Source organism: Camellia sinensis, chromosome 3 (genome assembly GCF_055761805.1).
Source record: "Camellia sinensis isolate YWXY chromosome 3, ASM5576180v1, whole genome shotgun sequence".
Lineage (NCBI taxonomy): Eukaryota > Viridiplantae > Streptophyta > Magnoliopsida > Ericales > Theaceae > Camellia > Camellia sinensis.
Genome location: NC_138963.1, coordinates 23,817,429 through 23,889,517, shown reverse-complemented (window position 1 = coordinate 23,889,517; position 72,089 = coordinate 23,817,429). Strand labels below are relative to the sequence as shown.

Here is a 72,089-nt window from a genome sequence, read left to right as displayed (position 1 = left end):
ATGGCCAACCCCCCTCCTCTCTCTAGCAATCACTGGCGAACCCTCTTTCTCTATTTAGCCATTTCATGCACCGCAGTCAGTGCAGCTCTTATTAGGGAAGACGACTTTGTTCAACGACCAGTCTACTACATCAGTCGGGCCCTCAGGGGTGCCGAGCAGAATTACCCACTGTTAGAAAAATTGTCCTTGGCCTTGGTCACTGCCTCTAGACGACTCCGTCCTTACTTCCAAGCCCATTCCATAGTGGTCCTCACCGACCAACCTTTGAAGAAGGTAATGCAGCAACCAGAGCTCTCTGGAAAACTCATGCAATGATCGGTGGAACTCAGCCAGTTTGACATCTCCTACCGACCTCGAACAGCAATTAAAGGGCAGGCTGTCGCCGATTTCATCCTGGAGTTCACTAATCCTACCCCAACCACGGCCACTCCACTCTCACCAACCCCTACCGAGCCAGAGGACCCTCATTCTTGGACTCTCAATGTCGACGGATCATCCCGCAGAGAAGGCAGTGGGGCTGGCCTCATCCTTACCGCCCCTGAGGGTGGTTATTTCAAATGTGCTCTCTATTTCTTGTTCGATGCCAATAACAATGAGGCCGAATATGAGGCATTGATAGCAGGGCTCCGCCTAGCCAAGGACATTGGTGTCAGCCACATCCGAGTGTTCAGCGACTCCCAACTCATTATCGGACAAATTACGGGGGAATTCGATGCAAAGGAGGACACAATGCGGGCTTACAGGGATATTGCCCTTCCCCTTGTTCGCCTCTTCAATACTTTCCACATCCAGCATATTCCTCGGGCGGAAAACTCAAAGGCAGACGAGATGGCTCAGTTGGCTTCTGCAGACCAGTCCGACCTCAGTCATGGTGTCGGTCTCGAGTACCTTGCCCACCTTGCCATTTCTCCCGATCAGCAAAAAGTACAGTTCCTCCAGAATGAGCCCATTCCTTGGGCATCGGACATCTTTCTATTTTTGACAACGGGGGAACTTCCAGATGACCAATAGCAAGCCGCCAAAGTTAAGGCCCGGTCGTCCAATTACATCCTCGTCAGTGGTGTCTTGAACAAACGTGGTTTTTCACGCCCGTATCTGCGATGCCTCAGTCCAGCTCAAGCAACCTACGTGATGCGAGAAATCCATGAGAGTATCTGCGGTAATCATTCGGGCGGCCGGTCCCTAGCCCACAAAATACTTCGCACTGGTTATTTCTGGCCTACCCTCAACCAAGATGCGACCGATTTCATACTCAAATGTGATAAATGTCAACGCTTTGCCAACATCTCCCATGCTCCCCCTACTGAGCTGATCACACTCTGCAGTCCCTATCCGTTTGCCAAATGGGGGATCAACTTAGTTGGACCACTTCCCACCGGCTGAGGCCAAACCAAGTTCGCGATTGTCGCCATTGATTACTTCACCAAGTGGGTAGAGGCAGAACCCCTTGCCACCATAACCGAACGGAACACAACCAAATTCATCTGGCAGTCGATCGTATGCAGGTTTGGCATCCCTCAAGCCATCATCTCCGACAACGGCAGACAATTTGACAACGCCAAGTACAGGAAGTTCTGTGCAGACCTCCAGATCCAACCCTGTTTCTCCTCCCCAGGTCATCCCCAATCCAATGGCCAAGTCAAGGTTACCAACCGTTCTCTTTTGAAGATCATCAAAACTAAGCTAAAAACTGCTAAAGGACTTTAGGCTGAGGAATTACCGAATGTACTCTGGGCTTACCGTACTACCGCTCGGACTCCCACTGGGGAGACCCCCTTTCGCTTAACATACGGCATTGAGGTGGTCATCCCAGTGGAAGTCGGTCTGCCTACCCCAAGGGTTTACATCCGAACCCAGAACCAGCCGAGGAGCTCGGTCGGGCTGACCTTGACCTAATCGCAGAACTCAAAGAAACCACTGCTGTCAGACTGGCCTCCTACCAACAAAAAATGAGAACACATTACAACCGCAGAGTTCGACCAAGGGAGTTCGCCGTAGGGGACCTTGTTTTGCGAGAAGTAACTCTTGCCACTAAAAATCCGACTGAAGGCAAACTGGCAGCTAAATGGGAGGGACCTTACGTTGTGAAAGCCAGACCATGACCGGGCACTTACCGACTTCAGGACATGGAAGGTCGAGACCTCCCCCACCCTTGGAACGCTGAACATTTGAAGCGCTATTTTCAATAAAAGTTGTATTTTTGTATCGTCCAAAATGTTGTATTTTCTTCTAGACAATCTATGTTCTCATTTTCTCCTCATATAGTATATATTTGTGACCCCACGGGCTACACTTTGTATCTCAACTATCTGTGGTATTCCAGTAACGCTTTGATTATAGCCTCAGCCAGACTGAGCATGAAAAGCTCGGCCAGACCGAGTCACAAAAAGCCTCAGCCAGACTGAGCATGAAGAGCTCGGCCAGACTGAGCCACAAAAAGCCTCAGCCAGGCTGAATATGAAGAGCTCGGCCAGACCGAGTCACAAAAAGCCTCAGCCAGACTGAGCATGAAGAGCTCGGCCAAACCGAGTCACAAAAAGCCTCAGCCAGACTGAACATAAAAAGCCTCAGCCAGACTGAGTATAAAGAGCTCGGCCAGACCGAGTCACAAAAAGCCTCAGCCAGACTGAGCATGAAGAGTTCGGCCAGACTGAGTCACTTAAAGCCCCAGCCAGGCCGAAGTCGCCATTGCGACTTCATGATCATAAGCACAGTGGCCATGTTTTCTCACTTTCACTCTGCATTGAATTTTTCTTACAAGTTAAAATTCACTCTGCATTGAGTTTTCTCACTCTCACTCTCACTCTGCGTTGAATTTTCCTTATAAGTTAAAATTCACTCTGCATTGAGTTTTCTCACTTACACTCTACATTGAATTTTTTCTTACAAGTTAAAATTCACTCTGCATTGAGTTTTCTCACTTTCACTCTGCATTGAATTTTTTCTTACAAGTTAAAATTCACTCTGTATTGAGTTTTCTCACTCTCACTCTGCGTTGAATTTTTCTTACAAGTTAAAATTCACTTTACATTGAGTTTTCCTTACATTTTGCACTTCACAATAATTTATACATTTCAGATGCACAAGCAAAAATAATGGACTGAAAACACAATTCAAATTTTATTTATTCACCAACTAGTACATAAGTTCATTACAGCATTTCAAAAACAAAAACAAACACACAAACACAACTCTGTACAAATTTTGTTCACTCCAAATCATTACTCCTCACTAGAAATGAGGTCTTCTTCTTCAATACCCTCATCCAGGGGAGTCTGGGCCACATCGTTTTCATCAATTTTTACACTACTGAGGTCTAAGCTTGGGAACAGCTCTTCAGCTTTACGCTTGAACATTTTCCAGCCACTGTCCCAGAACTCAGCCATTTCGTGCTTATAGAAGTCTGACCGCTGGAAGCTCTCAATAACTTCCGCCTCAGTCCTGCCTCCAACGATCATTCCCGACAAGCCCGCCCCCCCAAACACCTCCCTCGCCACGCTATCGATCGCCATCTGAAATTCAACTGACCCCTTGAATTGTTTTGTTGCTGCGACATACAGATCGGGATATGCTGCCCTTTCAGAGGCTACCTTGGTCCTCTCTTCCTCCAACTCCTTCTGTAGGCTCGCCTTTTCAGAGGCCGCCTTGACCCCCTCTTCTTCCAACTCCTTCTGCAGGCTCGCCCTCTCCTCCATTGCCTTAGCACGCTCATCTTCCAGCTCCTTCTGCAGCCCAGCAATCTTCACGTCTGCTTCATCCTTTTCTTTGATTTGCTGGGCGCGCAGTTCTTCATTGCTGGTCATAGCCTTTTCATGCTGCGCAGGCCCTTTGAGCCTCCTCCAGCTTCTTCTGCTCGCTAGCCAGCTGGAACTCGAGCGACACAACTTGGCAGCGTTCGTCTTCTAGCTCAAACTTGACCGCGATTAGCTCAGCTTCGGCTCGGTTGGCAACATTGCGGCGAACAATGGCCAACACTTACATCTTTTTAGCTTTTTCAGCTTCCTGCCAACCTCTAGAGCATGCGCTTCGCGCAACCTTCTTCCACCCTGCACTCTCCCTTGTGAAGTTTGCAGGTTGAGCCTTGGCCTCATTCGACTTGACCTTTGCAGCTGCCACCTTTCTCAGCAGAGCCCCAGCCAAGGTGGTTACCTCCATTTGGGCAGAGCATAACCCCCTTAGCAGCTCAGCCTCATTGAACCTGACCGCCGAGCGAACGGTTGCATCATCCACTATCCCCACAAGGCGATCTGCAGCTACCCTAGCTGGGCCTTCTTCTCCCTCCAGCCGCCCAGACACCGCGCAGGCGTAGTAGATAGTAGTCTTCAGCCTGACCCCCCCTCCTTAGGGCGCAGGACCCCTCTGGGGCTGTTTCTCTACCCTTGGCTCAGGGCCAGTTGCACCACCTTCTACTTGAACTTCTTGGGCGATCTCCACCACTACTGGGACGACCTCCACAACCTCTGAGGCGACCTCCACCATTCCTGAGGCAATCACCCCTCTTGGGGCCTCCCCCACTCCCTCTTCCTCTGCCTCCTGGGCCATGGGGGTCTCCTCTGCCGTCATCTTCTTCCTCCTCTTCAAGGCAGGCTCCCCCTCACTCCTCCTCACCTTTCTTTTCTTCTTCCCCACACTGCCCATCTCCTTGGCCCTCTGTTTCAAAGGATCAATCGGGGGCGGTCGTGGCTCAGATTCACCCAAGTCTTTTTCCTCCAGCAATTTTGGGCGCGATCAGATCCTCTCCCACGCAATCGGCTTATGCGGTCGGTCTTCCTACGCCTCCTTGAACTTACTGGCTTGGGCGAAGATGGTCCTATCCTCCGCCTCTTGTGCCTTCCTTCTCACCTCTAATTCTGCCCGGTCGAGGCCTCCACTGTTCGGTTGAGGACCCAATCCTGCCGCAAACAAGGTTGACAGCTGAACAAGCTCGTCCCACTTGGCCCCCTCCTTCTCACGCCATTCCTTCACTCTCTTTACCCTCTCCCCCACTGCTGCCCCCAGTCTTGGCTCCATCGATTTGGTGGGCACTTTCCAAACTGTACGCACCACAACCTCTTCATTGGCAGACACATAGAACCCCCGCGGCCTCCATCCCTTGATCGACGACGGCAGCCCCACCACCAATCCCTTCCCTGCTGCTGCCTGCAGGGTAATCCAAGTCTCCTGCTGCCCTGACGCCTTGTAGCACGCAAAAAACTCGTCCACTGTCATTTCAGCCCCCTCATTCGCCTTCGACCACACACTCGCACAAGCCAACAAGATCTTCCACACGTTGGGCATTAGCTGGCCTGGGGCTACCTCCAACCGGTTCAGTACATCCACCACTATCCAGGGGAGGGGCAGCCTTAACCCTCCCTTCAGCGCCTCCTTGTATAGGGCGAACTCCCCCGGTCGAGCATCAGACGCCTTCTCCTTTGATTCCGGTAGTTTCAACTCTATCTCTGCGAGGATCTAGTACTTCTCCCGCATCCCCTTCAGCTCTTTCGCAGTAATGATTGACTTATCAGCCTTTGTATGCCAATGACCTGGCTCCACCTAGCTTATCGGCGTTGGGGCCGCCATCATGATGGAAGAATGAGATCGTACCGGCGGCTCTCCTACCCTCTCCATTTGCCTCTCTGTCCTGTACTGCTCCGCCAACTCCACCGCATCATCATCCCTAAGTGGATCAACCTTGGCGATTCCAACTTCTTCTTGGGCCATCTCTGTGGTGTGTCTACAAATAGCTTCGGATGCGGGCGCAAAGAAATTCAAAAAATGTCGCAGAGGTGTATCGTCAGCAACAAAGGAGTAAATACTTGGAATGTTTTGATTTTTTGCAAAGAAGTAGGTAAATCGAATAATACCAAAAGCCCAAGGCTTGCCCGTATTCCAAGAGTCACAATTAATTTTCGCCAGTTTGAAAACTTTTCAAAACATCTGCCAAAATTGTCTTTTCAACACCCATCATGACCTATCGTTTCATTTCTGGCCCAACGCCTAATCTCCCTCCCCACGAGATGCTGCCACGTGTATGATTACGATTCACTGCCACCCCCCCTTACCTTGTCTTTTCCACTTCAAGTCATCACGTGACACGCCGCCTCTTGAGCCACGTCCCCCCACCTCAACCTTCATGGTCGGTCCTCCTCATGGTCAGCCCTCCCACTCGGCCACCCTTCGCGGTCAGTCCTCCTCATTGTCGGCCCATCCACTCGACCACCCTTCGCGGTTGGTCCTCCTCATGGTCGGCCCTCCCACTCGACCACCCTTCGCGGTCGGTCCTCCTCATGGTCGGCCCTCCCACTCGGCCACCCTTCGCAGTCGGCCCTCCTCATGGTCAGCCCTTCCACTCGGCCACCCTTCGCGGTCGGTCCTCCTCATCTTCTCCATTAATATTTCCTTCGTTGGGCTAAAACTGTACTTGGGAATGGGAGACTACTAACATGGTTAGGCCCACAAAGGTCATAGCCCACTATAAACAACCCAAGTCCATCACTTAGAGCCCAACACATAACCCAACTGATGAGATCCTGAACAGCTGGAAGCCAACATGGCACAAAGAACCAATGATATTCAGACATGCGGCAGGTAAAGGACAAGCCACATCAGTAGACAAAGATCTGCAAAGTTATTGCCACTACACATCGCCATTAATGCAGTCCGTCACAACATTTATTACGACAACACCTCTCCGTCGGAACAGCACCCCCTCACCCTGAACAAGGTAAGCTACAGCATAGACTTTCGGCCAAGATGGCAAGTCGGAAAGGACGGCGAAATGATTACCAAAGGATATAAGCAGACGTTGAAGACAATGAGAAGGTTAAGTTTTCTATCTCCAATTCATATCTCCACATTCCACTTCTCTCTCTAACTTACTCGTCGGAGGGTTCGCTGGGGGACTCCCCGTTCCCCTGTTGAACTTGTGTGCAGGTTCTCTGATGGGCTTAAACACTCAGTTATCGGTTGAAGAAGCGTAGATTAGTCTAACCCATTTCACCTGAGACCCGTTGTGTAGTAACTGTATTATCAGAACACAACATAAAAGCTATGTTACATGGACTTGTGTGCGGGTGTCGGGTGTAGATGTGTATCTAAGGGTTGGACACTTCAAAATTAAAAATTGAAAATACGTGGATATGGATTCAAATTTGGATACGGATACGAGGATACGTTAAATAATTATTTTTTAAAATATATTTATTATATGAAGATGAGTTAAAAAAAGTTAAAGAATAACAAATTTTGTTAAAAAAATAACAAATAAAGTATAAATAAATAAAAATTATAAAATAAATTATATTATATATGATAAAATGAATTATTTTTATTTTAGACATAAAAATTATAAAATTTATAATATATTATATTATACAATATTTTTTTGAATGAATATTATATAATATGAATACTATTATATATTATTATATTAATATCATTTATAAATAGAATGCAGAGAAATAGAACAGACAGGAAGAGAAGTCAGATTCAAAGAAGAAGAAGAAGAGAGAGAGAGAAGAGAAGATATAAGAGACAGAGAGAGAGAGACCAAAGGGGAATCGAAGCCCTAGGGTGGAATCGACTTTGAGACGTTAGTTTTTAGATCTCCTTCAATTCGGTCTAGTTCACGACTGGGGTTTGCACTTCAATCTTGTTTTGCGACTCGACTTACTTCGCAAAGGTGAGTTTCAGCCCCCCCCCCCTCTCTCTCTCTCTCTCTCTCTCTCTCTCTCTCTCTCAACAACCCTTCTTCTTTCTCCTCTCATGTCAGCTGTGTCCGAGAAAATCATGCCGAATCTGACACATATCTCACACCCGCACCCGTGTCGTGTCGTGTTGACACGGGTACTCTCCCTTAAAACAACAAGTCCATGTAACACAACATAAAAGTCACCAAAACGACCTTTTTTTCCTTACCTCTATAAAATAGCATATATACCTCATTTTCAACCCACACAACCAAAAAACTGCCATATGTTTCTCTTCAATCTGTGACTACCAACAAAACCAAAAAACATAATCAACATCATACAAGCAAATCAGCGGTTACTACTCCATTGAAAATAATGTAATTAAATGAAAAGGAAGAAGTCTTAATTCTTACTAAAACCAGAATATGAAGAGAGAGAGAGAGAGAGAGAGAGAGAGAGAGAGAGGGAGGGAAAAAAAAAGAAAAAAAAAAAGGATATTAATATTAAATGCAGAATGTGAACAATAATATTGTGAGAGTTCCAGTCAAGTGGATTCACAAAGGTGATTCGATTGTGTATCAATGTGAATTGAATATAAGGTGGCAACTTCAATTTTTATATAAATTTAATAAGAACAAGGCTTTTTCCAACATGCATAGTTGTGTGCATTTATATAAAAACTTACAAAATTTCAATACAAAAAAATTCAAGTCAACTCCTGTCCCCATCTGCTATTCTTCACAAATTTCCTGGCACACAATGTTATAGACAAATTTATTATTAGAATCAAACTTGCTTGCACCCTTGCTGAGCAATAACAATTTTTTCTTCGCAGACATGCTTTTACAAACAATGCTAAACTTTGAGACTTGAAGAGGTTTATGACTTTAAAAGTAGAAAACCAAATGGAGTAAAAATTAATTTAAGCAAGCTTGGATAAATTGGTCAACTTGTAGCTGACAATATCATCATAGCCTTATAAAGCCAGCGGAACAAATCGCTCAATAGTCATCCAGCACCATTAACAGATCTCCCAATAAGATACAACAATCAGATGGACTTTCCATGAAAATTGCCACCAAATAGAAAGAACATCCAACAGTAGTAACAATCACTCTACATCGTATCACTTCTACCAATTTTATTTCCCAAATAAACCCAAACCAATTTCATTTCATCTCAAGTCTTCCATCCATTTTTTAAAAACTTTTCTTTTATTGACTCCATTAAAGACAACAATATTTTATGATGAAAGTGTTATGTCAGCCACAATAGTGGTTGGAAACATTCAGTTTCCATAATGTCTCCAAGCATATCATTTTCCAAATTTCCCCTTGTCCCTTCTAATTACATTTTTTATCCTTATTTTTCAAATTTAAATAACATGGAAATAAATGAAGGACACTGTTTTAATTGTTGTACGAAAGGTCATCATCTTCCACCACAATTTTAGTTCTACTTCTAGCAAAGAGAGACCTTAACATTTTGATCACAGTTAATTCTTTATTACAATAATTCCAATAATCTCAATGATTTGTACGATGCTGTGTTTGGTTGGAGATTTGAGGAGGAATTTGGAAAGGAAAATGAAAACGTTAGGTGAAATGTGAATAAAATATACCTATATTTCACCCAGTTTCACACACCTTTTTCCTTTCCCTTTCCAAATCCCCTAACCAAACACAGCATCAAGGAATTTATTACTCAAATTGACTTTAATGATGAGAAAGATCAATGTTAAAATTACGTTTTTTTACATAAAAAAAATTAAATTAGTAAAAAAACAATGAATTCCAGCCATAGAAAGTAAAAAAACAACGAAAATATTATACCTATACTATATGTATATATATATATATATCTCCAAAGACAGGGTACATGTTAAATTTACAAACTAAACCTTTGAGTGTAAAAAAAAATTACCTTAATGCAAAGAAATCTGTCTCTGGCAGTGACGAATTCTAGGACTTTCTTGTCCTCTTCCTCTACCTCTTCTCTTGTAAACACTGTTTCCTTTGTTTTTCCCATTCTAATACACAGCAGATAACAAAATTTAAGGGTTTCAAATTGAAACAATCGCCGTACAAATAGTAAACCAAATATCGGAAAACACAATCTAGACAAATATACTCTTCATATATACAGCCAATTAAAAACAGCAGTAATAAACTTCAATACCTAAACTAAATTGTTCAAAAAAAATAAAGAAAAACTAATGAAGAACAATTCTTACCAAGAACGTAAGTAAAATAAATGGAATATACAGAGGATACTGGCAGTCTAAACCAACAAGACTAATAAATCCACTAAAAAAAAGTGAATGAATAGAAATTGTTATGCAAGACCTTGAGCAAACATATGGTGGCCATTTAGTGCAATCGAATGGTGATATACGATTTAAGTGTATGCAAAGGATTAACTTATGCAGTTGATTACGCCAATTGAAATTTAAAAGTGAGCAAAAAACATTAAATACTTCTGAAAAATGTGAGATCCATTGAGAATGATGTTAGGACCAAGGCACACTAGAAATCAATCGTACACAAAAACACAAGAGATTTACATGGTTCGGCAATAGCCTACGTCCACGGGAGAGATATTCACTATAGAATTTTTTCCCGAGGAGTTGTACAACACTCACACCTCTCTCTCTATAGCACTCTCACCTCACAGATACATACACTCTGTGTTTTCTTTCTCTTTTCTGATGTGTTGTTCTTTCTCTTCCTCTCAGCCTCTATTTATACATAAAAGAGAGGGAACAAAGTCAAGTGAAAGAGTAATTGGGCTGCCTAGCTGCCAACTACCAACTTCTCTTTTCCTTCTTGACTTGGAGACCCAACCTCCAACCTCCAACCTCCATCTACTCCATGTGGGCTGGAGTTTAACAATTCTCCCCCTCCACGCCCATATGGATAACTGACTTTTTACTTGAAGTCCATCCTGGTCAGATTCTTGCAAACTTCCAGTTTTTCTCTGCTGACAACCTTGGTTATCAAATCAGAAGGATTCTTGTCCATGTGAATCTTCACTAGCTTCATCAGCTGCTTTTCCATCACTTCTCGTACCCAATGATACTGAACATCAATGTGTTTTGTGCGGGAATGGTACATGGAATTCTTACTTAGATCAATTGCACTCTGACTATCACAATGTACCTTGTACTCTTCCTGCTGTAGACCCAATTCTTGGAGAAACCGCTTTAACCACAACATTTCCTTTCTAGCATCTGCGGCAGCAATGTACTATGCCTCTATTGTAAATAAAGCAACACACTTTTGTAGTTTGGACTACCATGAAATAGCTCCCCCTGCAAAGGTGAATAAAAATCCTAATGTAGACTTTCTACCATCAAGATCACCCACCATATCGGCATCGGTAAAACCCTCCAAAATTGGTTCAGCTCCTCCAAAACATAGACACATCTTTGAAGTTCCCTTCAAGTACCGAAGAATCCATTTGACTACCTCCCAATGCTCCTTTCCCGGATTGGTGAGGAATCTGCTCACAACGCCAACTACGTGAGCTATATCTGGCCGGGTACACACCATTGCATACATCAATCTCCCCACTGCAGAGGAATAGGGTATTGCCTTCATTTATTTCCTTTCAGAGCTGGTCGTGGGACACGAATGCTTTGTCATCTTGAAATGGTTGGCCGGTGGTGTGTTGACTGGCTTGGCATCTTTCATGTTGAACCTTTCAATCACCCATTCAGCATATTTCTCCTGTGACAGCCATATCTTCTTGGCTTTCCTGTCACGAACAATCTTCATACCTAAAACCTGTTGTGTTGGGCCCAAATTTTTCATGTCAAAATACTACAACAAGTCCTTTTTCAACTTGTTGATCATAGTAGTATCATGTCTGATGATTAGCATATCATCGACATACAACAGTATGATGATGAAGTTTCTATCCAAAAACCTTCGAAAATATACACACTGGTCTGCTACCGTTCGTGTACTCGTGATCTACCATGAATGAATCAAACTTCTTATACGATTGTCTTGGCGCTTGCTTCAAGCCATAGAGATTCTTCTTCAGTTTGCAGACTAGATTCTGTTTCCCTTTAACTTCAAATCCTTCTGGTTGCTTCATATAGATCTCTTCCTCCAAATCACCATGGAGAAAGGCAATCTTGACATCCATTTGTTCTACCTCCAGATTCAAGCGAGCTGCTAATCCCAGAGCTACTCGAATGGAAGTCATCTTTACAGCTGGAAAGATGATCTTATCAAAATCAATTCCCTTCTTCTGCCCAAAACCTTTGACCACCAAGCAAGCTTTATGCTGCAATATTTTACCGTTGCCATCTTTCTTCAATTTATACACCTATTTGTTTTTCAATGCCTTCCTACCCTTTGGAAGTGAAACAAGCTCATAAATGTGGTTCTTCTGCAAAGAACTTATCTCCTTCTTCATGGCTTACATCCAACAATCTTTCTCTGTATGACTTTTTGCTTCCGAAAAACTCTCAGGTTGTCCCTCATCAGTAATTAGAATATACTGAGAAGTAGGATATTTGGTTGATGGCATGGAAGCTCTTCCAGATCTCTACAACTGAGGCCCAGTTGCCTCTGGTTGAAGGGGTTGCTCCCCTTGCTCAACACCCTCTCGATCCGGGTCTTCATCTCTTTCCTTCTGATCCTCAATTTCTGGAATAAGATCCTGCAACTCTGGCACTTCTTGTTGCACATCATCATATCTAGCATTTTGTGATGGCTCGGGAGATAGGAACAAGTCTAGAGTGATGGCATCTGTAGACTTTGTAGACTTCTCAAAATCTGCTATTGTCTGGTCTTCTTGGAACACAACATCTCTGCTCCTGAACATTTTCTTGTTCACTGGGTCCCACAACTTGTACCCAAATGTTGCATCTGAATAGCCCACAAATATACATGGAGTGGACTTGTCATCAAACTTCTGTCTGTTTTCCTTGGAGATGTGTGCGAATGCCTTACACCCAAAAACTCTAAAGTGAGAATATGATACCTTTCTTTTGGACCAGACTTCCTCAGGTATCGCAAAATTCAATGGGACTGAAGGCGACCTATTGATGAGATAACAAGCTGTACAGGTGGCTTCCGCCCATAATGACTTTGGCAACTTTTCCATTCTGCGTCTGACTCTTTTAACAATAGTGTGATTCATCCTTTCTACCACACCATTGTGTTGTGGGGTGCCGGGAACTGTTGTCTCATGTCGAATACCTCTGCAAGCACAATATGCTTCAAAAGCATTAGAAGTGTATTCGCCACCATTGTCTGTGCGAAGACACTTCAACTTCTTCTCAATCTCTCTTTCCACCATTGCATGGAACTCCTGAAAATGCTAGAATACCTCATCATTCGTCTTCAGCAAAATACACCTACAACTTTCTTGAGGCATTATCAGTGAAGGTCAAAAAATACTTGCGGGCGCCAAGTGACTCCATTTTGATTGGACCATAAACATCTGAATATACTACACTGAGCACTTCTGTTTTCCTCTTACCCGTTGAACTGAATGATACTCGATGCTACTTTCCATAAAGGCAATGATCACACGGCTTCAGGGCACTCCTTTTGGATAAGGGTATCTTGGATTGCTTTGCCAACAGATGCAATCCCTTCTCACTCATGTGAGCCAGTCTTCTGTGCCATAAGTCTGGTGACTCATTGTCTTCTGCTGCATTAAGACTTCCCAGACAGATCTTCGTTTGAGTCTTGTAAAGTGTTGAAGACATCTTTCCTCTGGCGATTGTCAAAGCTCTCCCTGTCAGCTCCCAATGACCATTTTCGAATATACTTGTATAGCCCTGTCAATCCAGGGTGCATTCGGAGATAAGATTGAGGTGAAAATCTGGAACATGCCTCACATCTTTGAGAACCAACTTGTGTCTGACATTAGTCTAAATACTAATGTCTCCAATACCCACAATCTTCGAATAGCTAGAATTTCTCATTCGAATAGTGCCAAGATCTCTAGCGTTGTACGAGCTAAAGAGTTCTCTGTGGGAAGTGGCGTGATAGGATGCAACTGTGTCTATCATCCACTCTGTACAGCTGTGGTCAGCCACGTGACGGCAATCCCCCTCTTCACCAACTGTAAGAAGTATGTCATTAATTGTTATGGCTATCGTGTTCTCATCTCCTTTTGACTTACTACTTTGGCATTTATCTTTCTAGCTTGGGCAGTTCCTCATTATGTGACCCTCCTTGTAACGCCCCAACCCTTCACATGCCATCAATATTGTCCGATTTGGGCCACGCCCGCACGGATTTGTTCTTTCCAGTGGGTCACCCATCCAAAAACTACTCCAGCCTAAGCATGCTTAACTGGGGAGTTCTCTTAGGGATTTCATCACCTAGGAAAAGGTCTCGATGCTATATAAGGGTCTAGGTTTTTACTTTTATAGCCCAGGAACTCCCCCTCCATTCCTAATGTGGGACACCAGGACCTTACAATCCACCTCCCTTAGAGCTGTACGTCCTCGTGCAGTAGCTTGCCAGCTCACAAGCCTGCCTACATGCATCGAGAGACGCTAGGGGCCCATACTCGGTACTCCAGAGAGTCGGCTCTGATACCATTTGTAACATCCCGACCCTTTATACGTCATCGATATTATCCGCTTTGGGCCACGCCCGCACGGATTTGTTCTTCCCAGTGGGTCACCCATCCTAGAACTACTCCAGCCTAAGCATGCTTAACTGGGAAGTTCTAATAGGATATGAGTGATTAGGGAGCTTAATCATAGGATTAGGCAACATCTAGTTGATTCCTAGTTGAAATGAAACTAGCATTAGAAACAACATCCTAGGTCTAGGGGTACTAGGTTTTTTTGGGTTTCTAGAATACCATGATTATAAATCTTGAAAATAGGCTTCTCACTTCTCCCTAGGGTGGATTTTAAGGTCCCGGTGTCCCACATTGGGAATGGAGAGAGAGTTCTTGGGTTATAAACGTAAAAACCTAAACCCTTATATAGCATCGAGGCCTTTTCCTAGGTGGTGAAATCCCTAAGAGAACTCCCCAGTTAAGCGTGCTTAGGCTGGAGTAGTTCAGGGATGGGTGACCCACTGGGAAGAACAAATCCGTGCGGGTGTGGCCCAAAGCAGACAATATCAATGGCATGTGAAGGGTTAGGGCATTACAAATGGTATCAGAGCCGACTCTCTAGAGTACCGAGGGTGGGCCCCTAGCGTCTCACGATGCATGTGGGCAGGATTATGAGCTGGCAAACTACTGCACGAGGACGTGCAGCCCTAAGGGGGGTGGATTGTAAAGTCCTGGTGTCCCACATTGGGAATGGAGGGGGAGTTCCTGGGCTATAAAAGTAAAAACCTAGACTCTTATATACCATCAAGGCCTTTTCCTAGGTGGTGAAATCCCTAAGAGAACGTCCCAGTTAAGCGTGCTTAGGCTGGAGTAGTTCTGGGATGGGTGACCCACTAGGAAGAACAAATCCGTGCGGGCATGGCCCAAAGAGGACAATATCGATGGCATGTGAAGGGTTGGGGCGTTACAAATGGTATCAGAGCCGACTTTCCGGAGTACCGAGTGTGGGCCCCTGGTGTCTCTCAATGCATGTGGGCAGGCTTGTGAGCTGGCAAGCTACTGCACGAGAACGTACAGCCCTAAGGGGGGTGGATTGTAAGGTCCCGGTGTCTCACATTATTATAAAGTCCCGGTGTCCCATATTGGGAATTGAGGGGGATTTCTTGGGCTATAAAAGTAAAAACCTAGACCCTTATATAACATCGAGGCCTTTTCCTAGGTGGTGAAATCCCTAAGAGAACTCCTCAGTTAAGCGTGCTTAGGCTGGAGTAGTTTTGGGATAGGTGACCTACTGGAAAGAACAAATCCGTACAGGCGTGGCCCAAAGAGGACAATATCGATGGCATGTGAAGGGTTGGGGCGTTACAAATGGTATCAGAGTCGACTCTTCGGAGTACCAAGTATGGGCCCCTAGGGTCTCTCGATGCATGTGGGCAGGCTTGTGAGCTGGCGAGCTACTGCACGAGAACGTGCAGCCCTAAGGGAAGTGGATTGTAAGGTCCCGGTGTCCCACATTGGGAATGGATGGGGAGTTCCTGGGCTATGAAAGTAAAACCCTAGACCCTTATATAGCATCGAGGCCTTTTCCTAGGTGGTGAAATCCCTAAGAGAACTCCCCAGTTAAGCGTGCTTAGGTTGGAGTAGTTCTGGGATGGGTGACCCACTAGGAAGAACAAATTTGTGCGAGCGTGGCCCAAAGCGGACAATATCGATGGCATGTGAAGGGTTGGGGCATTACACTCTTGACCACAATGAAAGCAAGTGAAGCTAAAGTTACCCTGGCTTTTACTGTCTCTAGATTTATTCATGTTGTTCCATCTACCTTTACTCTTGTTTCTTCCTCTGCCTCTTCCTCTACCTCTGTCTCTGTCTCTATCTTCTGTGACAAGAGCATGCGACTGATTACCTCCCCTGTCTTTCCTCCTTGTTTCTTCATTGTATATGGCGTCTGTGACCATGCTTATGGTCAGCTTCCTCTCTGGTGTAGAGTTGCTGAGAGAAACCACCAACGTCTCCTAGATATCCAGTAAAGAACCGAGCAGTAGTATGGCTTGCATTTCATCATCCAAGGGCATCTTGACAGTTACAAGTTGATTCACTAGATTCTTGAATGCACTGGTGTGCTCGGCGATAGATACGCCATTCTTTAACTTCAGATTTACAAGCCTTCTCATCACCAAGGCTTTGTTTCGAGCAGTCTTTGACTGGTACATTCCTTCTAATATTGTCCAGAGGACATATGCATTTGTCTCCTAGGCGACATGGTGGAACACACTATGGTCTATCCATTGTCTAATACAACTGACAGTCTTCCGGTTCATCTTTATCCAGTCTTCATCCTTCACTTCTTCCGGTTTAATCCCTTTTAGAGCAATAGGGTCAAACCAGTCTTTATAATATAAGATGTCTTCCATTCGCGACTTCTAGATTGCATAATTGAAAGGGTTCAACTTGATCATAGATCTTGAAGTTGATGTCCATCATCTACTTTCTTGTACAAAATATCTAAATTTGGACAAACGGACCACACCGTTGAATCCGGAATGGTCAAATTAGCCAGGGAAGCACTTTTCCACCTTTTTCAAGGACCTTAATGAAATTTCTCTAAATTCAAGGGGCCAAATTGCAATTTTAGAAACTGGTAGGGCTGAAACACAATTTACCACAACTTTAGGGGCCAAATTATAATTTTTAGAAACTTCAGGGACTGAAATGCAATTTACCCCAACTCAAGGGCTAAATTAAAATTTCAAAAACTTTGCTGATGCAATGATGACGTCATAATGATATTAGCCTTCTTCTTCAAATTCCTTCACGGAACTGAAATTTTCGGCGAAATTCTGGCGAATCTTCGGCAAGCTCTACGGCACTCGTTTTAGCTCTAATTTTGATGAATTTTATATTGCCGGAATCGTCTCGAAGAGACGCACTTCTTGGTGTGCTCAAAATTTGATTTCGAGCAACTTGATTTCTGGGCAATTTTGAAAAACACACCCTGTTTTTCCGAAAATCGACTAATGCGGCTTTGATACCACTTGTTAGATCAAGGCACACCAGAAATCAATCACACAAAAACACAAGAGATTTACGTAGTTCGGCAATAGCTTACGTCCATAGGAGAGATATCCACTATAGAATTTTTTCCCAGAGGGAGTTGTACAACACTCACACCTTACTCTCTCTCTATAGTACTCTCACCTCACAGATACATATACTCTGTGTTTTCTTTCTCTTTTCTGATGTGTTGTTCTTTCTCTTTCTCTCAGCCTCTATAAAAATAGAGAAAACAAAGTCAAGTGAAAGAGTAATTGGGCTACCTAGCTACCAACTTCCCTCTTCCTTCTTAACTTGGAGACCCAATCTCCAACCTCCAACTACTCCATGTGGGCTGGAGTTTAACAAATGACAGGGATGAGGTTCTGTTATCAAAATATTCAAGTCTTATGAACTTAAGATGAAAAAATCAGCTCATAAATAAGGAGTTACAAATTCCTACTCTTTGGGATATTCTAAGAAAACTATAACAATAACTAAATCAATCGAGTAAACAAGACATCCATCGATCATCTCAGCGGAGCGAAATATAGATTGAAACAAACATGGCCTGAGAGAAGAGAGAGATGGGAGGCAGAAAGAAAGAGAGAGAGAGTTCGACATAGGGAGTGTAAAAGTAAAATGATGAGAAACGTGCTCTGTCTCAGGTGAACAATATTGATTGGGGGTAGCTCTACTTCACGTGGCAATATGACAACAAGGCCTAGGGCATCAAAATTACACAATGTCCGAAACATAAGAAGAAAACAGGAGGGCAAAATGGGAACCAAAAAACAAAGAGCAATCCTACACCTGGGAAATTTTATTTCTACACAACTACTTATTTCAGTGCACAAATTTAATAAAATTTTTATTTTAATGACGATTATACTCTAAAATAAAATGACTATAATAGATATCAAAATACATCTTTAATATTATATTTCAATTTTCCCTATACATATCTTTGTAAAACAAAAACAAAAAATCTTAGTGCACATTTTTTTAGTAAAAAAAAGGGTAATTGATCTATTGTTTCTCACTTGTTCTATTGTTTCTTACTTGTCTTTTCTTTTCCTTTCCTTCTATTTTCTAAGCAACCAAACAAATAGATAAAATCTAAAAAAATAAAATTTTAAGAAATTAATTTACTAGTGGGGTTGTATAGGCTTCAAAAGCAAAACCCGCAAGAATGACAACGAGATTGATGTTGAAAGAAGGCCTCTCGGTCTCGGTCTCCTCTTGAATTTGAAGCAAAACATTCTAATCCTTCAAGTTTGTCTTGCAAAAGTAGCAGATAGAGCACAATCCATCTTTGCCTCCAAAACTTGAACTCAATACCCTAGTTTTCCCAGCAAATAAAAGATTCTGGAAAAGTGGAATTGAATTGGGGTTTGGAAGATAGGGAATTTTGGGGGCAGAGCTAGAACAGCGACAAAATTGAAGATAACTTGGATGAGTTTGTAGAGAGGCCATGAATGAGAGTAGGTGAGAGAGTGTGAAGAGAGTAGAGTAACAGATTGTGTAAATAAAGGGGCAAGATAAGGGAGTTTTATGAATGGTGGTTTGGATCTATAATTTTCAATGAGTGTACGGAAGGAGAGTTGAGGTGGTGTGTGTATAATGGTATGAGTGAAGGGTATAATTGAAATATTTAGTGTGTGGATTGAGAAGAATAATTAATAATCAAATTAATAAGTGTGTGCACTGAGAAAATGACATGCACTAGGATAAATAGGTGTGTGGAAATAGAATTTTTCCTGAGAACTCCCTCTTATGTTATAGTTGTTTGCTTAAGGGTTGATGGCTTGTATTTTGATCTTCCATAATTGCCCATGATTTTTTCACTATTTTACTGTTTGTTATTCTCATTGCAAGCCATGTATGAGAATCGCTCAATATTGGCCTAGTGTTGGGCCGGTTCACACACAAAACAAAAGAAAACAAAACAAAAAAAAGGGCAAATTACCAACACTCCCTCAAGGTTTGACTGAAATACGGATTTCTCCCTGAGGTTCGAGAAATTACATCCCGCCCCCTGTGGTTTATATTTGTATAACAAATTGCCCCCTCATTTGTTATGTAAATATAAACCTCAGGGGGCAATCTGTGATTTCCCAAACCTCCGAGGAGAATTCGTATTTTAGTTAAATCTCGAGGGGGTGTTGGTAATTTGCCCAACAAAACAAAGGCTCCTCACTATCTATCTAATCTAATGTATATTTATCTATTTAATTAATATAAATAATGTTCTATTTATTTTTCTTGTATTAAATATTAATAAAATTTATATAAAATCCATTACATTAAAAGTTGTAGAAAAAATATTACATCTCATATGATGCCATATATATAGTTGACTTGATTAATAAAAAATTACAACATATTACATGTGTCATTTATTATTTTCTAACTACATAATAGAAATGAATTTAACATGTCCTATCTCGTAAAAAAAATCGTTAAATGATTAATTTAGAATATCATGTAAATTATGTCACATAACACTGTGGCACTACTAACTAATTACATGTGGTTGTAAATATGCAAAATGTATTAAATCTTGTATAAATAAAAAGATAATATGTATATTTAATGATGTTATAAATTTGACATATTTTGTAAATATTAATACGATAAAATTTGGTAGCATAATTAGGTATGAAAATATGAACAAGTATTTTTAGTATCTTATTTAACTCTAAATAATTAAAACAATAAACGATAATAATTCAAAAAATACTATATATTTTAATTTTGAATGTGTTCTAAATTATGTTACTTTTTACCTATTGTTTACTTAGATTTTTTTTCATAAATAAAAGTTCTAAAAGAAATTTTAGAAACAAAAAAATCACTCCAATTAATTTATTAAATTATGTTAAAAAAACTACATTAATTTCTAAATATGTATATTATTTATAGAATATTATTGGTAATACTTGTAGCATTTATATAAAGAAATATTTAAAAAATAAAATTGATAAAATTATACATAAGATCAACTACCCGCCCCTCCCCCCCCCCCAAAAAAAAGAATTAGCTATAATACTTAGTCAAAAAACCAAAATCACTTGAAAATAATATATTAAAGAAACTGCATGAAAAAAGAATTTAATTACTGATGTTGCATAAAAGTAGAAAATAAGTTTTAAATTAAAATATTAAGATGTACAAATTATAAATAAGTTTTATTTAAATTTTTGTGCCTAAAATTTATAAAAAGTTAATCGTCTATACTTCCCGTAAAAGAGAATAGACAAGTGATCAACTTAAATAATTTAATTAATTTACACTTTTTCATATAATCTTTTCATTTAGGGTAAATCACACTGACACCCCCTAAGATTTATATATATTACAGTTTTCTCCCTCAACTTTTGGAAATTACATCTCTCACCCTGAGGTTTAAAGTTTCATTACAGATTTCCCCCCTCAGCAATTTAATTTTTTTAAATGCCAAGTTTCCCTCACTGGGTAAATTACATTGACACCCTTCACATTTTAGAAATTACAATCCCCTCCCTAAGGTTTAAAGTAGCATTACCAATTGCCCCCTCAGTTAGTATTAGTTGGAAAAAAAAATCCATTGAAAAAAAAAAATTAGTTGGAAAAAAAATTATTTGAAAAAAAGTTAATTGAAAAAAAAATTAATTGAAAAAAAATTGTTATTAAAATTTTTAAATTTCTGTTTAAAAACCAACGTAAACTCATTTTTTGAATTTATGTTTTTTCCTCAAATTTACAAACTGAGACACCAATTTATAAACCAAAAAAATTATCAAACAAGTTTTTATGACAGTTTTTTAAATTTTTGTAAATATAAATTGAAAACTGAAAACGAAATGGTTACCAAACAGGTCTCAGATGGTAAAAATGTCATAAAATTAACAAATAATTAAATAAGTTACCAACGTAAGAAATGACTTATCAAAAAATTCTTAGGTTATGTATGGTTTGATTTTTAGAAATTTTTTTAAAAAATAAAAAATTAATTTGGTTAAGAAATAAAAAATAAAAAATAATTATCATTTAAGGATAAAAAATAATTATCATTTTAACTTTTGGGCAAGGTATATACATACGTATGGCTGTTTCAATTTAATTTGTAAAAAATTATTTCTAACCACTTGAAAGATAAAAATTATATAAAAATGATAATTATTTTTTATATTTTATTTCTTAACCAAATTAATTTTTCATTTGTAAATTTTTTTCTAAAAATCAAACCATACATAGCCTAAGAATCTTTTGATAAGTCATTTCTTACATTTGTAACTTATTTATTTATTTGTTAATTTTACGACATTTTTACCATCTGAAACCTGTTTGGTAACCATTTTGTTTTCAGTTTTCAATTTATATTTACCAAAATTTTAAAAACTGTCATAAAAACTTGTTTGATAATTTTTTTGATTTATAAATGGTTGTCTCAGTTTGTAAATTTGAGGGAACGTAAATTCAAAAAATGAGTTTATATTGATTTTTAAACAGAAATTTAAAAATTTTACTAACAAAATTTTTTTTCAATTAATTTTTTTTTCAAATATTTTTTTTCCAATGAATTTTTTTTTTCAATGAATTTTTTTTTCCCAACTAATACTAACCAAAGGGTCAATAAACCTTAGGGAGGGGATTGTAATTTCTAAAATGTGAGGGGTGTCAATGTAATTTACCCAGTGAGGGACAAATTGGTATTTAAAAAAATTAAATTGCTGAGGGGAATCTATAATGAAACTTTAAACCTCGGGGAGGGAGATGTAATTTTCAAAAGGTGAGAGAAAAAACTGTAATAAATATAAACCTAAGGGGGTGTCATTGTAATTTACCCTTCATTTTAATATTTGACTCGTGCCTTGCACAACCTCTTTTTTTTTTTTTTTTTTATACTAGTTCCTATGTAAATTTATCTTTTGAGAGGATAAAAATAACTTTTAAAATATTTTTTTGATATTTATTTTTATCAAATTACTTTTTTTTTTCAAAAACTATCTGAATTTTTTTTTCCTAACAAACAAACCAACCATAGCGTTTTCAAAAATCATAAACATATTGATTTTTGTTTTTAATTTTTGGAGATCTGAGAGTAGTGATACAAAATAATATTCACTAAAAGTGAGAGATTATGCATTGTTTACTCGTTGAAAGGTTTGAAAAATATTCACAGTAAACAAAGGAAGGTGGGCATAAAAAATAATACCAATCCAAAAAAGAACTTTAATGTAAATATGTTTTAATTTTGAATATAAATAGTATAAATTTAGTTTTGTCTTATAATGCTGTGATGACCTGGGGTCTTCTAAAACCAATTTAGTAATGTTAATTCAGATTTACTATTCCATATTATAACCATAATTGTTTTTGGAAATTTGAGGATCACATTCCGAACTTATTCATGTTCTAAATTGTATTGCCGAGATGAAATTTGAGTTTTGGGGTGTAAGAGTGAACTGGGGAAGGGTGGGAACACCCTAGGATTGATTTTGGCCTGAGTTAAAACCTAAGTTTGCTTGAGTGCAACTTTCGTCGCTTAAGCAGTCTTTGCATCTAACCAGTTTTGTGTTCTGAAGTCTAAGATACTAGGAGCTTGAATTCTTCACTCGAGTGGAAGATCCATTACTCGAGCAATCTATTCTGCAAAGGCGAGAGATATTAGGAGTTTGAATTCTTTGCTTGAGTGCAAGATCCATCGCTCGAGCAGTTTGTTCGAATTTAAAATTGAAAATCGTGCCAATCACTTAAAAACTTGAGTTCCTTTCATCTCTCCTCACTTTTTCTCATCTATCTCTACATCACTTTTCTCTCATCTCTCTTTGCAAACCCACTCCAAACCCAACTTCTCTCTAAGATTATTCTAGATTCACCAAGATTTTGATACACATCATTGAGGCAAAATTGAAGAGGGTGACGAGAGTTGTATTTTCACCGATTAGATCGCACTTTCGTCAACTTTGAGATTGAGGACTTTCTCTTCTTCCTCTTCTAGAGCTCAAAGTAGGGATTTTCTAAACTTAGTACATGTGTTTTAGCTTTGTTATGTGTTATTTTGGTAAATATAGCACTTGGTGAAACTAGGGTTTTTGTTTATAATACTGTTAGAAATATTGGATTTTGGTGATTATTTATCTACGCCTTTGATTTATTTTAAAAGCGTTAATTATAATTGAAATCTTATAATTTATTTAATTATCATAATTTACCTTCTCTTGATCTTATTTAGATTTATTGGAGACCAATATTAGAGCTTAAACTGGCAATGAACCAGGCAACCAAAACAGAACTAAACGTAGGCAAAAAAAGGAGGTCGAGCCCTCTCGGGTGGTCAATCGGCGGGTTGACTGGGTGGACGACCGGTGGATGATTTTTTGCCCAGTTTTGTAAACACGGAGAGCTTGTCGACTGCGGCCATCACCTTTGTCGACTGAGACTTGACTGGTTGACCGAGATGACAACTGAGGGACAATTGAGGGGATGACCACTCAGTACAAAAAATTACTCTAGCCATTCGGATGGTCGACCATTGTGCAAAGTTCACTACAACGGTTAGATGCTGAGAGCTGAAAAGAAATCATTTTACAGTGGTGCTAGTTCGCCCGAGTTTTTAGTAGCCCAACTTTGCCCAAATGATGTGGCTTTGGTGATGTGACGATGATATGCAAAATTATTTATTTATTATATATATATATATATATTTAGGATAATAAACCTCGTTGTTGTTGATAATATACAATTTCTTGAGATATTTTATCAACTATTTTTCTAGTAAATTCTATATCTTTAGCAACACCAGTATTTATTAGATTTTGTAAAAAATTACCATGTTGTTGACAGTGTGCGATTAGTACTAGTAATTGATTATGATCCAATAACAAATCTTCAATATAAAAGTGGTGATAAAAACTCATAAAAAGGAAAAACTTATACTTCTTTATAATTTTAAGGTGTTTTGATTTTAGGCCCACTATGCTTCCAAAATAAGAGCAGTATCTAAAGACTTTGACCGTTACTTGAACATAGTTGGCGTAGGGCTCTAGAATTGGCAACTTTCCATTTTACAAAGGTGGCTAATATCAACCTTTCATTCCTTAGATCAGGCTCAACACAGATCTGTTTCGTGTCCTACCTTAGACCGTAACTTCATAAGCTATTTCTTTGATTATGTAGGAGACATAAGATCAATAACTTGACACATAATAGTAACACACTCTTTTCTAGAAATGAATATATTTTTTATTTATTGAACAAAAATTTACAAAGAAAAGGATGCCTATAGACTGTTAGATTGCTAGAGTATGATTTCCTCTAAGAAGACCTGAGAACTAGACTTCTTTCTTAGTTTCAAGTATACTCTAAATAATTTGTGTCCCTTTTTGCTCTCCCTTAAGGCCTTTTTATAGACACTTGTGAACTTCAAGTTCTGGACTTCAACCTAATCTATAAACATAAAATATTTTACATATTATATTTTATTGCTGATAGAAATAAACAAAAGGCAAGCAAGTGGTTGTGGTCAGGTGGTCACATGTTATTGATGAAAAAGGAACGTGTGGTGGTGTAGTCACATAGAGGTGTAATCTTCTCAGCCCATGGTTTTGCCAAACTGCCCATGGTTTTGTCAATCTATTGCATTCTCTAGATTCCATACCCCTTCATCACCCATGACATCACTAAGATCATAACTGTCATTATATTTTTCAAACATTTCATCCCATCCTTCTAAATCTTGCTCTATCAGATATTTTTTCAAAAATTTACATCCTCTTTCAGATAAATATGTTCCAGAATTTAATTGTTCCAAGTAATCATATGCTGATTCATAAGGCAATCCTAGAACAATTGTTTTTTCCACAGGAATGGTGTTACTGCAAAATTGATCATTCCATAATGAACTAATTTAAACCGAACCCTTATTAATTCTGTAGTTTCGTGAGATATTATGAAAAACCCTTTTGCCTTTGCTTGTGTTGGATCTATTATAAAAGGTGCTTCCAAATCTTTGAACCAATCACATTTGTAAGGGATCACGTCATTTTTATCTTTTATTTTTATCAGATAATGAGTTGTATTTAGACGTTCATCATTTACCTCCGTTTGGACAGTTGTAAATGTGATGGGTGCCATGCTTGGATATTCTTTATAGACTTCATAAATTCTCTTGAACATGAATTGTTGGAGTTTGGTGAGTTAAGAGAACATGGTACTCTATGGGTGAGGTGGAATGTATTGAGTATTCGCAATTTCCACATTTGAACCAAAGTATCTTTTGGGCTGATGACCTTGTCTGGATTGAATAAACCTTTAACATTCTATAACTGTACAAGGTTGTCCGTCTTTTGAAGTAGCACCACTAAGTTCCCAGCTATATGACACTTTCTTTATACCATTTTAGAAATAACTTAACAAAGTACATTTTCTTATTTTATCTTGGATGTCATAGGGGAGTTGAAGAAACAAATATAATACTTCTAATCATAAAAAGGTTTTAACAACTAAATGGGTTGTCCTAATGAGCTTGTTCATTGAACGGCTCTTTCCTACTACCTGCATTTTTTTGATAATTTCAGCCTTGTCTTAAGTTACCAAGCCCAGTGCTTCTTGAGTCTCTACCAGGAGTGTTTCCTTCTTTGGCGGTGTAAATATTGTGGATGTGGATGCCATCTACAAGTTCTTGAGTTAGAGTGTACCATTAATATGTTCTATATCAATGGAAAATTGTTTTAACCAGAGTTGCCATCGTAAAAGTTTCCTTTGCGCATGCATGCTAGATAAATTCTTATTTACGAAGCCTAGTAGGTGTTTGCAATCAATTCTTATTAAAAACAATTTTGAAGCCAAAAATATTAAAAACTTTTCTATTCATTTTATTATGGCTAATAATTCTCTTTCCATGGTGGGATAATTACATTCAGCTTAATTAAAACTTCCACTACAATACCTACTGTAACGTCCCAAAAACAATTACAAATATTCACTGCGAATGACTCATACAAGGTGACTTAAACAAAATAATAGACTTTTATTAATCAAAGTTAAATTACAAAAGGTAATACATGTGATATACATTCATAAGCTCTACCTTGAATTTACAGCATGTGATACCAACTTCATGATCAACCAATAAATGCCCTACAGGCTTACAGCTTTCTAAGACAATGCTTGGTTACAACAAAAGAGAGAGTCTTAGGTTCCATACATATAAAGCCCTAGGCTTGTACAAATATCAAATACAAAACAACAAAAACAGAGCCTTCAGCTCCCAAGTCCTCCCAAGCTAAGTCCTTGGAGGAGGCACGTTACCAATACCTGAAAATGATTTTCCCAAGTAAGGTGAACCAAGGCTTAGTAGAGACAATCTAGCACAATATATGAATCTTAACAAAGATATAAGTATAATGCACATGTTCAATGCTTAAACGACAAAATTTTTTACAACTCTTTTCCAAAACCAACTTAGGCCAAACTTACATCTCAATCCATTTTATCTCAATTCATTAGTTATACCCACTTCATTTAGCCAACCAAATAGAGGATACACCCTATAGGCCTCCAACCAACATAATTAACATACAATTATATTTACTTGCCATTTTACGGAAATTTCGTCCACAGGAATCGACATCCATGTATATGTCCGATTTTCGGGACTTTCACCCTAGACACACAAGCCAACTTAATTTAATGGAGTCCATTCCCTTTCTTCTCCCAAACGTAAAGTACATCCCCTTTCTCCTCCCAAATATCATACATATACAATGTATACAATTTATAATCATATTCAATGACAATGGCTAAGAAATTAGTTTTAATTCACCTAATCCACATACAATTTTTACAACAATCATAGCTATCCTCCACTGATAGCCCAAGACAGATATTTCTAAATAGATATACAATCTTCACAACAGATAAATTATCCAAACTTCTATAGGTGAGAGATTAAACAAATCCAACTACACCATTCATGTAAGTAACCTCACAATTTCACACTTTCAATACCAATTCCATTATTTATACAAAATAATCATATGAGTCGTTTTAGGGCAAAACCCCATTTTTCCCAAGTCCATCCCAAACTTCAAAATCAACTATTTTAACATAATGTAAGTTCATATCTACTTCCATAACCATTTCCATTTCATTCATTCAAAAACTCTCCACTACAACAAAAAAGGTCTTTGGTGACAGACTAATTTTGTCTCCAAACATCAAATTTTCGTCACTAAAATGATCTGTGACGAAAAAAAATTGTCACCACGTTTGTCGCCTATACGTTGTCGCTGAAAGTATCTGGTGACGAAAAACAGTTTCGTCACCTATTTTTCATTTTTGGCGACGAAATGTTTCGTCTCCAAATGTTGCATTTTTCGTCCTCTATAACATCAATTTTGTCACCAAAACTAAATAATATTTTATTTTAATTGTTTTTGGCGACGAAATATTTTGTCACCAAATAGATTTTAGTGACGAAAGTTTTCCTCACCAATGATATAGATTAAGGTGACAAAAAAATTCGTCACTAAAATGAGCAAAAAAGAAAATTCTTCAATGACAAAAAATATTTTGTCACCAAATATTTTAATTTAGCAACAAAATATTCAGCAAATGTGACAAAATTATTTGTTTGGTACTATATCATTAGTGACAAAAATTTTCGTTATGTTTTTTGAAAACTAATAGCGACATTTTTTATTTCGTTGCTAATAATAATTGAAAATTTTTAAAATGAGGGTACTATTTTCAAATTAAAATTTTTCTTTTCAGTAAAAATTTCCTGCGCATTGTAGTAACCTGTTCAATAAAATGTCTATTTACAAATCAATACAAAAATTTGTTCATTTTCATAAACATCACAATCGAATTTCAGCACTATCCACAAAAATACAATATGAACTGCATGCTAATTATAAACATGTCTCCTAATATCCACAAAAACACAAGTCTACTAATATCCACAAAAATATAATATCAACCGCATGCGGATTACCAAACACGTCTCCTAATATCCACAAAAAACATGTCCACTAATATCAACAAAAATAAAATATCAAGTGTGGATTACCAAACATGTCCTGTAATACCAACAAAAATATAAAATTTACAACGCAACCAAAATACATGTAAGGTAATATGAACAAAAACACAAAAATGAGCTAGCTTCTGCTCTCCAAATTACCAAACATGTCCATATCAAATCTCGAATCTGCAAAAAAATGAAACACACACAAAAAAAAAAAAAAAAAAAATGCAAGTTAGACAATTATTATCTTATCAATTAAATATAGAATTTAACATGCATTTTTTGACTTAGTTTTCAAATCGGGAGTCCGGTGCTAGTTCCATAAGTTTCCACAACTTACATTGATCCCTCCCGAGGTGTTTGAGGCCTTCCCATGCATGTTACACGATTTTGGCCCCCTGATGTCCTATTTACAAGCTTAAGTGTTGGAAAAATTCATTTTTCGACTTAGTTTTCAAAACGGGAGTCCCGTGCTAGTTCTGTAAGTTTACACAAGCTACAACGGTTGCTTCTGAGTTGATTGAGATGTTCCCCAGGCCTTCTCAGGGTTGTTTAACGATTTTGGCCCCCCGATGGCCTGTTTTCGAGCTTAAGAGTTGGAAACGGTGCATTTTTAGACTTAGTTTTCAAACCGGGAGTCCCATGCTAATTCCGTTAGTTTTCACAACTCACATTGGTCCCTTCCGAGGTGTTTGAGGTGTTCCCCGGGCCGTCTCGTGGCTGTTGCATGATTTTGGCCCCCGAAGGCCAATTTTCAAGCTTATGTGTGAAAAAAGTATCTTTTTCGATTTAGTTTTCAAACCAAGACTCCCGTGCTAGTTCCGTAAGTTTCCACAACTTACATTGGTCTCTCCCAACATGTTTGAGGTGTTCCCGGGCCGTCTTGTGGCTGTTACACGATTTTGGCCTCCGATGGCCTATTTTCAAGCTTAAATATAATTCTTCTGGTATTTTCACCAACAATTTCTTTCACCCATCATTCAACAGGCAAAAATCACATGAGCAAAAGACAATCTTTGAACAATGCTTATCTATTATCTCGCCCACCACCATCCCATCTCCTCAATGGGAAGAAAAGAATGGGTAATGTCAGATACAACAGATCATTGAACTCTGCTATACACAGAGCTCTGATGTGAAGAGCTATAGACAACAATGAGCTAAGAAAATTTTCTCTGATTCTTCATCAATCTTAAACTCTCTATTCTTTGAGAAATCTGAAGTGTTCTTCATCCTCTTCATTCCTCTTCAATAATCAAACACTAAGCTTAAGCCTTATGCTTTGCCCTTGAAAGGTTTTATAGAAAAATTTGAGATTTAATATTTTGTATCTACTTGAGAGAAATCATCCTTGTAGCTTTATTTGAGAGCAAAAAAATTCATCACAATCTTGTAAGAGTCAGTATACTCATTTTTCTTGATTTCTTGATAGAGGTTGAGAATCATCTAAGGTTTGCAAGGGCTTGAAGACTTGAATAGTCTGTGTAAATTTGTGGAGGATTGCTCTATGTGTGGCACCCATGTGAAGCTAAAAGGATAGTGAAAAATCTCAAGTAAAACTTGAGAAGTGAACGTAGGCTTGGTTGAAGCCGAACCATTATAAATCTGTTTGCATCTGTTTCTCTTATCTCACTTTCTATTCACTGTGTTAGCTATACTCCACTGATATTTCATCTAATATTCTTGATAATTACCTGTTATTCATTTGCTAAATCTACCTATCATCAATTATTATTTGTTGTATTAGTTCATAATTTTTGTTGGGTAATTGCTAGTTTTTAATTTGTAGAAATCCAATTCACCCCCCTTTTGCGTTGCTTTTTGGGTAACAATATTTATACTAAAAAGGGGGAAAACTCTCAAATTTTCTTGAAATTCTTGTTGGTGGATCATGTTCTTTGTAAAACGCTTGGGTTTTTATGAAAGTATCTTTAAAATGTGAGAAATTCTCAAATTTTGATAAAATCCTAGAAGTTGAAAATGTTGAAATTGAAGTCTTCGTTAATTTAATGAGAAACTTTGAGCGTGGAAAAGTAGGTATTGTTGAACAAACGTGATTTTGAAAGTGGTGTTTGAAAGAACTGAGATTTATGAAAATGTGGTTGATGGGAATGCTGGAGAATCCTCTGGTGGAAAATTGTGTACTTTAAAAAATGTGAATTCTTGAAAGGGTGGTGCTAGAGACCACCAATTTAGTGACTCTAAACTCACCACTAATGAGGTGATAAAGCAAAAAAACAAAAAAAAAAGAAAAGAAAAACAAACACAACACAAACTGTGGCAGTAGGTGGGACCAACTGCCATATCACTAGTGGTAGCTCTAATTAGAGCTCCCACTTATTTTCCTTCTTGAAAAGAGTTAAGAAATAGTTATCACGTTGACGTTGTTGATTATGCTCTTATTGTATATTGTTAATTTTAAAATATATTGAATAAAGATAGCTACTTTAGGAAAAAAGCATATATGAGACATTTTTTGTCAATACGATCTAAAGGCTTCATAGTACTAGCAATTCGCACAATTCAAAAAAAAATTTACACTACAAGAAAAGTGCTTATAAAAGACAGAACTTTTTGCGACGGCATGTATCCCGTCGCAAAAATGATCTTTTGCGATGGCATTTGAAGCCGTCTCAAATAAATGTCTTCTGCGACGGTAGTCACCCCGTCGCTAATAAGCACACAAGAAAAAGTGTCTTAAATATGGAAGTATTCGGGACGCATTGTGTACCATCGCAAAAATAAATTTTGTTGAGACGGGTGAAATTTACCATCGCAAATAGTGGACATTCGTGATGGCAATTCTCTGTCGGAAAAAAACTCTTACTAAAACGGCATCGTTTTAATAAATGGATTTTATCATTTGTGACGGCTATCTATACCGTCGCAAAAGGTACTGAAAATATTTCGTTTGGTTTGATTTTCTGAAAAAATTTTGGGAAATTTTCTCTACAAATAAGTTTTTAAAAATAATCAAACCAAACAAATTTTCTCAAAAAAATTTCTCAAAACTTGTAAACCAAACAAGTTTTCCAAACAAATCTCTCTCTCACACATATCAAATCAATCACTTTTTTCAAAACTCTATCTCAAAATAATTTTCCAAAACATCTTTTAAAAAAAATCAAACCAAACATATTTTCGTACTTTTTATCTCTAAAACACATCTCTCAAACACAAACCAAACATACCCTTCATCTCCCTCTCTCTTAGCCTAATTGGCGCTCGATCAAAACCCCAAAAATTTCATCCCCAAAATCCCTAACACCGTTCTCCCTCACAATCACAGAGATTTCGAGTTCACAATCACAGAGACGAGGACGAGTTCGAGTTCGAGTTCGTGTTCACCGACGATCACAGAGATTTCGAGTGTTCACCGACGATCTCTCTCTCAACGAGCGACGACGGTTAGCGGTGGTGCGGCGACGGCGTATTACGATCTCTCTCTCTCCCGCGAGCTCAGTCAGTATGCTCTCTCTCTCTCTCTCTCTCACACACACACACTGATGATGGTGTGGTAGAAAAGTAGGGCGAGAGAAAAAAAAGGGGTTTATTACGAATATTCAGTGATCAGCCTTTTGATGATTCTCAGCTGGAAAGTGCTTAGCAACAGCCATCTAGAGGGGAACATCAACCTGCATCTGGAGGTGAACAGCTTCAGGAACCCCCCGCAGAAGTTCCTCAACATGAGGATGTTCCTTCTGCAGAACAGCAACCTGCATCTGAGACTCAAACTATGTCACAGAAAATGGAAATCCCTAATAATAAGGTGAATTGAAAATTGTGATGTTGCCTTTTGTTTTCTTGTTAGTAAGAAATGGTGTTTCAAGGGAGATCAAACACCCCTCTCCCCAACTTGGGTTCTTGTTGATTGGATTATTAGATGAAAGGGTTAATTGTGAAAATGATGGTAAATTGCTTATGAAGTTTAGATGAGGGTGTAGGAAAGACAAAATATGGTCTATAAATGGAAAAGAAAAAACTGACTTTTGATGAATGTGTTAGTTTCATGATTCAAGAGGGGATCTAGAGCTTGATTTTAGTGTGGACCTCAGATGGATCTTCCATGGGGTACTTTTTACTCCTTTTGAGACCTCATCTTTCTTCTCTTCTCTTCTCTTCTCTGCTCTGCTCTTCTCTTTTATTGTCTTTTTAGTATTGTTTTAGTTTCTTCTTAGCCTTCCATAAGTACAACAATTCTACAGAAACATGACTTCTATAACATTTTCACACATAGCTTTCCTTTGTAATTTGGATTTTGAATCCATAAAAATCTCGGCTGTCCTGCTCTATCATCATCTGAATTTTGAGTTAGGATGCATGTTTTATTTAGCCAGGGATGTGTGGCACAATGGGATCAGGGTAGTTGATTTTATCCATGGCTTGAGGTGAAATTTGATCTAGTTGAGTTCACATTGGCTACTAATAGAATGATAGTTATAAGATAAAATGGACTTAGTTTTGTTGTTTTTTGCTGAAATTTTTTTAGAGTTTTAGAAAAAAAAATAAATTGAGAAACACTTTAATGGAGAAAAATATTTATTAACTTGTACATGAGCTGGCTACTAGATAAGGGGAAATGGGATGTTTTGCCACCTTTTCTTTTGTCTCACCATACAGCTCATCAACATTTTTGGTCTGTGCTTATCCGTGGAATTAACTAGCTCCAATTTTCTTTGATATGGTGTTTTCTAAAAGATAGCCAATTTTGGTGCAGATTGGAGTTCTCATTGGCAAGGCTGGTGATACTATACGGTTTCTACAAATCAATTCAGGTGCCAAGATTCAGATCATAAGGGATGCTGATGCTGATCCATATTCTGCCACTCGGCCTGTGGAGCTAATAGGAACTTCGGAAAATATAAACATGGCTGAGAAACTGATAAAAGATGTTATAGCTGAGGTCCTATGCTTCTAGACTTGATGTCTTTTTCTTTCATCTACTCTCTTCTTAATTGCCCCCACATTTTGTTTATGGTTGACCTGCATTTGCTTTGTTCTTTTGGTGTTACGGTTTGTTTCTTCTTTGATAAAGCTACATTTATTTTTTGTAGGCTGATGCGGGGGGTTCCTCCTCCCTTGTGGCTAGGGGTTTCGGTGTGGTACAAGCTGCTGGCACTGTGAACAAGTTCTCATACAAGTTCCAAATGAGAAAGTGACTTTGGTCTTCATCTTAGTTGGTTTTCACTCTCTCTGCCTCATTGCCTCCCTCTCTTGCTTGCTTCTTTCTGACCATTCCATATTTGAACTTTCTTTTGTCCCAGGTTGGTGTAATCATAGGTAAAGGTGGGGAGACTATTAAAATTCTACAGACAAGATCAGGGGCACGCATTCGGGTACTTGATATCATATGGCCCTGCTTTGAGATGTATGTGAAAATAAGTACAAGAATTCTCAACAGAGGTGATGACTGTCCTTCATAAAAGTGATACCATTTCACAAATACTGACAATGTTATTTTGTTTAGTTGATACCACAACATCTTCCTGATGGGGACCAATCTAAAGAAAGGACAGTGCGCGTGGCTGGTGATAAGAAGCAGATTGAGATGGCAAGAGAAATGATAAAGGAAGTTATGAATCAGGTTTGTTTGAACTTTCACCTTTCTTTTGAAAAAATCGCAATGGATATTGTTTTTCCTTGCTTTTGATTGTTTCAATTTTATTTTGTTGAGTCCAGATCCTTCAAAGACTAGAAACTGAATTTTATTAGGACATCCTTATTTTCAGAGTATTCTTATTAAGTGTTTGTTCAAGTCTGCTTTGGATAAAATCGGTGTTCTGAACCATGACACTTTTTTTTTTTTGGGCTTAGCAGTTAATTCAACTCCGAGTTTGAGACCATATGTAATTAGATTTGAACAAAGAATAGCATCGATAGGTTTATTTTGGAAGTATGCTATTTTATAACTGATATGCTCTTTTCTTTTCTCTTATTGTTATAACATGTGTAAAAGGTCTTCATCTGTGCTATAAATTATGTCAACTCTTTTACTGCACCATATTATCCCATGTTGTTATCAAAGAACTTCTCTAGTAACACGTACTGATGTCTATGTGAACCTAAGTTCAGATTTGGTTAGCACGGATGAGAATTTTATGTCAATTTTTTATGAGAGAGAGAGGTGCATTGCTTGTTGGCCCCTTATGTATAAGTGGGCAGTAGGTTAATCCATTGTTGTTTAAGGCTGGGTGCAGCTATAGTGCATTGGACAGCTTGAGGCTAGGCAATGTATGCAAGACAGCTGAGGCACGTGCCTTTGGCACATGCACAAGGCGATCACATTGTGCACTTAACTAAAATTTTGGTTTAACTGATGTCTTTGTGTGTTCAGCCACAGGGAATTTAACTGCTTAATATAAAATGCAGACATGTGTTTGAGCCATGTTTTCCCAGTAAAAATGCCCTAGGCATTGAACAACAGCTCTATTAACAACTTTCCTCTGCTGAAGAACTTCAATTCAGCCATCAGAGTCTTGCTCATCTGATGGACCATGTTCTTCTTCTACTTCCACTCCCAGTGTTACATGAACTCTTTCTATTTCCCCATAATATACCAGATATGACAAGGGTAGGGGTGTGGGATATTTGTCCAACACCCATATTTAATTTAGACACTTGGATCCTCTAATTTTCTATGATGTTTGAAGAAGAATATTACATTTGCTAGTAAAATAATATTTCTGGTCTCTCACATAGATGAGAGATAGAAAGTTTTTAAATTCTATTTAATTTTAAGTACAATCTAAGTAATTTATATTATCTTATCTAAGAATATTATACAATATGTAATATATATATATATATATAAGTGTTCAGGATATGTCTATGTACTCATACTCAACTTTTAGATGCATATCCCAATATCTTAAGATTTAGGTTTATGAAGGTCTAATGAATGTTTGGATACACACTCACACCTGGTACTGGTACTTGAGTCCATGCCTTCTAAGTTCTTTTTTTTTTCTCCTCTCAACTGGGTTGTGGTTCTGTTTCTTATTTTACACCTCTCTCTTCCTCCTTTGCTCCCTTTTCTATTGGGTTGCTTCTTTTCTTTTTTTCACTCCCTGTTGCAATGATTTCATGCCTCTGGTTTTTTTTCCTGCCGAGTTCCACTTTTCATGAATTACACCTGTTCCTTTTTTCCTGATTTTTAACTCTATTTTTCTTCTTTGCTTCTTTAAATGACTTCCTCATCTTTTTTCTTTTTCTTGGTTCTCTGTTTTTTTTTTTCTCCTCCTTTGTTCCTGTAAATTGTAAATACTTGTAATAACTAAACTATAATTTGTGAATAACTCATGCCTCATTTATGAATTTGTAAATTATTAATGAATAGCTCATTTATGTTTCAAGGGTTTAATATTTGATATTTCTTATGTTGAACCTTAAATTATTTGTTTATATTAAATTACCAAACGGCTTCGGTTTAGCACGAAACTTGGCACACACGACCGTCTAGGCACGAGAGACTTGTGGGAGAAGACAGGATTCCAATCGGGTTCCCGGTTTGTGAGTTAGAGCCGGATTTCACTCTATGCAAACTAGTTCCTTAAGAAACTTGAATTCGAGGTGTTGACACCCCAAAATCACCAAACGGCGTCGATTTAGCACGAAACTTGGCACACACGACCGCCTAGGCACGAGAGACTTGTGGGAAAAGACGGGACTCCAATCGGGTTCCCGGTTTGAGAGTTAGAACCGGATTTCACTCTAGGCAAACTAGTTCCTTAAGAAACTTGAATTCGAGGTGTTGACGCCCCCAAAATCACCAAACGGCGTCGGTTTAGCACGAAACTTGGCACACACGACCGTCTAGGCACGAGAGACTTGTGGGAGAAGACGGGACTCCAATCGGGTTCCCGGTTTGAGAGTTAGAGCCGGATTTCACTCTAGGCAAACTATTTCTTTAAGAAACTTGAATTCGAGGTGTTGACGCTCCAAAATCACCAAACGGCGTCGGTTTAGCACGAAACTTGGCACACACGACTGTCTAGGCACAAGAGACTTGTGGGAGAAGACGGGACTCCAATCGGGTTCCCGGTTTGAGAGTTAGAGCCGGATTTCACTCTAGGCAAACTAATTTATTAAGAAACTTGAATTCGAGGTGTTGACGCCCCAAAATCACCAAACGGCGTCGGTTTAGCACAAAACTTAGCACACACGACTGCCTAGGCACGAGAGACTTGTGGAAGAAGACGGGACTCCAATCGGGTTTCCGGTTTGGGAGTTAGAGCTGGATTTCACTCTAGGCAAATTAGTTCCTTAAGAAACTTGAATTCGAGGTGTTGACGCCCCCAAAATCACCAAACGGCGTCGGTTTAGCACGAAACTTGGCACACACGACCGTCTAGGCACGAGAGACTTGTGGGAGAAGACGGGACTCCAATCGGGTTCCCGGTTTGAGAGTTAGAGCCGGATTTCACTCTAGGCAAACTATTTCCTTAAGAAATTTGAATTCGAGGTGTTGACGCTCCAAAATCACCAAACGGCGTCGGTTTAGCACGAAACTTGGTACACACGACCGCTTAGGCAGGAGAGTCTTGTGGGAGAAGACAAGACTCCAATCGAGTTTCTGGTTTAGGAGTTAGAGCCAGATTTCTGTCTAGCCAAAATTATTTACTTGATTATCTTTGTAATTATATAGTAGTTAACACAGCGCCGTCTCAAAAAATCTCAGATTTTTACATATTAATGCTGACAGCAGAATTCCGTCGCAAAAAAAAGGTGTCGTCGCTAAAAACTTTTAGCAACGCCCTTTGTTGTGACCCCCCACTTGCCGTCGCTAAAAGTCAGTTGCTGTCGCAAAAAAATTTTTTGAGATGACATTTTGAGTATTTGCGACGGCATGCAAAAAACCAAAATTTTTGTAGTGTAATAATATAAGAATAATAACAAAGATAAATGCGCACATAACATGTGTTGTTCAAGTGATAAGTGCCTTCATAATTAAAGGCATGATCTTAGTTTTGAATCTTGTCCTCATAATATAATTTTACATGAACGCCTACTATAGGCATATTTTTAAATTTTTTTTTGAAATATGAGATATTTTGTGTCAACACGGTATATAATAATAGTATCGATAGATAGATGGATTATAGATGTATATGTGTGTGAATGTGTTTGTATCTATTAACCTAAAGATGGAAAGAAATGGATGGAGGAGTAAGTGGCATGGAATTTTGGGATGTGGATAGAGTTGGTGGTAATGGTGGAGTAGGGGTGAGCGAAGGGGTGACAAAGTGGGGAGGTGGTGGTGGTGATAGTGGTGGAGGAGGCGAGGCGGTGGAGAGTGGATTTTGTAACAAAATTTTATTGGTAAATTGACATCCATAGAATATTGGGTAAAATGACTAATTTATCATTTCTCTGTTAGTTGTAATACACAGACTTGGATTGATTGATTGATTTAATTGAAACTCATTTAAAAATGTAAAGTGATGGATTGATTGATTTAATTGAAACTCATTTAAAAATGTGTAGTTTAAATTGATAAAATTAATAGATTAAGTTTTAATTTATTACTGAAATTAAATTATGTTAGAATTGTAACCCCAAAAAATGTTATGAATGTGCTGAAGAGGGCATGTAAAATAGTTAAAATTCTACAATGGAACTCCAAAATATTAGATACAAATCATAGTAACTGGTACAGACTCAAATCAGCATTTGCAAAATCAAAAGTTAATCAAAGCATGTAGTGTCTTTTGAGGTTGGAGTTTCAATTCAACTCCAACCAAAACATGTAGCTAATTAACCAAAGCAAAAGTTCCCAATTACAAGGTCCTGAGCACAACTTTCAATTAATCACGATCTGGGCATGAGGAGAAACTCTGGTGAAGAGACTCACTTGTTCTCGAGTCAACTCTCTCTCATTAAAAGGTACATGCCCGTTTCTCAACCAACACTCTTTTTGGAAGTACTGTTCAGGATCATCAAAAACTGGAGATATAGAGTCTCTAAACTCACTGCCTTTTCCAACAAACACTTCACCAGCTCCATCTGACATTTATAACCAGAGAAGTACAACAACTAAATAGTCTTAAGCCGATGTAGAAGCCCAACTTGAGGTAACCGTTCTCCACCCTCTAATTTGAGAAAATAAGTGTCCAAATCTTTACAATCACGCGCCTCATTTGAAAACATGCTTGGATATTTTGCATCCCCATATGTGGACAATTTCTTGTGTATCCCATTCCAACAAGACCTTCGAAACTGTGATGCATAAAAAGATTGTTGTAAAGATTGTAAGCTTAAAAAAAACCACGACATAAAAATATGAACAGAAACTTACATCGATTTGAATTTCTGGAGAACGGGACAATCTTCCAAAAAGGCCAAGAACATAACCACATTATATTCTTCCTTCATGGGTGAAGCTAGAATATAGAATTCCTTGAGGTTCTTGAATAGAGCACAACGATCAGCATTCAGATAATATTCTTCGATCACAAACTTTTGAATGGCCAAAATGGCATAATGAAAAAAATACACACAAAATTAGCAACAATAAATAATAAGAACCAACGACAATTACATGTAAACAATTACTACCTCAATAATCCATTTGGAAGCAGCAAGAACCTCGATCTCAGCGAGTTGGCCAAGCAATGTTAACGTTGCTTTTCTCCAATCGCGTAATGCACCAATCAAATAGTGTAACTTCAAGATGTCGACAAGGATTGTGAATGCGAAGCATATTCACGCAAGCCCAAGTCTTGAGGGTCACTAAATTGGGTGCATCCACTTCTACTGAGAACTCTCTTCCTACGCTTACCCGATAAAGTACAAATTCCTTAAGACTCGTGCTAGAAACCTTCACCATGTAAAGCCCTTGGCAAAAGTGCAAAGCTAAATTCTCAAGAACCGAGCATTTAGATACAATGGCTTCGAGCGCTTGATCAGTAAGGTAAGAATAAAAAAGAGTGAGTTTTTTCAATGACACAAAGCCCCTGAATTCACAATCAAGTTTTGTGGGTGGGCAAAAATCAACACGGCTCAACACCAATTGTTCTAACCACTCAGTATTAACAAAGAAGAATGAATTGGGCAATTTAAAGAAAAACAAAGACGTATAATCTCCTTGCCAATAGAACTCGAGAAATCTAACGTGCTTTGTAATTGCGAAATTGACCCAGTTCTTGATATCGGGGTTGGGAATGTGATACTGATCAACTGAGGCGATGACAGTGAGTTTTCGAATTGTAGAGGATTTGTGAAGGCTAAGACACCGATCGATAAAGCTATAATCGACGATAGGTTCGATTGTTGTTCGGTATATAGAAAAGGAAAGCATCGGAAATCGAGAACGGGGTTGAATTTCCAGAGGTCACGCCACCTTTTAGACAAAATGTCTGTGAATTGCAAGCTTCATCAGCAAGAATGAAAGGATGTGGAGTATGATAGTGTCTGGTAGAGCACTAATACAATCTACTTGTTCTTCCATGGAGAGAGAGAGAGAGAGAGAGAGAGAGAGAGAGAGAGAGAGACTTGAGCTTCAAGGGACTATATCAATGGCGTAGAGAAAGGAGTTAGGAGGCGATCAAAAGGATTGTATTTGGAGTAGTGGTGTTTCTCCTAATCCAAACTCAATCTTAATTTTAATTCCTTCAATTTGTATTGAAATCAATCACATAATCCAAAACCTACTTTATATGGGATTTTGTTTGAGCTTGTTTATATTGGATGGAATTGTGAGTATAATAGGATTATGTGATAGGATTATTAGTGTGATACGTACCTAGATTGAAATTGTAAGATAAAATAGTCTTTGTTTGTAGGAAATGGCTCCCCTCCAGCCACTCATCTCAACTGGACAGTTCTATTCAGACTTATGGGGCTCACTACGGGTATAATTTTGATAATTTGAATTATTTATGTTATAAAGTTCTTTATTTATGTTATTGTACGGGGAGCAAATATTCCGGCGAGCCCGTACTCCTTTCTTCCGAGCTTCGTCTCTGTCCAATCACCTGCGAGCCAATAAGGGTGAGCTACCCGGCGGTGTGTGGTCGGAAAAACCCTCCGACGATCAAGTTAGAACACACACTCAGAGGATAGCTAGAGAGAAGGGAGAGAGAGTTTGGGTGTAAGAATTCCTTACAGAGATGTTCGTGTTGCGTATGGGGGGCGCAGACATGCTTTTATACCTTCTGAGCCCCATATCCACTCCCAGTCATCTCCTGACACGTGGCTCTGCTATCCCATCTGTCAGCATAAACCATGCCATTCACCACCTAACCTCAACTGCCTGACTTCACAGCTGGAGCTCGGCAGCCGAGCTGTTCTACCTCGGCCATGTCATGCTTCAAACCCATGCGCCTAGCCGGACAAACACATGAAGGACCGGGCTAGGCGGCATCTCGGCAAAGCCTAGCCCGGGCACCTCCTTTGGTTGGCCTTCTTGCCGGTCAATCAACTACCTCGGCTGACCGCGCCTTTCCGGGCGCCGGTCTCTCGGTCTGTCTGGTTTCGACCATCCTCGGACCGAGCATCCTGGTCTGACCGGTCACTTCCTGGCCGAGCAGTTTCTGTACGGTCCGGGGTGGCACACACACTCAGTCCAAACTCTGCCCGGCCTAAGTTCTGGCAGCCCATTTCCGGGCGGATAGTTGATCAGCTCGGCCCTATACACCGTTGGGCCCTCAACCTGCTCGGCCGTCACCTCGGCCCAACTCCAGATCATAAATTACCCTCTCAGTTATTCATAAATTTTTTTGTAAAAAAAATAGATTAATTTGATAATCGTAATACACTCAATAAATTAAATAGATTATGATTATCAAATCTACCTATTTTTTCTATATAGATAATATAAATAAAAAATCTTATTAAATGTACGGTTCGAGTCATCGAAACCAAGCTTGTGATAGGTCCCACAAACTTGGACAACACCCTCTAATTCAAAAAGAAAAATCTTACAAAATGAACAGTTTGAATCATCGAAACTAAGCTTGTGGTAGATCTCACGAACTCAGACAACACCCTCCAGTTTAGATGGATGATTGGAGTGGAGCCCGGTTCTTGTTCGTATATTACCGGATTAGTAATAACATGATACTAATTTTTTATTTTTTTATTTTACTATCTTTGGATAGTATAATATATGAAATTCCACAATTACTCCTTTTTTCATTTGAGCATTTGCATCGGGCTTGCTATATTAGTTTTGGAGCTATGTTAGTCAGACAATGTCCAAAAGAACCATTGCATCAATCTACAACAAAATAAATTTTGACATTGCTACAGTATATTGCTTGACGCAGCGATGTACTGTTCACAAGTTATACATTATTTTATTATTTATTCTAGATAAGATATCACCAAGTGGTCGACCACCCGGTCATCCACCCAGTCAGCCACCCAATATCTCTCAAAACTGGACAATTTTCACCAAGTGATCAACCACCTAGTCATCCACTTGGTTGACCATCTAATAAAAAATGAATATTTTATAAAATTAAATTTTAAAATAAAAAATTTGATAAAGTGTATACAATTAAAAAAAAATACCAATTAAAATATAAAAATAAATTTTTAGTTATAATTTGACTCAAATTTATTGAGTCTCATGCAGATGTCCTTAGAAGACTGATTGAGGGGAAATGGCAAAATTGTATTTGAACATCAATCTCATTGGATTGATTTTCAAGCCTCAAAAATGTTTAAGAGCTCTAAATTAGGAGCTTTAGAGGAATTCAAATTTGTCTTTTTCCTCATAATAGTTTATCTTTTTTCCTTCTTTTTTTTTTTTTTTTTTTAATAATTTTTACCTATACCAACTATGTAAAGTTCAATTTAAAGCTTTACACCTGGTACTCACTATCACAGCCGTTCGAGCCTAGGTCCCCAGTTGAGGTGGTGGCTTGAGTTGAGTGCTAGATTCCAGAGTGCTAATCCTCTAATACATTCCCTACTCACAGGTGCCGTGAGTGGCTTCCACATTTTACACAACAAAATACATCACTCATGCGGCCAAACAAGGCCAAGTTTGGCATGTGCCCAAAAAGTCAAAAAGTTACTCAAAAAGTCAAAAAGTTCTCACTATTCAACAAAAGTCAAAAAGTGCGGCTGGACAATTCTCAATCCTAATTTTTCCCTATACACTAATTTGTACAATTTTTTAATACACATTTTTTCAAAAAAAGTCAAAAATTAACCTAAACAACCATATTTTTTTCCTCAACTTTTTAGTCTAAAAAGTCAAAAAGTGCACTTATTTAGGACATCCCAAACAACCCCCAAATATGCCTCTTTTTTTTTTTTCCTCTAGAATTTTAGAAAAATTATAAAAACAAAATTTATGTAACAAAATAAAATTTGAGTTTTTAATTTTATCAATTTAAATTTTAATCTTTTAATTTATTTTTAATATAAATTATTAATTTATTTTCGTTAAGTAAAATTTAAAAAAAAATTATTTTAGTAATTAAACCCAATAAAAATGATATTTTAAACAATTTTTATATTTTGGTTATTAATCTTAATGTAGGTGCACATTAACTGAAATTACCTAAAATATCCTAATGACTAAAATATATATATATATATATATATATTTTTGTTAGTTTTAGTTAATAGAACAAACGGATGGTTAAATCTGAAAACAAATCAAAAGATTAAAATTTAAATTGATAAATTTTAAATTTTAAGATTTATTTTATTACAAAACTAAAATCCTAAGATTTTTTTTAAGAAAAAAAATTCCCTAGATTTAGTGTGTGTGTGTGTGTGTGTGTGTTTATTACAAGGTTTTATGAGGTTAGATAATCTTAGGGGTGAAGAGTGGTGCCGGAGAGTACGGGTCACGGTGGGTTGGGTTGTGGAGTCGTGGTGGTGTGGGTTGCTGGAGAGTGGCGATGGTGGTTTCTTTTTTTTTTTTTTTTCTCAGATATATATATATATATTAAAAAGTTTTGCTCCAAAACGAGGAACAACAAGAATGCACTAAACAATAGCACTAGAAGATGATCTGGACTTGATGGGGAGCACGAAATGAATGATTAAATTAATGATTCATCCAATAGTTGTTTCCAAAACTATCTCGGAGCATGAATGAAATGAATGTTTCAAGAATAAGTTAAATTTAGGGATGCAATTTGGACCGGTTCAGACAGAGGAGAAGTTTAAATTTAACCCAACTAATGCTGAGAGTTGTATATGTCTAAATTTGAATTGTAATCTAAGATTGTCCGTCCAAACCCAATATGAATGAAACCCAAATTACCTAAGTTACTGAATTGCACTATAAATTGATTCATTCTCTTCAATAGTATCCCAACATTTTTATTTACTACTATGAATTGCTTATGCATTTTGTTTGTATTTGTCATTCTCATTCCTGGTAATGCACAACTTTTAGCTTCATATAAATTGGCCATACAATGGTCTGATTCGTTCTATTCTAATATTCAACTTCGTATACTTCTGTTCTATTCTAGTAATCAATTTTGTATACTTCTTAAATTGGTTGTGAATTTGAATTCTTGTGGAATATCTATCCCACAACAATTCAATCCCATAAGAATTCAAAATCCATGGCCTATTTAGCCATGACAAGTCATCAATTGACATGCTCTACATGGCCACCATGAATCAAGTCCAATTAAGTTTATTAGTTTCATTATTTTTTGATCTAATGAGTAACAATTGTATTTATGAGAATAGAGCTATTTTTCTATGATGGTCTGATTCGTTCTATTCTAATAATCGATTTTATATACTTCATAATTAGTTGTGAATTTGAATCCTGCAAGAATTCAAAATCCACGACGTATTTAGCAATGGCAACAATGGTCGTAATTGACATGCTCTACATGGCCACTATGAATCAAGCCTAAGTAAGTTTATTATTTTCACTTTAATTTTTGTTATTTTTTTGATCTCATGAGCAACAATTATATCTATGAAAAATAGAGCTATTTTTCTATGGTGAGCATGACAATACAAAAAATAAAATAAATTAAAATATAATGTAATAGTACAAAATTGTGGCTCATTACTAAATTCTAATATTTTGTAGGTTACGGCATTCACCTATCTTCTTCCTATGCTGTCAATACAATGGTCCAATCTCTTAGTTGACAACACGAGATTCTTTAATAATACAACCTTACACATATTTCTGTCTTGCACTTTTTATAAAACAGCAGATTGAATGGGCTATTAGAATAAGCATACACTATTACAGTACCAAGAACTCGTAAATATTGATCCTATCCAGGCAGCTCTTCTATTATTAGATGGTACGCATTTAATACTTTTCTGCATTTATATTCCGTTTTCACTGTTTTAATTTTGATGAATTTCGTTTATGAAGACTATAAACTTTTGATGACACGTGTTGCACCAAATGACTTGTTTTACACTCCATATCAATTTATGGGAGCAATTGATAGATTGATTGTATGTAAATTTGGTGGTTTAATAGACAATCAAATGGTTGAAATTCATTTTTGTGCAATGATGATGTCTAAATGATTTTAGATTAATTTACTTTTAAAATGATATTGAATCTTTTAGATTAATTGATGACTTACGTTTGATTTTGATCTGCTGTGAATCACTAGAAACAAACATGTAAGTTGCAAGGAATGAGCTGTCCACTGATCATTGCACAAAAATGAATTTCAACCATTTGATTGTCCATTAAACCACCAAAATTACCTACAATCAACCTATCAATTGCTCCCATAAATTGATATGGACACATGTCATCAAAAGTTCATAGTCTTCAAAGTTCATCAAAATTAAAAAAAGTGAAAACGGAATACAAATGCAGGAAAGTATTAAATGCGTATCATCTAATAATAGAAGAACTGCCTGGATAGGATCAGTATTTAGGAGTTCTTGGTACTGGAAGACGTATATTTATTCTAATAGTGTATATTTATTCTAAGAGCACATTCAATCTGCACTTTCATAAAAAGTGCAAGAGAGAAATATGTGTAATGTTGTATATTAAAGAATCTCGGGTTGTCAGCTAAGAGATTGGGCCATTGTATTGACATCATAGGAAGAAGATAGGTGAATGCTGTACCCTACAAAATATTAGAATTTTGTAACGGGCCACAATTTTGTACTATTACATTATATTTTAATTTATTTTATTTTTTGTATTGTCATGCTCATCATAGAAAAATAGCTCTATTTTTCATAGATATAATTATTGCTCATGAGATCAATAACAAAAATTAAACTGAAAATAATAAACTTACTTAGGCTTGGTTCATGGTGGCCATGTAGAGCATGTCAATTACGACCATTATTGTCATTGCTAAATAGGCCGTGGATTTTGAATTCTTGCGGATTGATCTACGAAATTTAGGAAGTATACAAAGTCAATTATTAGAATAGAAAATTTCTATGAAACTAAAAGTTGTGCATGACCAAGAATGAGAATGACAAATACAAACAAAATGCATAAGCAATTCATGGTTGTAAATCAAAGTGTTGGGATACTATTGAAGAATGAATCAATTTATAGAATATTGAAAAAAAAAAAAATTGTTTGTACGAATACTGAATCAATTTAAGAATACAAGTTGCATGATCTACCCTCTAATATATATATATATATTTTTGTGGTACATAAATTACACTAATCATTCTTTAGATTAAAAAAAGAAAAAGCAAAAGATGTTTTTTTAATTTTTAAAAATAGTTTTTGAGTTTTCAATTCATTTTTTTATACATATATTTTTGATGATTTTTAAAAATATTTTAATGATTTTATAAATTTTTAGATTCACTTAATTTTAATATACTTAAAAAGAAAAAAAATTGTACTAAAATCTTTTAAAAAAATCATTGAATACAACAAAATACCAAAATGTATTGAATTTTCGTATTTGTTTTGGATTTTTTTGCATTTGATGAATTTTTTAAAGTTTTTTTCACAAATATTATACTTTTTAAGCATATTTAGATTATGTGTATGCAAAAAATAAAAAATTGGAGTAAAATATTTAAAAATTTCACCAAAAATAAAAAAAAAAACTCAATTTTTTGTAAAGTGAACTCAATTTTTTTATAACCAAGCATGGTAAAATTTCATAAGTTTGGGATAGTTATATCAACTTCCCTTTTAGTAAGACTAAAATGACTTATTTAATATAGATGTTTGTAAAAAAAGGAAAAATTATGCATTTCAATGTAAAATAAATGTCAATATTATTTTTTTATTCGTGTAACGAATTATTGATGAAAAACAAATTATGTATGATGTAAACATTTTAGAGACCAAACATTTTTATTTCCAAAAATGAAACCTAGCTGGTTCATCCAAATGTCATTTACAAACCATAGTGCTTGAGAAAGGGACATCTACACCTACATATGGACATTTAAATTATAATGCCAGTTAACTTACACAATATTCCTATGATTTACCTAAGTCATCCGGATGTCATTTGTGTGATTTTAATAGCAATGTTATTGCTATATTGTTTGAAATTGATGTGGCATATAAATTGTGGGGGGAAAAATTCCAACATGAAGGTTTAAAAACAAAACTATAATTTTATATCCACAATTCATATGTTGTTATCCTTCTAGGGGGAAAAAAAATCTCTTTTGAGGAATTTAAATATATATATATATATATTTAAACTTTTTAAAATCTTGTGTTGAGAAAAAATTATCATTATTTATTGCAATTCAAAATTTCTAAAATGTGGGGGGAATAGGAAAAAAAAAAATGAAAGAGAAATTAATGGTTCCGAGTAGATGTGAGACCGCTAGCAACATACTTTGAAGATCAAAATGATACAAAAAATTTCGTACTTTAAAGACGAATGACACAAATCTCATGTACTTTGACATTGATATAATGAAAGATTCTTCGTTTCTTCTTCTATTATTTTCCATTGTATCATCTTAATACTTTTTCAATAAAATTTTATTATTTGTCAAAAAAAATTATTAAATAAAAAAAATCTATTATCCATGTAATAATACCAAGATTAATAATCAGAGTTGAATTTGCAAGTGATACACAAACAACCTAGATTCACTTCCAATGTCAAATGTGTAATAGTGTTGAATTTATATCTTGAAGAATACAAAGGTGGTAAGTCGCAATTTTCATTTTTGCAAGATAAAAAATTTTAGCAAAATTATTACACTAAAAAGAAAAACATCGCCGGCGCCAATTATTTAGATAGATCTTACAAAAATCTAGAAAGATATGGTTATACTTCCACATCATGTATTCTAAAGGGCAGTCTCAATCCCAATACACTAGACTTCTATCACTGTAGGGGCCTAGTCAAATATACGTAGTCTCACCTCTACATGTAGATAGGTTGTTTCCGAGTTTGTGTTCTTGTGTATTTGTTCCTTCTACTTACTTAGTAGCAGGGGCATAAAATTTGGAGTGGAAGGATTGAGCAGCCTCTGATAATCCTAATGATTTATTTACATCACCATTTAGTTGTTGATTTTTAGATCTAGTGGCCCAGAATGACTTTAACAAGTCCTCAAATGGAGGAGTTTTGAGTTCTTCAATTGATGTTGGGCATGGTAAATTAAATGGTTGCTTCTGTGGTGCTGATGGTGAGTGCTGATCATCCACCTGGTTAATAGAAACACAATAATGTTTCAGCTAGAGACAAAATACATGGACATGGATACATGACACAACGATTTCCAAAAAAATAAGAACAAGGACATGGTGATAAAATGGCAAAAAAAAATGGATACATGATACAATGATTTCCAAAAAAATAAGAACAACGACATGGTGCAAATTTTTTTTTTCCATAAACAACTAAATTTAATAAAAATTAACACCAATTTAATTTTTTTTTTTTTTTTAAAAAAAAAAAAAACACCTGAAGTTAGACTATGTTGTATGAGCCTTTAGGGATCCTTAGAAGGCAATCTTTGAACTTCACACAATTGTGTATATGTAGATCAGTGTGTGACATTTTGTATATAAAGACATGTTATGCTGCCTAGTCCATGTCCCATAAGTGTCTGACAAAACTGTGTCACCTATTTTGAAGTGTCGGTGTCTCATAGATCATGTTAGACTCTCACAACCAAAACTGTATTTCACTGGTGCAAAAACCTTGAATTGTGATGCACTTACCCTGTATTCATTAACCAGAGATTTCTCTGCATTTTGTATGATTTCTATGGTTTTGTGGGAGTGAGTGATTTCCATTTCTCTCACTCCCTCACGACAAGTCGCAATCAAGGAATTGATTTTCTTGCTTGCATCTTGATCAAGTTTCAGTAAATCTGCAAGAAAATCATCCAGAAAATAATTTTATCTGAGTGAAAGATCAATTTGTATGAAACAATGGAAACTTACCCTCAATGGAGGAAAGAAAACTCTTGTTTGTCGCGATTTCTTCTTCCATTGTTGACAAGGAAACAGAAGAAAACCGAGCACGGATCACTTGATTGGCTTCCACTCCACCCCTAAGTAAACAAACCAAGGGACATTTGACAATACAATTCAATTTCTTTTATTAAAAAAAATATATCAATTTCACAGGATGAACTCACTTGACAATGGAGTTCATAGAATCGACATTTCTTCTCTGAAGACTAAGAAGGGAGTCTTTAGCATTCCTCCAATGTTCAGCAACCATATTTGCCTTTTCCATGCTACAAAATTCATCAGAGAAAGATAACAAAGATTCAATAGTATGATATATAAAAATTAGATTAAAAAAAAAAAGTAGAAATGGGTACACATTATAAAATCAATTTCAATAGTCATAATGTCATGAAATTGATCATACCAATGTCTAACGCCTTCTTCTAGGCCATCATTCACGCTTTCCACTACAGTACTGTCCTCAATATATTGGGCGTAAATCTTTTGTGTGTAAGTTTCCCACTCTTCTTGGACAGAATTAGTCGAATCTTGGATGTTGGACATTTCCTGATGTAGATTGTTGATTCTGTTGGCGGCACTCCCTCGAACGCCATCAACCTCTGTTTGAACCTAAACAACCAGATTGAGAGATTCATAGAATCAATAAAGATTTAAGTCCACCCTCCTCTGAAAAAAGCTAAACAAATCTCAAGCCAAAGAGTAATCATGCGGTCAAAAAGGGTAAGTTATGATAAGGTTAAAACACAAAGGGAAAGAGAACGAATTCGTTAAACGGGAACCAAAGCATATCTTTCACATTAAGTTGTGTGTGTGTGAGAGAGAGGTTGAAAGAGATAAATTGAGATGAAGTTTTAAATGTATTGCCAATTAATTGGACTGCCTACCAGCTTTATTTTCCTAGCAGTTGAAGTAGCTAACATCTCTGCCACTTTATCCAATAGTTGCCTTTCTTCGTTAACAGCATACTCCTCGAGCTTCTTTTCAAGTGCATGGAGTTCCTGGTCATTCACTGTGCACGCTTCTTCCATTAAAAGTGTCAATTTTGAAAAATGCAAGCTTAAACTCTCAAAGAAATTCAGTATAGTACTGGAAATCGATTGAGTCATCTGCAACGTTCTGGAGTGAGCCTGATGTCACAAAGTGTCAAACATAATTTCGAAAAGTGATTAACTTTTAATGAAAGAAAAGAATTGGGATTGATGATAAGTATAAGAACATACCTCATGCTGGTGTTGCGCAAAGACAGCAATCTTTTCCTCTTGATTATTGAGGTTATTTTGTAGCTTATTGATTAAAGAATCTGCCTCTGAAGCAATATTTCTAAAAAGCTGAGAAGAATGAAATGCAGCTATGAGAAGATGACAAAATCATGGAAGACTCAGTCAAGAAATAGTACTCACATTCATGTGGGAAGTTGAATGATTTGATATTTCCAAGTTTAGATTATCAAAAGCTAACTGGGATTTTCCATCAAGTTCTCCTGCTAAATCATTCAAATGTTTTATACTAGAACCATACATGGATTTAAGCCCTCCAAGCTGTGCTTTAAGTTGTTCAGTAGCCTAAATATACATTAAAAGAACAGTATGAGTTCCAAATCCTCCATGTGTTTGCTTCAAGCATTGCTGAAATCACTGATAAAAGACAAATGAGTTCTTGTTTGTAACCAAATAATTTATATTTTACCGTGGCCTTTGTAGATACAAACAATTGTGTGTCTTCTTCTATTACTTTCAGTTGCTGTTCTTGTTCTGTTACAGAAGCGGCAACAGTTTCATGTAAAACTTCAAGCTGCTGATCTAGTTGAGAGCGAAAGTTCTGGATTAGAACTCTGTTCCTGTCTTCCACTTTACTTTTGCGATCTGTTCACAAATCATAATTGGCAATGTCAATGAATCAATATTTTGACAACATGATCTTCTAATAATTTTTAAAATAAAAAAAAAAAATACAAACCAATGTCTGCAAGCAAGCTGGATACCCCTGATGCTGCATTCCCGAGCTCAGCATGAAGCTCAAATGCTTTTTCAGTCATTGCTTTCTCTAACAAAAATATAGAATTTAAAAAATTTTAAAATCATTGATGCTCTTAGTTATTTTCAGAACATTTCTCTCCAGGAAAGTGAAGTTTTTTAGGACTATCAGAGTAGAATGCCAATACTATATTTTCATAAGAAAATATTTGCCAAAAAATATTACAGAACTCTTGCTTACCGGATCCTAGTAGATTAAAAATCAGGTAGTCCTTTTCTTTAATTTTTTCATTTGATTGGCTATATCTTTCTTCTAGATCAAGTATTGCTTGTCCAGTTTGTTCAAATTCTCTCTGCAGGTGAAAGCATAATACAAGTAATTTAGTCCCTTCCCTTGTAGAAAAGCACTGTAATTGTACAGAAATTATCTAAGAATGTTGAATGATGATCAAATTATATAATACCTGAGTAATTTCAAGTTTTTCGCTTAGTTCTTCAACTAACTGTTGCTGATTAATGTAAAGCTCCTGAAGCTCCATTAGTTGCTGCGGCATATAAATTTATCAACATACTACTGAAATTTGTGACTTAAAAAGAGTAAAGTCCCGAAAAAATTTATACTTGCCTTGTTTTTACAACCTGAATCAATTTCCATGCGCTCTATTTTCTGAGCCATTGCCTGTACAGATAGATCAAGAATTAATAGAAAGTTTTGATTTCATATTAAAGAAAACAAACATTATCTAACAGCTATTGGGTTGGATCTAAACCTTCTTAGCAGCTTCTTCCTTCATGTAATGGTCCCGTGGAATGTAGATGCCATTCTTCTCCCTTGTAGCACATAACTCTGGTGATATATCCATCTCATATTAGATTCTATGGAGTTAATTTTTTGCACCTTGTCATTTTGTAGATATTAAAACACTAATCTTGAGATATATGAATGGGGGAAGTGCTCAAAAACCTTGCTTAAGACGGTCTATCTCTGCGTACAGATCTTTGATCAGCTCGGACTTTATCAGCTTTTGATTTACCTAAAAGTAGTAGTGAGCTGAAATTATTATTGAGGGTAAAAACTAAAAAGAAGATAGTGTGTCGAAAGATTGGTGAGGGAATGATTACTAACTTCTGGTCTGTTTTTGATGTTTTTGGCACGGTATGCATATTCTAGAGTGCTGAGTGTTTCTTCCAACCAGTAGATAGATGGTGATATTGTAGCGATTATGCATGTCTTTGTTTTTCCTCCTAATGAATCTCTCAATAACCTTGTTAATTTGCTATCCCTGGAATTCCAAAATTAAAACCTTCAACAGTTCATCATGCATTCTAGATGTAGCATTATATCATGTATTAATTCATGTACTGTTTTGCTAACTAGAATTCATACCGGTATGGAACATGTACAGACTGATCAACTAGGGCATTAATGACACGACCAAGTGTAAGCAAGCTTTTATTGATCTCCCCAGCTTCCCTCCTCGCTCTTTCCTACATTGAAAATTTCTCAGGTGTCAAGTGCTTTCATGTTACATTTACTCGTTTGAGAGCACTGGAAAGGCAAAAGATTAAGGGCAATATTGTGAAGCAGATACTAATCAACTAGCAAATCACCAAAAAAGCAAGCAAAAGATTAAGTGGCATATTGTGTAGCAGCTACTTGGAATTAGGTAGCAAAACACTAGAAAAGCAACAATATGTGATGCGGTGTGGTTAGATAGGAAGTTCATGGCACTGGATTTCGGAGAAATTCCATTGTTTTTGCCTTCAAATTTGGAAATTTACTACTTTTGAAGTATTTGACTAGCTGGTTTAGAACTTTAGTCAAATCTGTTTTGATCATAATTATTCCAAGAAATCTCTTTTCTATTCTAGATTCAAATTTTGAGCTCAACTCAAATTTTCTATTTTGATAACTCGTTGATTATCTGTAATCATGGTGTGATTAGTGAGTAGTTACTGTAATTGTGGCTTGGATTATGGAGTGGCTAGTAAGCCATTAAAAATAGTCAATTATTGACCAAGTTTGATAAAAATTCAGAAAAGTTTTTCTATTTTGTATTGTTATTATATTTCCTTGTTTTTTCGTTCATTCAATACCCTCCTCTGCATCAACATGCCTACACAGCATTCTCCTAACTACATTCAGCAAAAACAATAACAAAAAACCAGATATACCTCTCTTGCACCAGAGCGTAATATATTCTCCGCACCAGCAAGATCGACAAGATTCAGTTTTCCACACTTGATCAGCTCAATTCCCTCTATACTACACTCTTTAGTATGAATTGTAATCGAAAATATTGAGTGAGAGCGGTTACTTTGTTTGTTCAGAAGAGTATCTGCAGTATGCTTTCTTCCCGAACCTTCCTCTAAGATTTTGTAAATTTCATCTGCAGTGCACACTACTTGCTCTTCTAGGCCTCTCACGAAAACCGCTCCCTTGCCATCTTCCATGAGGGCTATTGGCTTCCTTGACTTGTCATCTAAGGATTTTGAGACTTCATCAGGGACCAGAAGATCGGTTATTTCCTCATTGTAGAGCTCTAGAAACGTAACTTTCATGCTATATTCGGTATTTTGAGCTTCAAGAGTATCAAAAATTTGTTGGACCACTCTTGGAATCATGCCGACAGCGTTGTGAAATTCTCCGCTCTACAATCAAGGAAAGAAAAAGCAAGCTACATAGAAAGATAATAGATGAATGCATCGGCAACACCTGAATGTGGCACTATTAAACGCGTGGCAATGGTGGAAAAGAAGAAAAAAAAACCAACCTTTTGCTTTCTTCCTTCTCCCTCCATGGTGTAAGTTTTCCCCGTTCCTGTCTGACCGTACGCGAAGATAGTGCAATTATAGCCCTCGAGAGCTTCATTGACTATTGGAGCAATGGCTTGTTCGTACAAGTCCTTCTGCTGGGATTTTGGACCAAATACCTGAAACAAGTTTCAAAAATATAACTATTAGAAACAAAATTCAATCCTTCAAAAACTCAAACAAAAGCAAAATCAAGAACTCACTTTATCAAACACAAAGGATTTGTCTAAGTGCTTATTAGCTGCATTTTGAATAACAGACACTTCGCGCTTATGCTCGTTACAAGAAATTGCCACTGGCATTTTTGCCCTCTTTTCATCTTCACTCAATGGCCTAGAACACAAAACCATCAATATGATATAATCAAGCATCTAAATTTACAAATATGTATGTGTTGAAATTGAATATTTCGCACCTGCAACGCAGAACAACCTGCACGTTGATACCGTCATCTTTATCAATCTTGATTGAGCTTCCATCAGATGATCGCGAATCTTTACTGGACTTATCACGAGACCATAAAGTATTACACAATGATAGGGGGATTAAACTCCCCTTCTTCTGTTGACGTGCTTTTGAATTGTCCATAAATTATGTATTTCTATCCCTAAAAGGTTAAACAAAAATAAGAACTAAAATAACTTGAAATAAAAGAACCCAATTCATGATTCAGATTTTCCAAACAAACAAACAAGATAATCAAAATGAATCTGAAAAAAGATTGCAATCGAGAAGGAGAACATACAAAGTAATTGCAAGACTTGATCATCAGGGAAATTAAAGAAATTAATGAAGTTTTGTTTTATATGAATATAGAACAATAAAAAGATTAATGAAAGCTGATATAATTTAGTGTTTATGTGATGGCCGGCCAGTTGAGTCGAAGAAAAGTACAAGCAGAGTGGTGAAAGGCACAAGAAAAAGAAGCAACTGACGATGAATTCTAGAGAGAGAGTGAGAGAGAGAGAGTTGCAGAGGGAGAAACATGTAATAAGAGCAATGCCATTACTCTTGAAATCAAGTTGAGCTTTTATGACAGTTTTATGATCCTTAACATTGTTATGTTCGACCGTTTCAAGAATTAAATTTGAAAATAGAACCACTATTGAGGCCCAATTTGGGAGGAGTAAAAGTAAAAAGGCAGTTTTTAACTCATTTTTGGTTATATCACCTTCATTTCATAGTTTTTACATGCTTTTTTAAAAAAAGTCAAAAAAATTAATTTTTAACCATCTTTCCAAATCCCTTCTAACAAATTAAGGTTTACACAAATTAGGATAAAATCAATTTTTAGGTATGAAATATTTTAATCGATAAAATTGAATATTTAGTGATAAATTACAAGTAGTCAATTTTTTTTTTTTTTTTTATTTTAAAAAGGAGGCATTTTTTGCACCTAGGGTGATAAATGAACCCAATGAGTCTAATAATTAATTGTTTAAATTTAGTTTAAAAATTTTAATCAACTTAAAATTTTTTCAAGTTTAGTTTGTTAAATTTTTGAACTGATTGCAAATAAGATTTTTGTGGAGCTGAGTTTGAATAATTTGATAATTTTATATAATTTTAAACTTATTGAATTGAGCTAAATGAGTAATTGACTATTCAAGTTGATTTTAAAATTTTAACCAGTTTCAAAATATATTCAAGTTTCACTTGTTACTAAACGTACGGAGTTGAATTTATTTGATTCATTTATCAATCATATTTGTACCAAATTGTTTTGTTATTAGCGACATAAATAGCATAATTGATTATAAATCTAATTTAAACATATTGTAAGGCATTAGATCCAGTAAATATTTCTTTATTAGTGAGAGATCCATCTTTTGTGAAATAGTTTGGTGAGAAGTCAGGAGCTTCTATTTGCACACACTCATTCCACTCTATACACATCCTTCTCAATACACAAACTTAAAAATTAATTCCAATTTATTTTGCTCACTGCAAACACCTTTTGTTCCACATCTACCCTCGATGTAAATCATGCACACACACATCCAGACCCCCAAACCTCTCTCTCACACACAAACCCCTTAGACCCCCAAACCCGTCTCTCACACACACATACCCATCTCTCACACTCTACCTTTCGTCCCAAAAATTACATCCATCCATTAAAGACATCTCACATGAATCATTGAAAGAATTCTTAACATTTGGAGAACTTAGGTTAGTTTACTTATTTCAATCCTCATTGTAATGTAAGGTTTGTTTTTACCATTTTCGAAATGAACGCATAGCCCACCGAAATGAGCAATCTGTTCCACATTCGGAACTAGTTTTCGGAAAATAAACAACTTGTTTGGAAGTAGCATTCCGAAAATTATCATTTGTTTCGAAAGTAGAATTCTGAAATTTTTTCATTTTTTCAACATTCAACTTCCAAATATGTTTATTTGAATTGTGTGTGATATCTATAGTAGTAATTTCACTTATGGATAAAATTGTAATAAAAATAAGTATCATTAAGTGTGTGCATAAAGTGGAATGGGTGTGTGCAAATAGAAACTCCGTGAGAAGTCCTTTTGTTTGTTTTGAATGATATTTTGTTTTCAATTTTACCTCTTAATTTATTTGTTGACTTTTTTTTATCTGTTGACTTTTTTTGACTATCTGTTCAAATTTTTTTCTTATCTGTTCAAAATTTTGTCTATCCGTTAAAATATTTTCCCTATCTGTTAAGATTTTTAACTATCTGTTCAAAAAATTTCCCCTATTTGCTCAAAATTTAGTTTTCTGTTAAAATTTCCCCTTACCAAGGCGATGATCTGTTTAATTTTTTTAACTATCTATTGAAATATTTTTTATCTATTGAATTTTTATAACTTAATTTTTCTATATGTTTAAATTTATATCAGTTTCAAACTCTCTGTATATGCTCCCCTCTTCACTCCTTTTAATCTCTTTATCTGTTTCTCTCTATCTATTGAAAGATCTATGTTGAAAATTTATCTGTTGATCCCTAGCAAATCCAAATACAAGCTAATATCCTCCAAGTGAAGATTCAGCTTCAGTTGATGATGCTAATGGTCTAGTCGAAGGACAGGCAAAGGTCATTTCATTTTGATATTAAGAAACAAAACCTTTCGAAGCAGATCCAAAGCAAGTAGTTTAAGGTCAATTACCTTTATCTATGCATACAAACAGATCTGGGTTGTGATCACAATCAGACAAAATCAATTCCAAATCAACGCAACTACTAGATCAAAACATATTATAAGACCTTGATTCGATAATCAATTGGATAGAGAGATAAAGAGAGAGAGAGTGTGTGTGTGTGTGTGTGTGTTTTAGAGAGAGAAAGTGTTATTCAAGTTCATGGACCAATATCCATTTCGTCTTCTCAGATTTGAAGTTCTGCAAACACAGGTAGATTGGTCCAGAGACCTCTACCTCTCCTCCGTCGTCCCTACCGCTACTGTTATACATCGCCGTTGTTGACGTTACTTAGTTCTCCTTTGCCTATCTTAGTGTGCGATCTCAAATCTAGGAATGGAAGATCGTGATCTCAGAAAAAGTGGCCTTGTCTCAGCTCAAACCTACGCTCAAAGTGCTGAGAGAGATGGAGAGGCTGGGATTGGTGAGAGAGCATCGCTGCCACCGCTACTACAATGGCGCCGCCGTCGATGGCTAAGAGAGAGAGAGAGAGAGAATGCGGTGACGAAGGAGATGGTGGTGGCGACAGTGATTGAGGCGAGGGCGACACCGTGTGGAAGGCGGAGGGAAAGAGAGAGAGAGTGTGTGCTTGTGTTTAGCATTATTAAATTTTTTACTAAATGATCATATGTCTCGTATGGATGCGAGGTCCATAAAATTGTAGATTTCACACTCATATGAGATATTTGATCATTTGTTTGATAAAAAATTTGATTTCTCTAACATTACCATTTTATATAAGCTTGGCCTTTCCAATTAAAAAAATTAACACAGAGACCTTTGAACACAAAAATTTAAAATTTCGCTTCTCATCCGAGCACCTATCAATCTATATATTATATAAGAAAAAATGAGATTTTTAGTGAGAAGTATTGTGAAAATTTTAATATCTCATACTGATTTTCTTGATATTCTTAATTTAAACAATTAAGAAAATCTCTATTAGCTAGCTAATTAAGCCTCGTTTGGCAAGTGATAATTTTAGCCAAAAAGTCAAAAAAAACTAAAAAGTCAACAACTTATAAAAAAAGTCAAAATTTTCCTTTCTCTATATTTTTTGCACATCTTTTCATAAAAAATCAAAAAGTCATTCCAAACATACTAGTTTTTTTTACATCATATTTTAGTCAAAAAGTCAAAAAATTACTAAAAAAATTGTTCCCAAATGATGCCCTAATCTATGATTTATTTGATAATCCCACATTGGGAGAAGAAAAAAAAATGAATTATGTTACTCATATAAAATAAATCTTATACTCCTGTTTAATATTGTAGTATTGTACATGTTGTAATTTAATATAATTTAAAATTTAAAAGTTTTAATTAATTAATTTTTGTGTAAATTGGTTAGTCTTTTGACCTAACCGATTAGGTTGAATTATTTTTGATTTGACTAATTTGTTGGTGTAACTGTGATTTTAGTAGTTTTATCAAAATATATTGATTAGATTTGTTTAATTAGAAATAAACTAAAGATTGATCTAATTAAAAATTGAACGACTGAGATTACTTGATTCGAAATAAACTTTCCGTCCAAATAATTGTTAACTTTTATTTTGTAATCTCACATCGGAATAAGAAGGAAAAAAACGAGTTGTTTTACTTCTATAAAGTGAACCTTAATATTGTAGTCTTGTACATGCTTCAATTCAAGTCAGTTTAAATTTTAAAATTAAAATAACATTTAAAAATTTTAATTAATTAATTTTTGTATAAGTTGTGAAAATCCTAAATGATTCGTGATTAGATCAACATTAAGATATTCCAAATCCCAAATATCCAAAACACTCAATCTAAATCAACAAGCACTTACGAGAGTGATTTAGATTGTTTGTTTTCCGGAATAAACAATAAATCGACACAAACGATTTTTACGTGGAAAAATCACAATTGAAGAACCTTCAATTGTAATCAAAAACCACGGGCGAACCACCACTAATCAATCCACTACTGAAGAAAGAAAGATTACAAAGATAACACACAAATTACCCAACTCAGTCAATTTGTCTTCAAATCTTCTGTAACTCTTTCACCACGTCTTCATCTCGGAATTGATTATCCTGAAGTTGAATCCACAACTTTGTTTGTCAAATGAACGACTACGTACAAAATCAACCTCCTTTGAAACTCTTCGTTTGAATCTTCGGAATCCACCAAAGAGAACTCTATTGAATATAAAGTCACAAACTCCTTGATGTATGAATCTCAACTCATAAGTTTAGAACTCTCTCAAGAACATCAAGGAAAACTCACAAAAATCTCGGAAGAAAACTTCTAACAAAACCCTAGGACTCTTGAATAAGATCTATGAAAAAGTAATCCCTAAAAACAACCTAAACAGGTATAAATAGGCAACCTGAGTCCGTGATCTCTGCTCGATCGCCCAACATCCCGCTCAAGCGACGTTAGCAAAATATGCGTGTGACAAAACAGAGTTTCGCTCGAGCGCTTGATAACCCACTCGAGTGCGAAATCACACCTTCCAGTACGTTTACAGACCTGACAAAATACTGAGAGACCAAAATATCCACTCGAGCGCCAATGGTCCCGCTCGAGCGGAATAGACAAAAACATAGAGAAAGTTACAACTTGTTCAACACAAAGTTTTGTATTCGGATTTGACAATAAAAGGACCTAACAATCTCCCCCTTTGTCAATTCCCGGACAAAACCTTTCTAAACAATTGTCCTTAAACACACGCACTAGACAAGATTAAAAAACAAAGAAAAAAAACTCAAAACAACTCTATAATCAAACAATCTTGCCATGTATCAATCCATCCATCCAATCTTCATCCAACATTCACCTGTGAAAAGGCTAGCAACATACTAGAAAAAAAACAAAACTTGTGGAACTGTATAAGAATATATCAAAACATATATAGAAAGATAACCATTCAAATATTAACAAGAGTATCCATCCAACATAACCAAAATGAAATATCCATATGAACAAAATATCCATCTAACAAAATATATCCATCTAACAAAATATGTACCATAAAAAAATGTCCAAAATGTATACCACCAATATCACCAATGTGCAATGAACAATGAACCACCATGAACCACTGTATCCATACCAAACTCTCCCCCTTTTTGACCGGGAATCAAGGAATCAATGAATCATGCACTAGGGGAAGGTGGTGGCTGCTAAAGCTGAAGTAAGGAAATGATGTGGGCCAGCTGAGAAGTAGTGTAGACGGCAGTCTGCTCCAACTGACCAAGGCGACCATCAAACGCATCAAAGCGGGCATCCAGAAAGTCCAACCGCCGGGTCATAGCCTTCTCAAAATGCTGAAGCTGATCATGAAAAGCTCGAGGTGGAACAAGTGGAATAGCATCCTCCTCACCCCCTGCTGCTGCAGCGTTAAACTCAGCCTCCTCAGCTAATCCAACAGTGGTACCTGCAGAAGTACCGGCTCGAGAAGACTCCCCTTTAACATGAGCACGACTTTGGGACACGGTCTTTTTAGTGAACGGTCGGGAGTGGAAGGCAAACTCATCATCCTCTAAGACACGGACCTCAAGCTCGAACAAAAGACGGTTGATCATGCAACCGTAAGGAAGTCCTAACTATTTATTCCCAGAAACACCTATCATCTTCTTAATAATCAGTGTGGCTAGATCAATAAACATGTGACGGGCGATACAGAACAAAACAAATCCTTGGTCTTGATTAATTTCAGATGAGTGAGTGGTCACAAGGATGTTGGCACAAACAATAAGATTAAGCAGTCTAAACTCCAGAAGGAGTTCAAACTGTTTAATCAATGCATCCGTAGGCCAAGTACGGGAAGCACCACATAACACCTCAGCCACATTATTGAAATCACAGGTGGGACGACCTGGAACTGGAAAAGGATAGTGTTGAGGAAACACTTGATCAATCTTAACAAGTCTACGAATGAGATCTGGGGTGACAGAAATGGATTTGGACCGAACCCAAGTGAATGAAGGCTCAATGTCACTAATTTGCTGAATATTGCAGTAGAATTCTCGAACCCAGTCGAGATTCTGACGACCAGAAGACAACACCAAATCACCACCTAGGGGGTCAAACAATGGACGGATTTGAATGGACTCGAAAGTGTTAGGCTGGACATTCCGTTCTAGGTGAACAGTTCGAGCCTCAAAAGATTTATGGAACAATTTGGCTTGTTTGGCAGTCTGAAACCTATCAGTATTAAAAGCAGGACGAGACACTGTGGCCTTGCGGCGCTTAGGGGCAGACATGATGATGTGAGACACAACTAATACCTAAAAACCCAACAATTTCCACAAAAAAAAAAAAAAAACAAACCGAACAGAGAACAAAGCAAACATTAGTAATATTAGTAACAATGAGATTGAGAATAATGAAAACAAGTATGACACTTACAATATGATGCAACTCATATACAAAATGACTAATGTGGGACATAATAGCAATGTCAAACACCAAGCATGAGTCCAAAGCTATGATCAACAAAAGCCACTGAGAATCGAAATCCTTGGAAATCAGAACTAAGACCCCCAAAGCAACACTATAGGATACCCAATGTAACACAATCGAACTCAAGCCCATCAACAACATGAGACCATATAAAAAGAACAATGATAAACCCTAGGTCTAGGACACAACAAGACACATAACAAAGACATGAAAACCACCATGAAAAGAACATAATGACTCAATGAAAGTGTGTGAGAGAAGGGAAAAGAAACTAAACACAAAACACCGAAAAAAAATGAAATACAACCCCCAAATTTGCCGAAATTACAGAAAAAAACCAGAAGAGAAGAGAGGGAAAAACTTACCAAAGGTGAAATCAGCAAGGAAGAGGAAGAAAGAAGGTGGAATCGAGCACACAAAGACCACTATCCAAGCCCTAGGTCTGAGAAACTGAAGAAGAGGGAAAAAAATGACCTGAAGAGTCGAGGGAGGGAGTTTTATACAAAATATGTCCGCTTGAGCGTAAGTATTAACGCTCGAGCGTGAGTCAAGGCAAGATGACACCCGCTCGAGCTCGAAAAAGGATGCTCGAGCACAAAAATACCTCTCTCAGAACTGTAAAGCAAAGAGCAAACTACTGCAAGGCTCAAAATCACGCTCGAGCGTGGGAATATCCGCTCGAGCGGGGGAAAAAAATAATTTTTTTTTATAAAATAAAATAAAAACAAGATACTCAATATCTAGTAGAGAGACCTTGAACAAAAATAAATGATCACATTTGGCCAAAAAGAATACTCAGATGAAATAATCTGCAATTCATGAATTTTGTAAACTTGCAATGTTTAAAAAACAATGACACTGGAAATCATGAGCAAAGCAGATAAAATGTAATCAGTGATCATTAGCTACATGAGAATGGACAACTCAAAATCCAACATGAGAGCGCACAAAATAAAGTGTGTGTGTGCAATCCATGAGAGTCCACTGAGCTAGAGTTAATCCTCGTAGTGATTGGATGGCTGGACCTCCACCAAGAGTAACTTAACAACACAGAGAAAAGTCAAACCACTAGGAATCACAGGGTATTTGTTGAGTAAATGCGAAGGCTCCCCCTCAATCAATGAGTCCTTTTTTTTTTTTTGGACTTTTTCTTTCTTGTGGGCACTCACGGGTGGCATTCACTCTCAAGAGTATGGAAACCAAACCAGAGAAGAATGAAATCATAAAGGATGGCCTGGTTGGTGCCTCTGAGGTAGCCTTTTCCTAATGTCCGGACTTCAAGGAACTGAGGGAGAAACCGTGGAAGTGAAAATAGATGGTAGATGGTTAAGAGACTCAACATCATCTATGATATACTAGTATCGGTCAATTCCACTATAAAAGTACAAGAAACACTATTAGTGATCCATAGAGAACTTTGATCACTTGTGCGGAAACCCCTACAACAATTTATCTTAAGGATGTGTACAGAATGAGATCATGAGGTTAATGAGCATGGGCATTCAAAATGAGCTGTGAACAGTGAACAATGAGATCTTGTAAGCAGCATGAGTAGTGTTCATAAAAAAGTTGAATGCAAGAAAAACGGATATCAATGACAATGAGATTATGGCATCCAAGCACATATAAGGCAAAACACTTACACCTACTTCAAGGAACAAGTAACACTCTAGTGATCGAGCATGACACCCAAGGTCTTTCTAAGGAACTCAAACCGAAGAAGATCAATGGGTTTTGTAAAAATATCAGCTTTTTGATGCTCAGTGGGAACATGCTCAAGAACAACAAGGCTCTCTTCCACTAACTCTCGAATAAAATGATGACGAATGTCAATGTGTTTGGTGCGAGAGTGTTGGACAGGATTTCTTGGAATGCTTTTGGCACTTGTGTTATCACAGAAAAGAGTGAGAGTGTTCTGTTCTATCCCATAATCATGAAGCATTTGCTTCATCCACAGCATTTGTGCACAACAACTCTCTGCAGCAATGTACTCAGCTTCAGCAGTCGAAAGAGAGATGGCATTTTGCTTTTTACTATGCCAGGAAACCAAATTATTCCCAAGGTAAAAACATCCCTCGGATGTACTCTTCCTATCATCAGCACACCCTGCCCAGTCGGCATCAGAAAAACTAGTAATTTCAGCTTTAGTATCAGTAGATAACCAAACCCCATACCCCAATGTCCCATTAACATATTTAATGATGCGTTTGACAGCAAGAAGATGAGACTCTTTAGGACTAGCTTGGTAACAGGCACACACACCTACACTGAAAGCAATATCAGGACGACTGGCTGTGAGGTATAAAAGACTCCCTATCATACTCCTATAAAGGGTAGGATCAACATCAATACCAGAGGAATCTTTGGAGAGGTGAAGACTGGTGCTCATAGGAGTATGTGCATGTTTGGCAGACTCAAGACCAAACTTTGACACAAAATTTTTGGCATACTTAGACTGAGAAACAAACATACCTGAAGGAGACTGTTTAATTTGAAGACCCAAAAAGTAAGACAACTCTCCCATCATGCTCATCTCAAACTCATGTGTCATGCAATCCGAAAAATATTTCACAAGATGTTCAGTAGTGGATCCAAATACAATATCATCAACATAAATCTGAGCAACAAGAATATGAGACTTAGTATATTTCACAAATAGAGTCTTATCCACACTACCCCTTTGAAAGTCATTATCAAGAAGAAAGGTAGTAAGTCTATCATACCAAGCCCAAGGGGCTTGTTTCAACCCATACAAAGCTTTGTCTAGCTTGTAGACATGATTAGGACATTTAGGGTCCTCAAACCCTTTTGGTTGCTCAACATATGCCTCTTCTTTCAAGTACCCATTCAGAAAGGTACTTTTCACATCCATTTGAAACAATTTAAAGCCAAGAAAACATGCAACACCAAGAAAATTACGAATAGATTTGAGACATGCAACTGGGGCAAACGTCTCATCATAGTCAACACCCTCTACTTGTGTGTAGCCTTGAGCAACTAACCTGGCTTTATTCCTAACAACAGTACCATTCTCATCAGATTTATTTTTAAAGATCCACTTGGTACCTATCACATTCATGTCTCTAGGTCTGGGAACTAGAGTCCAAACTTTGTTACATTCAAATTGACCTAATTCTTCATGCATAGCATTGACCCAACTATCATCTAGCAAGGCCTCTTTAAAATTCTTAGGTTCAATTAATGAAACATAACACATGTGTGATACCTCATCCCGAATCTGTCTTCGGGTTTTCATTTGATCCGAGACACTTCCAATCACTTGTTGAGCTGGATGATTCAGTTTCACCCTTGTTGATGGTTTAAGCTCAGGACTTGCAGTAACAGAAACAACATGAGTGATGTCCCTTTGAGCACTCTTGGGACTTGAACTTACATGTGAGCATGGTGCTGTAACAATTTCTTGTGATTGGACCGCAGCTTCTCCTTGATTTTGTGGTTCAGTAACCAAGATTAGAGACTCACCATTGTCATCCTCATTTGTTGCTGGAGTAGGTGACCCTGTATCATCTATAACCACATTGGCAGACTCCATTAAAGAAGAATTTCGCAAGTTATAGACTCGAAAAGCCCTACTGGTGATTGAATACCTTAGAAAAATACTTTCATCACTTCGGGAGTCAAATTTGCCCAAAGGCTCTCTATCTTTGAAGATGTAACACTTACTCCCAAAGATTTTGAAATATTTTACATTAGGTTTCAATCCCTTCCACAATTCATATGGAGTTTGTAAAGTGCCGGGCCTTAAATACACACTATTTATGACATAAACAGCAGTATTTAGGGCTTCAGCCCAAAACTTTAGAGGAAGTTTCTTACTAAGGAGCATGACCCTAGCCATTTCTTGAACAACCCTGTTCTTCCTCTCAACAACTCCATTTTGTTGTGGAGTAATAGGTGCAGAAAATTCATGCTTAATTCCATGCATATCACAAAAATCTGAAAATGAACTATTTTCAAACTCACGACCATGATCGGTTCAGATTCTAATGATACGCCCAATGGAAACACCCTGTTCATTTTGGATTTTAAGGACTAAGGCCTGGAAAGCATCAAACGTATCAGATTTTTCCCTTAAAAAATTTACCCACGAAAATCGAGTAAAATCATCAACAGTTAAAAAAATGTATCTTTTACCTCCGATGCTTTCGGTGCGAGTAGGTCCCATTAAGTCCATGTGAACTAATTCAAGAGGCCGTTTGGTTGTAAAGTGTTAACCTTCTTATGAGGGGCACGGGTTTGTTTCCCAAGTTGACATGGTCCACACACATGGTTCAGATTCTTACCCAGTTTAGGTACTCCTCTCACAAGCTTTTTGTTGGCTATCTTAGTTAGGTCTTTGAAGTTCATGTGACCTAATTTTTGATGTCATAAATCAATGTTACTCATGATGGCAGAGTGACAAGTGAGATTATTAGTAGTAACAATCCCATAGCAATTATCAGATGTGCGAATCCCATGCAAGACAGTATTTCCCTTTTTATCCAAAATTTCACATTTATTTTTTGAAAACAATACTTCATGATGGAAATCACACATTTGACTAATGCTCAAAAGATTTGCTTTCAGACCATCAACAAGAAGTGCATTTTCGAGCTTGGGAAGACCAGCAACATTTATAGAGCCTTTACCAATGACTCTAGAAGTGCTGCCATCTCCAAAGGTAACAATTCCTCCTCCATATTTTTCAAGGGAGGTGAAGTAGGATTTGTTACCGGACATGTGACGAGAACAACCACTATCAAGATGCCACATGTGTGAGTCACGTGCTTTTAGGGCAGTGTGAACAACTAAACAAGTCAAATCATCTTTCTTCACCCAAATCTTTTTGGTCTTGGTCAAAGTCTTGGCGTTGTAAATAACCTCATGAATCTTGGTATTCCGCCTAGACATATAAGGTTGTCTCCTAACCCAAAAAGTATTTGAATTACTCCCCTTTTGAGACACCTCACCAAACAATTCATAGCAATAAGGACGAATGTGGCCATACCTACCACAATGATGACAAATAAAAACAGGTTTTACCTCCCTTTTGTTGATCTTACCCATTTTCGGTAGATGAAGAGAGGAATCATCCTGGTCTACCTTTAACTTTCCCTTTGCTTGAGTCTTCAGGTTCTGTGAGGTAGAGGCCTGTCCCTTGTGAGCTGTCATACCATAGCCTAGCCCACTTTTGTCACAACCCATTTGTTGAGACCCGAGGATGTCTTCTAGAGATTTGGAACCTTTGTTCCACATGGCAATGGTGGCTCTAGCAACACGGAGTTCTTCATCTTTCTGACAGACTATCTCTTTCAATGTAGCTTGTGACATCTCAAGGCTTTCAAGCTTCTCTTCATATGTGGAATATACCTTCAGAAGTTCATTCCTTTCAGTTTCACAGGATAGAAGTTTTCCACATAAGTCTTGCCTGTCATTTGAGATCTTGATGATATTTTGCTTTGCTGCTGCAAGCTTTCCTTTCAGTTTGACATTCTCACTTTCACATGCTTTGAGCTTGAGAGTGAGTTTGTCATTGATTTTAGACAGATTCAGAGATTCATCATAAAGCTTTTCGTAAGCTTGCTGTAGATCATCACCGGTAATCTCATCATTGTCTTCAGATGTAGATGTTTCATCATCATCTTTTTGCTCCTCATTTTTCTTGACTTCATCCAGACAGGCAACTAAGGTAGAAAAGTTGCTGGATAGTGGTGAAGGTGAATCTCCTCTTTCATGGAATTGGCTCAGAATTTCCCATGCCTCTTTAGCCTTTGTGCACTGAACAACCCGTTACTGTTCTTCAGCAGAAATTGCTCCACGAATAGTAGACAAAACTCTCTAATTGCTTAGATTGTCAACACTTTCGACATCCTCTTCAATGGCTTGCCAGCCTTCTGGATCGAAAGCTCTCAAATACGCCTTCATTCTGATCTTCCAATACAAGTAGTTGTTTCCATCAAAGGTGCGAGCATTATGCAGGTTCTGACCTCGAGCTAATTCTGCTGGCTTTGTGAGCGGTTGAGATACAGTGGACCAAAATGCCATGAAAGCACTGTCCCCATCTTCACCAGATTCAGGTTCATCAGGTTCTTGCTCCGACCCGCTTTCATCATCCCATGTCACAGTGTAGACTTTCTTTCGATTCTTTTTCGAAGGGCACTCAAGGGCAATATGGCCGAACCCTTGACATTCATAGCACTTGACCCCTTGCCCCTTTACAATCTTCTTTTCAATTTTTGGAGCAAATTTTGGTGGAAAAGTTTTGGGTTTTTCATTACTCTTGTCTTTTGACATAGGGTCTCTGAAATTAGGCTTCTTTTTCTTCAAATTTTTTTTAAACTGTTTAGTAAACATAGTCGTCATCTCAGACTCTAAATCAAATTCAGTTTCCGGAGTTTTTGCAGTCTCATGAGCACTAGAGAAAGCCACACTGTCTTATTGTTTTTTCTTTAAAATCTGGTGGGCTTCATAAGTTTGCAAGTTTCCAACCAATTGATCAAGCTTGAGGGTATCAACATTCTGAGCCTCCTCAATGGTTGTCACTTTTGATTGGAACCTCTCGGGTAAGGACCTCAAAAATTTTCCAACAACTTTAGCTTCCGGGATTTTTTCCCCAAGTGTGAAACAGGAATTCACGATATCACTAAGTTTTGCATAGAAATCATCAAACGTCTCATCATCGCGCATAAAAAGGGTTTCAAAGGCGGAGGTGAGACGTTGAAGTTTTGACCTTTTGACAGAAGTTGTACCTTCATGAATCGTTTCAAGAATGTCCCAAGCCTCTTTTGCTACCACACACGTGCAGATACGATGAAACTCTTCAGGTGTGACGGAGCAAAACAGGGAGTTGAGAGCCTTGCTGTTCCAACTCGAGTTTTGGTAATCAGTTGTGTCCTATTTATCAAGGGGTTTAGGAATATCAATACCATCAATGCTGACAATAGGTTCACTCCACCCATAGATTACGTAGTGCCAAACTTTCTCATCGATAGATTTTAAAAATGCTCTCATACGAGCTTTCCAATAAGAATAGTTTGTACCGTCGAGTAAAGGAGGTCTATGAGTCGAGTTACCTTCACGAATAGAATCCATAATACTAGTCACACAAAATCACACTCCTATAGTTTTGATAAAAATAAAGAGTGACCTGCTTTGATACCAATTGAAAATCCTAAATGATTCGTGATTAGATCAACATTAAGATATTCCAAGTCCCAAATATCCAAAACACTCAATCTAAATCAACAAGCACTTACGAGAGTGATTTATATTGTTTATTTTTCGGAATAAACAATAAATCGACACAAACGATTTTTACGTGGAAAAACCACAATTGAAGAACCTTCAATTGTAATAAAAAACCATGGGTGAACCGCCACTAATCAATCCACTACTGAAGAAAGAAAGATTACAAAAATAACACACAAATTACCCAACTCAGTCAATTTGTCTTCGAATTTTCTGTAACTCTTTCACCATGCCTTCGTCTCGGAATTGATTATCCTGAAGTTGAATCCACAACTTCGTTTGTTGAATGAACGACTACGTACAAAATCAACCTCCTTGGAAACTCAACGTTTGAATCTTCGGAATCCACCAAAGAGAACTCTCTTGAATATAAAGTCACAAACTCCTTGATGTATGAATCTCAACTCATAAGTTTAGAACTCTTTCAATAACATCAAGGAAAACTCACAAAAACCTCAGAAGAAAACTTCTAACAAAACCCTAGGACTCTTGAATAAGATCTATGAAAAAGTAATCCCTAAAAACAACCTAAACAGGTATAAATAGGCAACCTGAGTCCGCGATCTCCGCTCGAGCGCCCAACATCCCGCTCGAGCGGCGTCAGCAAAATATACGTGTGACAAAACAGAGTTCCGCTCGAGCGCTTGATAACCTGCTCAAGCGCTTGATAACCTGCTCAAGCGCGAAATCACACCTTCCAGTACTTTTACAGACCTGACAAAATACTAAGAGACCAAAATATCCGCTCGAGTGCCAATGGTCCTGCTCGAGCGGGAAAGACAAAAACATAGAGAAAGTTACAACTTGTTCAACACAAAGTTTTGTATCCGGATTTGACAATAAAAGGACCTAACAAGTTGGTTGGTCATTTGACCAAATCGATTAAGCTGAACCGTTTTCAGTGAGGAGTATTGTGAGAGTTTCAATATCTCATACTAATTTTCTTAATTTTTTTAATTTTAAATAATTAAGAAAATTTTCATTAGATAACTAATTAGTCTATGATTTATTTGATAATCCCATATCGGGAGAAGAAGGAAAAAGTGAATTATTTTACTCATATAAAGTGAATCTTATACTCTCATTTAATATTGTAGTGTTGTGCATATTTCAATTAAATATAATTTAAATTTTAAAAGTTTTAATAAATTAATTTTTGTATAAGTTGGTTGGTCTTTTGACCTAAGCGATTAGGCTGAATCGTTTTTTATTTGACTGATTCGTTGGTTTAACCGCGATTTTAACAGTTTTATCAAAATATATTGATTAGATTTATTTGATTTGAAATAAATTAAAGATTGATCTAATTAAAGATTGAACAACTAAGATTGCTTGATTAGAAATAAACTTCCTATCCAAATAATTATAAACTTTTATTTTATAATCCCACATCGAAAAAAGAAAGAAAAAGTGAGTCGTTTATTTATATAAAGTGAACATTAATATTATAGTGTTGTGCATGTGTCAATTCAAATATCATTTAAAAGTTTTAATTAATTAATTTTTGTATAAGTTGGTTGGTCATTTGACTTAACCGATTAGGCTGAACCGTTTGCAATTTGACTGATTAGCCAGTTTAATAGCGATTTCTCATACTGATTTTCTTAATTTTAAATAATTAAAAAAAAATTTAATTGGCTGACTTTCATTTGACAATATAAAAATAAAATTTAATTAGTTTATATATTTTATAATCTCACATCAGGAGAAGAAGAAAAAATGTGAGTTGTTTCATTTATATAAAGTAAATCTTATACTCTCATTTTTTAGTTCAAGACAGTTTAAATTTGGGCAAATTACACTCACCTCTCCTGAGATTTCTGACAAATACAAGGACCTCCCCTGTAGTTTTAATAATTACAGAAATCTCCTCTACTTTAATTGACAATATCAATATTCCTCCATTTTTTAACTATCGTTCATGCAACTGACAGAAGTTGCTGATGTCATCAAAAAAAATATTCAAATAACTATAATGCCCTCAATTGTCTTGAATCTAAAAAAGCCCAATAGTGCTTGGGTCTCTCTTGCTCTCTCTTTGTTTTTACCTTTGAGCTCTTTAGCATAGATATATACGTTTATATACATATGCAATAATGGGAGAAGAAGAAAAGTTTTATAGATTTATAACTTATTTTTTAAGCTTCATATCCCATGAAAAATTTTGCAATATGTGTGAGTGAATTTCTGATCACACTGCCAACTTAGTATTCAGCTGGAGAAAACTGACAGAATAGATGGCGCCTGAATGACCTGCAACAGAAAGAGAAGATTCCGGCGGTGGTTTGTCCACTCGGGGGCACTCCGATGATTAAGTCAGTTATCTCAAAGATAATCAATAGTGCTTAACTCACTATTCAGAATATAAATTGCATACCTTAGACCCATCGGGAGTGCCTCTCTTTTATAGCCAACTCAATCCTAGTCCCAATAGAAGCCTAACTTCAATGGACTTTAGCTCAGTAGTTATCCAAGACTCTCCAAGAGATAAAGATAAACTCCTTAAGAGCTTTATCCTTATCCAAGCTGAGTTCCTTTTTCATTGTAGGACTCTAATCCCTTATCCGCTTATCCCGGATTCCGATATCTTCGGAGATAACCTCGGCCTAACCGAGATCATCTCGGCATCATGACCAGGACACGTGGCACCTCGGCTGACACGTTGGCGTCACCTTGGCCACGTGCTCGTACTTAGAAAATATATCCCCACAACTGCCTCCTAGGTTTTATTACCTCGGCATTCTAAGGTGATGAAACCTATATCAGTACTTCCTTCCAGCACGTCAGCTTAAACGAGATCATCATACAAGCCGACATGTCTTTTTAAAGAACAAGAATTCCAAGAGCTCCTTCACGCGTATGAGCTGTCATGCATAATAACCCAACCGTTTTAGCCACGCATCTTCCCCTTACTGGATTGTACTTGATACGCGCCTGTAAGGCGAATTTTCTCCTCGCGTGCGCCGTCTGACGCATGCGTCGTTTCAAACACATTAATTGCCTTTTTTGCCACCGTTTCAAGTTTTTGACAAAACTTCTTTCTTCTTTCGTCTTTTCACTTTACATCGTTGTTTTCTGAAATTTTTTCTCTCTCTAGTTTTTTCTAATCCTCCATTGTTCCAAGCTCTCAAGCTCTGCTACCACCGCCATTTCACCTCCTTCAGCGAGGCCCTTACTAATCTTTTCCGCTGCCACCGTTCGTTTGACTTCGGCGATCTCAACACCGGCTTCCTCTCTTTGGTGAGTTACTGTTTCTTCCCGATTTAACTTCTTGTCTTAGTTTTTTGTTTTGCTTTTCTGAACTCTACTGCTCTGCTTCTGCAATCTTGTTCATATCTTTGATATTTCAATTTGTATCTTGTTTTTCCACCACACGTTTGTTTCACGATTCTGTTTTTGCTCCATTCGTTTCTTGAATACACACTGTTCACACACTTGTTGATTGTTGCCACTGTTTTTGGCCTGACACACCTGTGAAAACTTTTACCTTGTGTTTCTTGATGACCCATCACTATTCTTGACTCTAAACCGCATTCCTGTTTCTGTTTGCCGTGTTTTTTCCAAATTCGAGCCTTCAATGTTCATCTCTATAGATATAAGTTTGGGATTTGTTTGTTGAACCCACAAATCTTAGGAAAAACTGAAACAATTCCCCACAGATTTTGTGTATTTTTATGTTTTAGCCGAGGTCCCTAAAAACCGTTCAAAACAGTTCCTTCTAAAATCCAACTCCTCCAGTTAAGCCGATATTATGGAAATGTGGAAGCATAGGGTAGACACCCCGACAAAGTTAGAATACTTTAGGCGAGAGTTTTCTATCTTTGCCAACGTACATCTGAGGTTGGCTGGGG

The 72,089-nt window shown here is 37.1% G+C and overlaps 2 protein-coding genes and 1 long non-coding RNA gene across 40 annotated transcripts; 1 reads left to right on the top strand and 2 right to left on the bottom strand.

Moving 5' to 3' along the window:
- Window positions 1-8,147: 8,147 nt before the first annotated feature.
- On the bottom strand, window positions 8,148-18,951 carry LOC114261727 (uncharacterized). Its single transcript, XR_003629070.2, has 3 exons — window positions 18,396-18,951; window positions 9,594-9,699; window positions 8,148-8,419 (listed from the first exon to the last, which is right to left on the bottom strand). It is a non-coding gene; the product is annotated as an uncharacterized LOC114261727 (long non-coding RNA).
- Window positions 18,952-31,457: 12,506 nt separating this feature from the next.
- Window positions 31,458-52,634, top strand: LOC114261725 (uncharacterized). Of its 38 annotated transcripts, none has more exons than XR_014363594.1 (8): window positions 31,458-31,726; window positions 31,853-32,029; window positions 32,978-33,163; window positions 33,315-33,415; window positions 33,525-33,596; window positions 33,728-33,844; window positions 40,041-40,109; window positions 51,990-52,634. XR_014363594.1 is itself a non-coding variant. In XM_082919319.1 (5 exons), the coding sequence occupies exons 2-5, from the start codon at window positions 31,997-31,999 to the stop codon at window positions 33,532-33,534; spliced, it is 330 nt and encodes a 109-aa protein (XP_082775445.1). In that variant the 5' UTR covers window positions 31,458-31,726; window positions 31,853-31,996; the 3' UTR covers window positions 33,535-34,173. The 38 variants fall into 38 exon arrangements, 1 of the variants encoding a protein (XP_082775445.1); XR_014363596.1 differs by having other exon boundaries at window positions 51,962-52,634; XR_014363586.1 differs by having other exon boundaries at window positions 33,525-33,628.
- On the bottom strand, window positions 47,606-53,985 carry LOC114261724 (kinesin-like protein KIN-5D). The gene is made up of 21 exons (XM_082917885.1): window positions 53,813-53,985; window positions 53,601-53,730; window positions 53,358-53,516; window positions 52,759-53,235; window positions 51,971-52,071; window positions 51,710-51,866; window positions 51,548-51,617; window positions 51,354-51,430; window positions 51,209-51,262; window positions 51,048-51,128; window positions 50,825-50,936; window positions 50,567-50,653; window positions 50,297-50,472; window positions 50,011-50,172; window positions 49,831-49,938; window positions 49,495-49,737; window positions 49,014-49,219; window positions 48,775-48,876; window positions 48,578-48,687; window positions 48,353-48,504; window positions 47,606-47,833 (listed from the first exon to the last, which is right to left on the bottom strand). Exons 1-21 carry the CDS (start codon window positions 53,983-53,985, stop codon window positions 47,606-47,608), a joined length of 3,165 nt encoding a protein of 1,054 aa, XP_082774011.1.
- Between the last annotated feature and the right edge of the window lie 18,104 nt (window positions 53,986-72,089).

Bases quoted from the DNA above. Each gene is read 5' to 3' on its own strand.
- LOC114261724 (XM_082917885.1), bottom strand. From the start codon at position 53,985: ATGGACAATTCAAAAGCACGTCAACAGAAGAAGGGGAGTTTAATCCCC. The intron at 53,731-53,812 runs GTGCGAAATATT...TTTGTGTTCTAG, and splicing joins CAGGTTGTTCTGCGTTGCAG to GCCATTGAGTGAAGATGAAA. The intron at 50,173-50,296 runs GTAAAATATAAA...ATGTATATTTAG, and splicing joins TTGTATCTACAAAGGCCACG to GCTACTGAACAACTTAAAGC.
- LOC114261725 (XM_082919319.1), top strand. From the start codon at position 31,997: ATGTCACAGAAAATGGAAATCCCTAATAATAAG. The intron at 32,030-32,977 runs GTGAATTGAAAA...ATTTTGGTGCAG, and splicing joins TGGAAATCCCTAATAATAAG to ATTGGAGTTCTCATTGGCAA. The intron at 33,164-33,314 runs GTCCTATGCTTC...TATTTTTTGTAG, and splicing joins TAAAAGATGTTATAGCTGAG to GCTGATGCGGGGGGTTCCTC.